Here is a 71,321-nt window from a genome sequence, read left to right on the forward strand (position 1 = left end):
GGGCTCAGGATGGGGCAAATGTTTTTCCAGAGCAGTGTTTAAAATTTTGGGCCTCTTTATTTGTGCATTTACTCCACCTTCCAGCAGGATTATATTTTGTTGGAGTGTAGTTGCACAGGTATTCCTTCAATACCTTATTTATGTGAGCATAGATTATATTGGCAAGTTATTCAATCGCAATGGGAGCAGGCAGAAGAGAATCTGTCCCAGAACCACCACACTTGGGTATCCATACTAACCAATGAAGCTATGACAGCAAGCTAATGCCACCTGTTGCTTTCCTGCTTTACCCAATTACAGTCCCCAGGCTTAAATGCTCTCAGACATGACTGGTGTGTACAGCAGGTGTTGCTCTACCTACAAAACTTAATGTCTACAGCAGCAATGGTGAATTTAGTTACTGAACTCCATGCAATAATAAGTCAACAAGATCTACAGCAAACACTGAATACAAACTGCTAATTCCAGGGCTTTCCCCCCACCAAAATGGTGAAACTCTGATTTACTGGAAAGTGCTGCTGGTGCTTAACACATTTCACAGCAACTTGAATTTTCATTTATGTAAGGGCCCAGAGCATGTTCACTCATGGGAACAGGTATTTTTATTCCACTGCCTAGGTCCCAATCTCTGACATTCCCTCAACCTATTTTAGACAATCCCTAAAACCTACTTCTAACCATGCTTTGTCCCTCAGTCAGTATCACATGAGGCTGTTAATGATCTGAACACACCCTTCTACATTTTAGATCTTGTGTCTAAATAGCAAACTCAATATACCGACATACATCAGAGGTAAATCAATTTGGATAAGACTGAATCCCATAACACTATCACAAAGGGTAGTGTAATTCTGGTTATGTTAATTGATAGATAAAGCAACCACTCACATACAAGGAGACAAAACCAGTCCATTGTTGAATAGTTTATTTAGTTATGTTACATGTCACATCTTAGCTCATTGTACAAAGCAGAAGCCATCATTCCCGACAGGATGGGGGTCCTAATTATATAAATACAATAAGCTTGAACCCATCAGTCAGTTTAGTCACTCTCCCCCAGGGTGTGCTTGTCAAACAGGTACTCTCCCAGGCCATTCTCAGGGGCTCCCAGTCTCTTCAGGTTGGTGATGTGATCTCCAAACTTCTTGATCATCTTCACTTGTTCATCCAAGTAGTGGGTCTCCAGGAAGTCACACAACTGAAAGAGGGAAACTAGTTATGGCCAGCAGTAGATATCAAGGAATGTCAGCTTCCCCTTCAGAGTTTGGATTTTAATTATCTTGAACTGGAGGATAGTCATCAAGTGGTGCAATTGAGATTGATGGAATTACTGCATCATTAGATTAAATTTACTGCACTTGATGTACTCAGATCCTGGGATCACTGGGACACATTTACTAGTCATGGTCCACAATAGGCCCACGTTCCCCCATCCCTTCCCACTGCTGCCCAAACGAGACACCAACACAAATCTGTTATGTGTGGAGATCTTTTAATTAAGTCCCTGTAGCAAGGTTCCACAACCTCCAACTTACCCAAAAGCCCACATTAAATTAATAACTTACATGAGGGTTAGTGCTCTCAGTGGAGAGTTTGTGCAGATCCAGCAGACTTTGGTTCACATTCTTCTCCATCTGCAGAGCTCTCTGCATCACCTCTAGGCCATTGCTCCACTCATCCTGCTCTGGTTTCTGGAAATAAATTTCTAACAGTTCGCTTTCTAATGTTTGTTTAATTCATTGTAAGTACTAAAGGAAATTGGGGTGCAATCAAAAGTTTACTTTACCATGAACCTAATTTGTTAGAATACAAAACTGCCATTACACTATCACAACTACTGGAGTTATATTGATAAGGCAAATAGCTTGGATGTATTTAAAGGAGAGCAATGCAAGTGCATGGGGATTAAAGAATAGAATGCTTTGCTGACAGGGCAAGATAAAGCAAAATGGGAGGAGGCTCATGGAGTATAAACACCAGCTTGGCTGAATGTCCGGTGTGCTTTAAAATGTATTGTGAACAGTCCAAGAGGAGCTAGACAGAAAGCCACTCCTTTATTGAACTAAACCTTGATGTCCACCAAGATAATTTGGCCTCCACGTCGATTCTGGAATTCCATCAGTTTCTCAGCATGCTCACGTTCCTCACGTGACTGCTCCTTGAAGAACTCAGCAAAGTGCTGCAGGGCAACATCATCCCGGTCAAAGTAGAAGGACTATGGAGAGATCAGAAGAGTACTATATCACAGACCCATCATGTGTACAGCACAAAACTTCAACCTCAATATTTTGCTTTCTTGCAAGGTTTCAAAACCTCACGGAATGTGGAACTCCTTAATAGCAGACAAAACATTACAGGGACACCCTGAAAATCTCCCTGAAAAATTGTAACATCCCCACGGACACCTGGGAGTCCCTGGCCAGCGATCGACCCAAGGGGAAGTTTATCCAGGAGGGCGCTGAGCACCTAGAGTCTCATCACTAAGAGCATGTAGAAATCAAGCACAGGCAACAACAAAAGCATGCAGCAAACTAGTCCCACCCATCCTTTCCCTCAACAACTATGTGCCCCACCAGTTTTAGTCTGTGGTTCTCAAATTGGACTGTTCAGCCACCCAAGGACTCAGAGTGGAAGCAAGTCTTGCTTGATGCAGAGGGTCTGCCTTTGATGGACATTTTCATGAAAACAATCTTTTGATACCCTTACCCAATGAGAAATCAAGGCTTTGATGCTGAGCCAAGGTGTGTGGTGGGGCAGTGGTTGGAGAAAAGAAAAAAGGCGTTACAGATTTCCACCACCTTTGCAGGAAAGACTTCCTGACTTCTCTCCTAAATGGCATGACTCTAATTTTAAGATTACATTTCCCTCATTGAAAAAAGCAAGGTAGAGGAAGTCCATGGAGTGATTGAGAATGAGGATACAAATTCTGAATGCCATGCATTGAGTGCAGAATGTATTCAGAATAAACTTCAAGCTCAAAAGAGCTCCAGAATAAAAGTCATGATTAAAGATACACAGAATAGATAGACTGGGTACAGCACAGAATTTAGTAAATTCACATTACATCATCTCCATTGTGAAGTGGTCTAAAATACAAAACTCACCATAGAGAGATAAACATAGGAGGAATAGAGCTCCATGTTGATCTGCTTGTTGACAGCTTCCTCACAGTCCTGGTGGTAGTTCTGACGCACTTGAGAAGCCATCAAGATTCTTTTTCACAAATCTAAACTTTGTGGAAGCAACAAACTCCTGTAAAAATTCAACCAACTGCATATGCCTGTATTTATACTGCTGGATAATCCAGGGTGTGGCAGCCTGCAGGATGACTGACAGTCCTCAATAACCAATCAGAAGTTGCAGCCTCTCAGAGCACCAATCATGTAATGGGAGGAGGGGAGATGGACTCCCAGAGCCAGTCAGATCTTTGAAGAATGAGCATCATTGGCTGACAACTCAATGAGGATCTCAATTGTCCTAACTTTCCTCAAACACAGTTCAAATATCCAGAATCACAGGTTAAAATGAATCCTCTATTATTTAGGCTAATCAATTGGGAAAAACTTAAAACATCAGTGTTCCCTTCCAAACATGACAAGTCAGTGTCTTTTTAATAGTTATGGATTGTTCAGTGGGTTGGTCATTTGCAAGTATCTGCGGGTTTGATGCAACATCCAAAATGATCGGTGAGTATGCAAAGCAAACAAAAGTGGGTCAGATGAATGCAAATTGCTTGTGATCAATGTGTCAAACACAAATACTCAGATACTCCATCACTTACAAGTTTAGCTCAAATGTGGAGAGGACCATGCGATGTTCAGTTCTTGTTTTTTATCATGACATTTTGGAAACAATGAAACAGACTGCAGTCCAAAAAGAAAGACAAGCATTTACATAGCGCCTTTCACAACCTCAGGAAATCCCTGAGAATTTTACAGCCAATAAGTTACTTTTTGAAGTGCAGTCACTTTTGTAATGTAGGAAATGTGGCCGCCAATTTGCACATGGCAAAACTCCAGAAACAGCAAGGTGAACATGACCACATTATTTGTTTTCAGTGACATTGGTTGAGGACTAAAAATTGGCCAGGTCACAGGGGATAACTCCCCTGTTCTTCTTCAAAGTAGTGCTCTGAGATCTTTTATGTCCAACTCAGAGGGCAGTCAGCACCACGGTTGACCATCGCATCCTAAAGATGACAACTGCGACAGTGCAGCACCCCCTCATTACTGCACTGTAGTGTCAGCCGAGATTCCGTGCTCACGTCTCTGTCGTGGGGACTTGAACCCACTACCTTCTGACTCAGAGGCGAGAGTGCTACCCACTGAGTTCATCTGACTGATCTCCGGAACTTAAAACTCTCAGTTACCCACTACGCCAATATCTATCTCAATCATCTGTGAAATCTCTACGTTATCTGCCTCCGGTATTCCCAGACTCAGCTCCTGTGTTAGAACACGTGTTAGAGCTGAACGCAGAGAGAGGCTGGGAAATATAAAACAAGACTGAAACAAACAGCAGGAGCTTGAGCCAAGTGCTGCACAGCAAGGGGAAGACAGGCTGAAGAGATGGAGAAAGCAGCCAGGTAACTATAGTAGGAACGACTGGAGATTTCGTCTCATAGCTTAGCGCTTCATCTGAGTTTGCAACATGCCCAAGTTTGGATGTTGTTGGTAAGGTCGATATTTATTGCCCATCCCGAGCGGCCCTGAGAAACCACTGGTGAGACTCCTTCTTGAACCATGTTCAGGTGCTCAATGGTTGAGAGACGACTTGCTCGGTCACTTCAGAGGGCAGGTAAGAATCAACCACATTACTGTACAAATAGAGTCACATATAAGCTGGACGAGGTAAGGGTGGCAGGTTTCCTTCCCTAAAAGGAAATTAGTGAGCCAATTGGATTTTTACAACAATCCTAAAAGTCCATGGTTACTGATATCAGTTTGTTTTAAATTTTAAACTGAATCCAAATGATGGTGGGATTTGAACTCACATTCCGTGTATTATTGGTCCAAGCCTCTGCATTACTAGACCAGTAGCATAACCACTGCACTATTGAACCCCTAACATACAGCTTGAAAAAAGGCTGAATCTCCTTTATTCATTCTCTATGGAAATTGGCCTAGTTCACAGAGGCTGGTAGTTGTGTCCAATGTATATATTAGCAGTTTACATTAAGATCCCCAACTATGTTACCAATTTTTCCTTTCCATACGCAAATTTAGCGAGGCCTCATCCGATGTTCCTTGTGCTTTGGATCAATACCTGCTTCAGCGAACACATTCCTGTGTTCGCAAAATTGAAAGACTTTCAGCAGTAATTCTTGGATGTTGTCTATTCAGAAGGTGCAGACTCTGTACTGTAACAACACGCCCTTGGCAAAGTGGTTCAAACATGAGGGGCGAGTTCTTCCCGTGACTAGATTACACTAAAATCTCTTTCTCCAGTTCATCCAAATTTAAAACCAGTTAAAGGCTAAGATTAGACTTGTAGCTATGACCATCTTAGGCCACCATTGAACCAAAGTCATTAGTCTGGAGGGGAAGAGATTAAAACAGCCACATGCCCAAGCAAATCAGGTTTGATCAAGATCACAACCAATTTCTCAGCAGAAGTAGTTCTTGTTCAATGCAAGGTCACACGACATTGATCTGAAAATGTGCTCAGTTACTTAAAAGAAGAAAAGGAACAAAAGCAAAATATTGCAGGGGCTGGAAATCTGAAATAAAAACAGAAAATGCTGGAAATACACAATAGGTCAGGCAGCATCTATGGTGAGAGGAACAGAGTTAACGTTTCAGGTCAATGACCTTGCGTCAGAACTGGAAAAAGTTAGTGATGTAACTGATTTTAAGCAAGTGCAGGGCACGGAAAGTGTTGGGGGAGGGGAGGAAAGAACAAAAGGGAACGTTTGTTGTTATGTATGTATGTAAACCTTACCAAAATGTAAGACTTGCCAGTAGAGGGCACACCTGTGGGAGACCTAAGGGGTCACCTGTGCACCCTGGGCCAAGCAGGTATTAAAAGGGATCCACTATGCTGCATCCTCACTCAGGAGTCTGAATAAAGAGGCCAAGGTGACAACACTTTAAGCTTGCGATATAGTCCTATGGATTTATTCTGAACATAACAAATTAGCGATGAGTAACGGATCACGAACTTTCATATGGTAATGGCTGCCATTGGTATTCTTCAGTGATTTGTTGAGGGTGGTGATTGGGAAGCCTTTGTTGAGGGCCTGGACCAGTACTTTGTGGCCAATGAATTGGACATGGCTGAAAAGAGATCAAATGCAGGGCGATTCTCCTCACCGTATGTGGGTCATCGATATAGGGCCTCCTTAAAAATTTGCTGCCACCAGTCAAACTAACGGACAAATCTTACGCAGAGCTGTGTACGCTGGCTAATGAACATCTCAAGTGAAAGGAGAACATCCTGATGGCCAGGTACTGCTTTTAGATGCACCGTCACTCCGAGGACCAGAACGTTGCGAGTTCTGTCACCGACCTAAGACACCTTGCGGGGCAGTGCAACTTGCAGGATCTTTGGGGGGAAATGTTGCGGGACTTTTTCATGCTTGGAATTGGCCATGAGGTCATCCTTTGCAAACTGCTGTCTGCCGAATCCCTAGATCTGAGCAAGGCCATCACGATAGCCCAAGCCTTCATATCCACAAGCGATAACACGAAACAGATATCCTCATATAATTGAAGCTCACCGGCAAGCACCGTGCATAAAATAATGTTTTCAGCAGGCAGAACGGCACAGGGCAGGGTCCACACGATTGCAGAGGCCAGACCAAGGCCTAGAGTGACTCAGAGTCCGCCGTGTGGTGTGAATGTGTATCCATTTGCACCATGTTGGCGCTGCGGGGGCAGCCAGACTGCTCATCAATGTCGATTCAAATCCTATGTGTGCAAGGGCTATGGAACAATGGGGAACCTCCAGCAAATGTGCAAACGATCTCTGACACACCACGTGGCAGAGTCAGGAGAGGATCCAGCGAGGATCATGATGAACAAGCAGGAGAGGCAACCTGAGGATGAAGAGGAAGTATATGGGATACACACCTTCACCACCAAATGCCCTCCGATAATGTTAGAAGTTCATCTTAACGACACTCCGGTCTCAATGGAACTAGACACGGGGGCGAGTCAATCAGTTATGAGCCAGAAGGCATTCAAGAGGCTGTGGGGCGACAAAGCACAGCGACCCAAGCTGATCCCGATTCAAGCAAAGCTGCACACCGACTCCAAGGAACTGATACCAGTTATTGGTAGTGCAGACATAAGGGTATTCCATGAGGGAGCAGTGCATGATTTACCACTGTGGATTGTTTCAGGTGATGGGCCAACACTGCTTGGCAGGAGGTGGATGGGGAAGATTCGATGGAACTGGGAAGACCTCTGCCTACCGTCTCCGGCGAATGGAGTCTCCCCTTCTCAAAGGCAGAGCAAACCCCCACCTTCAGCTGAACCAGGCATTGAAGTGCAGATCCATTTGCAGATCCCCGAGGCACAGGCCGCTCCTCACAACTACGAGTAGGTAAAGTTCAACCGAGCAGCGGTATAGTCGTGGTACCCACCACCTGAAGCCGACGACCTCTTCGCGATGATGGAAGAGGCTCCAGGTCGGCCATGCAGAGTGGGACTCCGGCCGAAACGATCCAAATGTGTCTTCCCGACGCCAGAGGCAAAATACCTGGGGAGGAAGATCACGGCAGTCGATATCACGGACACGGATGAAAATGCATTCAGACCACTGGACGAGATTGCGTCCAGACCATGGGATGAAATCGCATCCAGACCACGGGATGATAGAGCATCCAGACCACAGGACGAGAGAGTGTCCAGACCACGGGAGCTCGCCACAACGGAATGGAAGAATGTGTCGCCCAGCAAGGAAGACGAATGGGTTTGGGGCAAAGGTAAAGGGGCGACCACTGTGAAGGCCAGGCACCCACTCTGCTCCAATAAATTGTGTGCACTATGTAACCCTTGTGAGTGGTCTTTCGTGGCCAATGATGTATCATTATATAGGGTTGGGGGTACCTTATAACAAGCCAAAGTAGCCAACCGGTCATATATGTATCTGACAAAGTACTCATAACAAGTGATGAGTTAATGCACAGGGTCGGGTGTGTTGTACAGCAAGCCAAAGTAGTGGGCAAACCCCAACCAGTTGTACATGTATCCAACAAAGTATTCATAGCAAGTGAGATGTTACCGCACGAGGTCGGAAGTGTTGTGCAGCAAGCAAAAGTAGTGGGCGAGCCCCAAAACGATTGAACATGTATTCAATAAGTTAAATAAAGCATCAGCCTGTATTCACGGGACTAAAGAGATGTAGCAAAGAGTGTCCCAATATGTGCTCGAGTCAGACAAGCTGCTCATCCCACAAGCTTGGGAAGCAGAGGCACCATTATCGATGCGTTGCTTCAAGAATGTCTAACTCTGTCTGTGCACTGTAACATGATCCGCCACGGGCCAGGCACTGAGAGTGGCACTAATGCCCTCAGTTGGCTACCGTTGCCCACAACCGGGGTGGAACAGCACAGCCTGTAGACCCACTCATGGTCGTGGAAGTCCTCGAAAGCAATGGGTCAACCGTAACGGCCCCCCAGCTTAGGATCTGGACATGCCAGGATCCCAGGTTACCAGTTGCCAAAGGTGAACTGCGAGACGGGATGTGGCAACCTAGCCATCGCAGAGACTGTTATATAGGTACACTTGTATATGCTCTGTACAATCACTAGAGGGCTCATCCCCTGGAGTCCCAAGGGATCCCATAATCCCTTGGGAGCACAGGTATTTAAGGAGGCCACACAGGTTCAAGAGGCACTCTGGAGACCTGAAATAGAAGACTAAGGTTGCACTTTATTTTAAGCTCACAGTGTTCAGTCTGACACTTTTTCCAGACATAACAACTGGCGACGAGATACAGATAGCAAACCCAAAGATACAGAGAACAGTGGGCATCCTGGAGAAATTCTCGGAGGGACATGATTGGGAAACTTATGTGTAGCGACTCGACCAATAATTTGTAGCCAACAAGCGAGATGGAGATGAGAACACTGCCAAACGAAGGGCGATCCTCCTCACCGTCTGTGGGACACCAACATATGGCCTCATGAAAAATTTCCTTACTCCAGCGAAACACATGGAGAAATCATAAGATGATTTGTGCACACTGGTCTGAGAGCATTTGAACCCGAAGGAAAGCGTTCTAATGGCGAGGTACCGGTTCTACACCGACAAAAGGTCTGAAGGTCAGGAAGTGGCGAGTTATGCTGCCGAGCTAAGACGTCTTGCAGGACATTGTGAATTTGAAGGACATTTGGAACTCATGCTCAGAAAGTTTTTGGACTTGGCATTGGCCATGAAACCATACTTCGCAAACTTTTGACTGTAGAGACCCCAACCTTGAGCAAGGCCATAGCGATAATTGCCACCAGTGACAATACCAAGCAAATCTCTCAGCACATGAGTGCTGCTACAAGTACTGTGAACAAAGTGATGCTGTTTTCATCGCAATGTACAGGGCATGTCACACATGCTTGCAGCTGCATGTCTGCCGATGTCTCCACCATCAAGGGTGATGAATGCTAGGCCATTAACACCTTGTTGGCGCTGCGGGGGTGATCATCATTTCCATTCATGCCAATTCATAGGGTACGTTTTCATGGGCTGTGGAACAATGGGACATCTTCAACGTATGTGCAGGAGAGCTGCAAATCCTGTTAATCCTGCAAACCATCATGTTGTAGATGAGGACAGATCCATGGAGGATCACGACGAACCAGAGCCTCAGACCGAGGAGACAGAGGTACACGGGGTGCACACATTCACTACAAAGTGTCCCCCGCAAATGCTGAATGTTGAACTAAATGGACTCCCGGTGTCAATGGAGCTGGACCAAGGCGCAAGCCAGTCCAACATGGGCAAAAAGACTTTTGAAAGATTGTGGTGCAGCAAAGCCTCAAGGCCAGCCTTAATTCCAATTTGCACGAAACTAAGAACTGATTCCTGTAATCAGCAGAGCTACCGTAAAGGTCTCCTATGGTGGAGCGGTGCATAAGCTACCACTGTGGGTGGTAACGGGGCGATGGTCCCACGCTGCTCGGCAGGAGATGGCTGGGAAAGATACACTGGAACTGGGACAACGTCCGAGCGCTATTGCCCACTGATGACACTTCGTGTGCCCAGATCTTAAACAAATTTCCTTCGCTGTTCGAACCAGGCATCAGGAAATTTCAAGGAGCATAAGTGCAGATCCACCTAATTTCGGGGGCGCAACCCATCCATCACAAGGCGAGTGCAGTACCGTACATGATGAAAGAAAGGGTAGAGATTGAGCTAGACCAGCTGCAAAGAGAGGGTGTCATTTCACCAATCGAGTTCAACGAGTGGGTCAGTACTATTGTCCCAGCCCTCAAGAGAGACGGCACCGTCAGAATCTGTGGCGATTACAAAGTAACTATCAATCATTTCTACCCGCAGGACTAATACCCACTATCAAAGGCCGACGACCTCTTTGCAATGCTGGCGGGGGGAAAGGTGTTCACAAAGCTGGATCTGACTTCAGCCTACATGATGTAGGAACTGGAGGAATCATCTAAGGGCCTCACCTGCATCAGCACGCACAATAGTCTTTTTATTTATAACAATGCCCGTTTGGAATTCGATCGGCGGCGATATTCCAGAGAAACATGGAAAGCTTACTGAAGTCGGTCCTGCACATCATGGTCTTCCAGGACGACATCTTGGCCACAGGTCGGGACACAGTCGAGCATCTGCAGAACCTGTAGGAGGTTCTTAGTCAAATCAACCGCGTGGGCTCAGGTTAAAACACTAGAAGTGCATTTTCCTGGAGCCTGAAGTGGAGTTCTTAGGAAGGAGGATTGCGGCGGATGGCATCAGGCCCAGCAACTCGAAGAAGGGGGCAATCGAGAAGGACCGAGGCCACAGAACATGATGGAGTTGCGGTCGTTTCTAGGACTCCTGAACTACTTTGGTAACTTATTTTCGGGTCTCAGCACACTGTTAGAACCAATGTATGTCTTACTGTGAAAAGGGGATTAATGGGCAAGTGGCAAAAGCCAAGAAAATGCCTTCGTAAAAACGAGAAAATGTTTATGCTCAAACAAATTGCTTGTGTTGTATATTCCATGTAAGCGTTTGGTAGTAGCATGTGATGCGTTGTCATATGGCATCGAGTGTGTATTGCAACAAGCTAATGCTTTTGGGAAACTGCAACTGGTTGCTTGCACATCCAGGAGTCTGTCTAAGGCTGAGAGAGCCTACAGCATGATTGAAAAAGAAGCATTAGCTTGTGTCTATGAGTTAAAGAAAATGCATCAATATCTGTTTGGGCTAAAATTCGAATTGGAAACTGACCACAAGCCACTCATATCCCTGTTTTCCGAGAGTAAGGGATAAATACGATTGCATCGGCCTGCGTCCAGCGATGGGCACTCACATTGTCCGCATAAAACTATGCCATCCGCCACAGGCAAGGCAAAGACAAATGCGCTGATGCTCTCAGCAGACTGCCATTGCCCACCACGGGGATGGAAATGGCGCGGCCCGCAGATTTAGCCATGGTTATGGAAGCAGTTGAGAGTGAGCATTCACCCGTCACTGCCCGGCAGATCAAAACCTGCACGAGCCAGGACCCCCTATTGTTCCTCGTCAAAAACTGTGTGCTTCACGGGAACAGGTCCAGTGTCCCTGTAGAAATGCAGGAAGAAATAAAGCCGTTCCAGCGGTGCAAAGATGAAATGTCTATACAGGCAGACTGCCTTCTGTGGGGCGATCATGTAGTGGTACCTAAGAAGTGCAGAGACACCTTCATCAGTTACCTGCACAGTACCCACCCAAGCATTGTAATGATGAAAGCGACAGCCAGATCCCACGTGTGGTGGGCCGGTATTGATGCGGACTTAGAGTTCTGCGTGCACAGATGTAATACATGGTCGCAGTTAAGCAAAGTACCTAGGTAGGTGCTGCTAAGTTTATGGTCTTGGCCCGCCAAACCGTGGTCTAGGGTACATATCGACTATGCAGACCCGTACTTGGCTAAAATGATCCTTGTCGTTGTAGATGCGTACTCCAAATGGATTGAATGTGAGATAATGTCGGCTAGCACGTCCGCTGCCACTAATGAAAGCCCGCGGGTCATGTTTGCCACCCAGGGCCTACCCGATGTGCTGGTGAGTGACAACGGGCCATGTTTTACCAGTGCTGAGTTCAAAGAATTCATGACCCGCAAGGGATCAAACATGTCACATCTGTCGCGTTTAAACCAATATCCAATGATCAGGCAGAGAGAGCAGTGCAAACCATCAAGCAGGGCTTGAAGAGGGTAATGGAAGACTCACTGCAGACTCGCCTATCACGAGTCCTGCTTAGCTACTGCCAAAGACCCCACTCGCTCACTGGGATCCCACCTGCTGAACTGCTCAAGAAAAGAGCACTTAAGACATGGCTCTCGTTAGTTCACCCTGATCTACATGAACAGGTAGAAAGCAGGCGGCTTCATCAAAGTGCAGACCATGATAGCGCAAATGTGTCATGCGAAATTGAATTCAATGGTCCTGTATTTGTATTAAATTATGGACAAGATCCCAAGTGGCTTCCCGACACTGTTGTGGCCAAAGAGGGGAGCAGGGTGTTTTGGGTCAAACTTTCAAATGGACTAATTCACCGGAAACACTTGGACCAAATAAAACTCAGATTCACGGACTACCCTGAGCAACCCACTTTGGACCCTACCTTCTTTGACCCCCCCAACATACACGCCAGTGGCAACCAGCACCACGGTTGACCACGAAGCAGAACCCATCATCCACAGCAGCCCAGCAGGACCGACCACATTAGGCAGCCCAGCAAGGCCAGCTGCATGGCAGACCAGCGAGGGCCCAACAATTGATTCTCTAATACCAGCTTTCACATCGAGACGATCAGCCAGGGCAAGAAGAGCCCCAGATCGACTCACATTGTAAATTGTTACACTGTTGGTATTGGGGGAGAGTGTTGTTATATATGTATATTTGTATATGCTCTGTACAGCCACCAGAGGGCTCATTCCCTGGATCCCATAATCCCTTGGGAGCACAGGTATTTAGGAGGCCTCACAGGTTGGAGAGGCACTCTGGAGACCTGCAATAAAAAACTAAGTTCACACTTTACTTTAAGCTCACAGTGTTCAGTCTCACTCTTTCTCCAAACATAACAGAGAAGAAAGACCCATCCCAATGTTGCAAAGTAAGGCGGGGTGGCTACACACAGTCGGTGGTCCGGGGCCCCCATACTGCGGCCTAAGTTCCACAGGGAGCACTCGGCCCCCCGCCATTATCAAAAGTCTCAAGGCCATTGTGGCCATCCTGGGCTTGCCAGACCTCAGGGACAGCGACAATAGCTTGTAGGAGGCAGCCCAAATCACTAAACCTAGCACCACGTGTGTCACGGTAGACTCACTACAGACCCGGATAGCCTGGGTGCAACGCAGTCACCAGACAGAATCACTCAGAACCGAGCCTTCTGTATGCCACCAGCAGAGAATGCACCATAATTGCACTGCCCCTCCACGCGACATCAGATTAAGTGATGTAGACCATGTTCAGGGCCCCAGTTGTCCTGCTAGCACCGCTTTAGCCAAGGGGGTGAATGGAGTGTATGTGATGAAAACGGAGTAGTTGATTTTGAAACCATGTACCGCGCTAATGAGTAAAGCATTTGGACAAGCCCAAACTGCGAACTACAGATAACCAGGAACCACTGTGAAAGAACCTGGCCCCCAGCGACCCACCAACACCATCAACTTCACCATCGATGAACCCGCCACATCAGGACTTCAACCCAGGTGATCGACCCGGGGACGTGGGGTGCCAGATCGCCTCAACTTACAAATAACTTGTACATAAGACTTTGGGGGGAGTGATGTTATGTATGTAAGTAAACCTTTCCAAAATGTAAGACTTGCCACGAGGGAGCACACCTGTGGGAGACCTAAGGGTCACCTATGCACCCTGGGCAAGCGGTTATAAAAGGGCATTCACCATGCTGCATCCTCAGTCTGGAGTCTGAATAAAGAGACCAAGGTCACAACAGTTTGAGCTTACAATGCAGTCCTGTGAATTTATTGTGGACATAACATTTATGATCGGGTGGAAGGCCGAAGTGATTAAATGACAAAAGGTAAGAAGGTACAAAGCAAAAGGAGGTGGTAATGCGACAAGTAAAGGAACAAAAGATGGGTCTAGAAGAGATGTAAATGGGTGCAACAGGATCATCAACAGCTGCCATCTGAAAAAGATAGGGACAGAGGTTTTGGTCTGAAATTGTTGAACTCGATGCTGAGTCCAGAAGGCTATAACGTGCCTAATAGAAAGCTGAGGAGCTTATGTTGAGCTTTGTTGGAACATTGTAAGAGGCCGATGACAGAGAGGTCAGAGTGGGAGGGGAGTGGAGAATTAAAGTGACAGGCGACCGGAAGTTTGCAGACTGAACAGAGGTGTTTTGCAAAGCGGTCACCCAATCTGCATTTGGTCTCCCCAATGCCTCCTGTCAACACGGGCAGACATCGACGACGAGGGCCAACACCGCCTTCAGTGCAGCTTTCGGTCGCCTGAGGAAGAGAGTGTTTGAAGACCAGGACCTCAAACCCGACACCAAGCTCATGGTCTACAGAGCAGTGGTAATATCTGCCCTCCTATATGGCTCAGAGACATGGACTATGTACAGCAGACACCTCAAAACACTGGAGAAGTACCACCAACGTTTAGTCCGCTAGATCCTGCAAATCCACTGGGAGGATCGGCACACCAACATCAGTGTCCTCGCTCAGGCCTACATCCCCAGCATCGAAGCATTGACCACGCTCGATCAGCTCCGCTGGATGGGCCACATCGTCCGCATGACTGACACATGACTTCCAAAAGAAGATTAGATCTCCCCAATTTCGAGGAGACTACATTGTGAGCAGCGAACAGTATACTAAATTGCAAGAAGTACAAGTAAATTGCTGTTTAATCTGGAAGGAGTGTTTGATGCTCTGAGCAGTGGGAAAGGAGGAGGTAAATGGGCAGGTGTTACATCTCCAGCACTTTCGTGGGAATGTGCTATAGGAAAGGGAGTGAGTGCTGTAGGTGATTGAGGAGTGTTCCAGAGTGTCACGGAAGGAGAGGTCCCTTCGTAATGCTGAACGGGGAGGGAAAGGGAAGAGGTGTTTGCTAGTAGGATCGCTCTGAAGGTAGCAGAAATAAAGGAGGATGAACCGTTCAACATGGAGGCTGGTGGTTTGGGAGGTGAGGACAAGGGGAACTGTATCGTGGTTCTGCGAGTGAGGGAAAGGGCTGAGAGCAGAACTGCGGGAAATGGAACGCACATGGTCAAGGGCCATGTCAATCATGGAGAGGATATGAAGCTGAAATCTCAACTCAGGGTCAAATGGCCTGGAAGAGGGATGGAGTCGGTGGCTAGGGAATGCAGTTTGTGGTGGTGATGTTAATTTTAAAAATAAGTGCCTGATTCATGTTGGTAAGACTTTTGTTAAATAGATTTAAGCTGAGCTGATCGCACTCGACAAATGTTACAGAATAGTGCAAGACATTAACCTATTGTGACACCATATTCTAGAATGCTAATACTCACTGAACCATGGGACATTAGGAGGTTAAATATACCGAGTGTAAGAGACAAGATGGGTCCATACTCAACATGGATATTTTCTCTTCCCTTGTTTTGGCCTCATTGGCCTATTCGGAAGAACGTGAGACGGAAGCAGCTGAGATGACTATGTAGGGGTAAAGCAGTCTTTGAGCTCACACTGAGTGTCGAGTAAATGGAGGGTGCAAGTAATGTCAGAGGTAGTGGTTAGCACTGGAGAAAAGCAGTTTGGATTTGTTCTCAGAATCATTGAAATTTACAGCACGGAAGGGAGCCATTTTGGCCCATCGTGTCCACGCCGGTCGACCAAGAGCTATTCAGCCTAATCATATTTTCCAGCTCTTGGTCCATAGCCCTGTAGGTTACGGCACTTTAAAGTGCACATCCAAGTCTTTTTTAAATGTGGTGAGGCTTTCTGCCTCTGTCATCCTTTTAGGCAGTGAGTTCCTGACCCCCACCATCCTCTGGGTGAAGACATTTCCCCTCATATCTCCTCTAAACCGCCCCTCAATTACTTTAAAACTATGCCCTCCTGGTTGTTGACCCCTCTGCTAAGGAAAGCAAGTCTGTCCTATCGACTCTATCCAGGCCCCTCAAATTTATACACCTCAATCAGCTCCCCCCTCAGCCTCCTCTGATCCAGAGAAAATAGACCGAGCATCTTCAATCTTTCCTCATAGCCAAAATTGTCCAGCATTCTTGTAAATCTCCTCTGCATCCTTTCCAGTGCAATCACATCTTTCCTGTAATGTGGTGACCAGAACTGCACACAGTACTCCAGCTGTGGCCGAACCAGTGTTTTATACATTTCAAGCATAACCTCCTTGCTCTTGTATTCCATGCCTCGCCTATTAAAGGCAAATAACCATATGACTTCTTAACCACCTTAGCTACCTGGTCTTCGACCTTCAGGGATCTGTGGACCTGCACTCCTAGGTCCCAATTTTCCTCTGCACTTTTCAGTGTTGTACATTTAAAGTGTATTACCTCCCTTGTTAGACCTCCATTAATGCATTACCTCACACTTATCTGGATTGAATTCCATTTTCCACTGTTCTGCTCACCTGACCAGTACATTGATATCTTCCTGCAGTCTGCAGCTTTCTTCTGCTTTATCAACCACACAGCCTATTTTAGTTGAATTTGAAAACTTTTTAAATCATACTTCCAACATTCAAGTCCAAGTCACTGATATATACACCACAAAAAGCAAGTGACCCAGCACTGAGTCCTGTGGAACCTCACTGGATACAGCCTTCCAGTCACAAAAACACCCATCAACAATGTAGGGTGTTTGTTTTTTCACTCTATCCTGATTCTTAGACCTCGGAACTTATAGTGGGAAAGGACAACATGTAGTACAACATTTTAGGCTTAACCCAGTGAAGGTTTTATTATGCAACAAAAACTAACTAAAACTACAGAACTAGACATACAATCACCAAAGATTCGTGGTCCTTGATTCCGTGGCCTGCTGTTTCTTCTTCCAGCTTTTCTCTGCAGTTTCTGTTCCTTTTCTGCTGCTTCTTCTTGTGTTGCCTGTCCGTCTTCAGTTGTCTGTCCTCCTTCTTGTGAGCTGCTTTTTGCTCACATATTTTTCCAGGTTTTGAATAAGTTTCCCCACTGGGCCGAGATCTGATTATCGATATGGTGATCTGTTTAACTGTTTGTGGTGATGTGTTTGAATGGCTACTAATTTGCACACGGAGTCGACAATGCAAAAGATATTTCCTTATGATGAATGCTGTTATCCAAAAATTGGCATTCCATGGGGTCCTTTGTTGTCCGGTCTTTTTACAGACTCGATGTCTGCAGTGGCTGTTTTCCCCACCCAAGGTCAATCAAGTTCAAAGCATCACGTAACAACTCCATTGTTGTTATGCAAGAAGTCAGTTTTATGTCCTTGACCACAGAATGACCTTAATTGTCCAGATTCATTCAAAAAGCTTGGATCAATCAATTTTTAGTTCATGGTCTGTGTTTTGTTGAAGATTAGTAACATTACAACCATCAGCCTTTGCTTCCTGTTCCTGAACCAATTTTGGATCCAACTTGCCTCTTTGCCCTGGATCACATGGGTTTTTATTTTTATGACCAATCTGCCACGTGGGACCTTATCAAAAACTTTGCTAAAATCCATATGCACCATATCATATGCACTACCCTCATCGACCCTCCTGGTTATCTCCTCGAAAAATTGAATCAAGTTACAGACACGACCTTCCCTTAAAAAATCCATGCTGACTGCCCTTGAATAATCCATGTCTTTCCAAGTGAAGATTTATCCTGTCCCTCAGGATTTTTTCCAATAACTTTCCCACCACTGAGGTTGGAATAAAGAGCTTCATCTCGTGGACTACTGCTCCACCTAGTGGACTACTGTGGTAATGCAACCATTGCTGGAACTACAATAAAAGAATCAGGTGACAGGTCACCTGACAAGTTCCTATGTTGAACCATCTTGTAAGTGTGTGTTTGTGATGTTGTAGAGAATATATCACATTGGCTATGAAGGATAAGATTCTTGGATACCCTAGCTGAAATTTTTGTTGGTGAATGATTTCAGCCAAACAGCAGAGAGACGAGAGAGGTCCTTTGTGTTAACAACTAAACATACAAGGTAAATTACAAGCACACTAGGATGAAATGAAGAGTCCAGATGGCTGCGCCTATGGGTATAATAGGGCGCTTGGGTGAATTCCATTAAGACCAAGAGACTTTTGGAGTGTATGTGGAGCGGCTAGAAATGTTTTTTTTACTGCAAATAGTATCATCAAAGTCCCCGAGGATGAAAATCATAACCGGGTTGTTTTAGAAAGAAAACGGGATATTTTCCTGACTGAAGCAAGCCCCTGGGCGTATGAAACCCTGAAAATGTTGCTTCTTCCCGTCAAGCCATAGAACGTATCACTTATGGAAATTAGCACTGCAGTCCAGAGCCACTGGAAATTGCTGAATGTTACCGTTTTGGGAAACAAGATCAATTCATTGACGAAAGTATCAGTGAGTACATTGTAGCATTAAAAAAGCTATCCATTTACTATCATATCAGAAACTTTCAGGACCGAGCATTGTGTTACCACTTTGTTTGTGGAATGAAAAATGAAGTGATCAGAAGAAAGTTGTTGACAACCCCTAACTTGTCAGACAGCTATGTCAATGGATATGGCCAGCTAATATTCCATGAATTTTGTATCATTTCCAGTCGTCGGACAACTGAGGGTGAAACACTTACAGGTTAAAAGTGAAAGGCAGTTGGGCCCCAACGTCTCAGCAACTGGCCAAGTTAACAGAGCATTGAAATCGTGCTATCGGTGCCTGGGACAACACATTGATCAAAGTTGTCCGTATGTGAAGGCAGAGTGTTTCTTCTGCAAGAAAACTGTGCATCTTGCAAAGGCATGCTGATTGAAGAGTACATCAACTTTCAAGGCTATAAGTAAAAATCCCCAGAGATGACAGAGAATTGAAGAAAAGCAACAGGATGAAGAGATACATGTCATCAGGGGCATGAGGATATCTAACAGCAATTCGGGAAGTATCCTCATCCAAGTAGACATTGTAGGAACCAGGATACCCATGGAAATCGACACTGGTGAATCCGTGAGTGTAGTACGGGAATCACTAAATCTTGACAAGTTGAGTGATTTTCCACAGTCAAAGCTAAAACTGCAAGGCTAATCAGGAGAGAAAATCTCTGTGGTAGGACGTATCAACGTACCGGTGAAATACAAAGATCAATTTCAGAGCTTTCCTCTATTTGTAGAGGCAGGAGACAAGCCTGCCTTACTAGATAGAAATTGTTTGGGATCACTGAAGCTGGATTGGAATGAGATTTTTCTTGTTGAAACGAGATTTGCATTCAAGGAAGGTGTTTTGTGAAACAGGCAGTCCGATCCATGATCTCAAGGCAAGTGTCAGGGTACAGAAGGACGCTAGACCAGTTTACTGCAAACTATGTCCCGTACCATACGCACTCAAGGAGAAAGTTGAGCAAGAACTCAAAAGACAAGAAATTGAGACCATTATCTCGAAGGTAGATCTATGTAATTGGGCTACACCCATTGTTGTTCTACCTAAGTCAGATGGTAAGGTAAGGTTGTGTGGTGATTATAAAGTAACCGTAAACCATGTTCTCAAGGGTAAGCTCCCAAATACATTGCCAAATGTAGAAGATTTGTTCACAATGCTGACAGATGATCAGATCTTCTCAAAGTTAGATCTCACAAATGCCTACATTCAACGTGAACTCGATGAGGAATCCAAGTCATGGTTGATTATAAATACTCATCTAGGCCTAGATCAATTTAATAGGCTACCATTTGGAGTGTCTTCTGCCCCCACCACATTCCAAGGAGTGATGAACCAGATTTTGCAAGGCATTGAAGAGGTAGTATGTTATTAAGATGACATACTCATTTCAGCAACAAACAGGCAAATCTATAATAACGTATTGAATGAAGTGCTCAAATGGCTAGAGAAGCACAGAGTACGAGTGGCTGCGCACAAGTGTGAGTTATTTCAAAGCTCAGTGGCGCACTTAAGGCACAGAGTCGACAAAGATGGTTTGTATGAAACCAAGGGAAAGCTGGGTGCAATTAGAAATGCACCCACTCCCAAGAATGTCAGTGAACTTCGATCATTTTTGGGTCTTTTGAGCTATTATGGGAAGTTCGTACCAAATTTGGCTACAGTGTTACATCCACTGAATGAGCTGTTGGCTCACTATGCCGTACCTAAGGAGATCAAATGGGCATGTGATGCCTCTCAGTATGGAGTTGGTGCAGTGATCTCTCATGTACTACATCGTGGGGCGGATTACTTTTGCTTCACGCATTCTTTGTGCCAGTGAGCGTAAATATGTGCTAAATCGAAAGGGAAGTTTTGGCATTAATTTCTGGGGTCAAGAAGTACCACAAATACTTGTATGTTTGTAAGTTTATCATTACAGACCATAAGCCTCGGACAGTCATCCTCCATCAAAAGTCCCCAATTCCAACCTTAGCTGCAGCCCGAATGCAGAGATGGGCTTTGATTCTGTCAGCAGATATGTATGACATTGAATACAGATGATCAGCTGATCACAGTAGTGCTAATGCTATGTCTAGATTACCTTCCCCATCAGAAGTTACAGCCAATAGGGAAGAAGTGTTCTATATTTCATACATTGATGAAGTGAAATTCACAGCTGAAGAGACTGGTAGAACAACCAAATGTGTCTCAGTTATGTCAAAGTTGTTTGATTACATCGCAAATCAGTGAAAGATATTCATCCATACTTCGCTCGTAGGATTGTATTATCAGTGGATAAAGATTGTATCATGTGGGACACAAGAGCGAATATACCAAATAAATTCAGGTCCAGATCATTAGGAGATCTTCATGACCAGCACCTGGGAATGTGCTTGACCAAGAATTTTGCACGCAGTTATTATTATTGTGGCCAGATCTAGATAAAGATATAGAGTACATCATTAGTCAGTTTACAACATGTCAATCGGTAAGCATGAAACCACCATCAGTACTATTACAGCGAAGGAAATGGCCTCCCAGGGTGTGGCAAAGGTTCCATATCGATTTTGCTGAGCTAGAAGGAGAGCAATTGTTCATTGTGATTGAAAGCCATTCGAAGCAGGTCGAGGTATTTCCAATGTTTAAAATAACAATAAAACAGTAGACAATTTGCAAATATAATTTTCTTCTTATGGCCTCCCAGAAGAAATTGTGTCTGATAATGCACCACAATTTTGTTTAGAAGAATTTGCATAGTGCACGAGCAGAAATGGTGTGAAATATATCAATGTTCCACCATACCACCGTGCTTCAAATGGTGCAGCAGAGCGCACATTACAAATTGTAAAATGTGCCCTCATCAAACAAATGTTTTATTCAAATCCAAACAAACAGTAGCTGTAGTTGGACCACAAATTGGCTAATTTTCCAATTACTTATTGTAATACTCATCTAACTACTGGTAGAACACCAACAAAGTTGTTTCTCAAACGACAACAAAGAACCAGGTTCTCGTTGTTAAAGCCAAACTTAGCAGTGTCAGTAGAAGAGAAACAATTAAGACAGAAAGAGCATCATGATAGAGGTAGAGTAAGAGAGAGAAGTGTGAAATTAAATCAGAAAGTGAGAGTGAAGAACCATCACCATAAATGGTTAAAGTGGTTACCATGAAGAGTGGTGAAGATATGTGGTCCTCGCACATATTTGATCAAGATTTTTGATCATGGAAAGGTTAGATTTTTTCACATTGATCGTATTGTACCTACAGATATGGAAGCAGTTGAAAGTTGGAATGATTTGATTAATTCCGACTCATCGGATAGTTTTGTTACAAGTAGAGTATCAATAGCAAATCCTGCATCAGATGGACTGGAAACAAGCCCAAGAGAAAATCAAAATTTAAGTTTGAGTCTGAGTCAGGCAGACAAACAGTCTGAAGTTGTAGAGTTCAAATGTAGATCAAGGGCATCCCTTGGAGGAAAACTTTCCTCAGGCTTAGCCTAGAATGAATCTAAGTTCGACACCATGTTTGCTAAGTTCTGTTCGAGAAACAGGTATCCTCTTCGAAACCGAGAAGAATATAAATCAATATATTTTGTTATGTATAACCATGCAAGTTTTGTATGATGATTATTTTGTTATAATTACTTCTTCATTAAGGAGGGGAGAAATGTAATAAAGAACTCCATCAAGTGGACTAGTGTGGTAATGCAGCCATTGCTGGAAATACAATAAAAGCAACAGGTGACAGGTCACCTGACATGTTGCTGTGTTGAAGCCATCTTAAGCGTGTGTTTGTGATGTTGTAGAGACGATACCACAGAGATTAGGCTGACTGGCCTGTAATTACTCAGTCAATCCATTTCTTTCCTTTTAAACAGATATACATTAGCAGTCCTCCAGTACTTTATCACACCTGTAGCCAGAGAGGACTGGAAAATGATGATCTTATCCAGGCTGAGCTTTAATTAATAGTATTTCTCTGTGGAGGAGGAGAGATGGACCCCCCTTGCCGTGGACAGCAGGCTCAAATCCAGGCTGCATCTTTGAACATGACAGGAATAATTTTGACTTTAAAAAAATTGATGCAAGGGTTTGGAAATTTACAAATGAGATGCCTCTTAAATTTAGTTTTCACACTAATTTCTGTGAGGTATATTTAAACTGGTGGTGATATCCACAACCTGACTCTCCACTGACAGGCTGTGGGCACATTCCTCAGCTGCAGCAACCCTTCATTGCTTGTCCCTCCTTGTATTGGGAATGAATACATTTGGAAGGGGAATTATAATTTGAGCTTCCTTACATACATACATACCTGTGAGTAGTGCAGAGTGTTTCCTATAATTGGAGCAGTGTTGCAAATCCACCTGTGTACAATTCATCCAAATCCAAATTGCCCCATTGCAAACACACTGATGGGGAACATTAGTGTGTGTAAATTAGCAACTAAAAAAAAACAAAACAGTGCCTGAACAGCAAAAGAACTTCAATGGCTTTGAAGTCCTTTGGGCTGTCCTGAATGAAAGGCAGCAAATCAAGCAAAATTTGATTAACCTTGACTCAGGCGCTCACACATTTGGCTCTGCAGTTTCAGTCAACTATGATCTTATGGAATGGTGGAACAAGCTCAAGGTGCCATTGGGCATGCTCCTACTTCTGTTTTTCGGTATTAGCATGGAGTGGGGTGAACATTGACCCGATATATTCAAGTGATTATATAGATAAACAGTTAACCATTAGCACAGTCCTGAGTTCAGAGCGAGGAACACATGTCTGAGTATCCAACTCAACACATGGATATACACCAGAGGAAAAATAAATTTCATAGGACTTAATCTATATAAAAAAAAACTGTTAAGCAACTCAGTCTTGTTTGATGTAAACCACTTTTGTTAATTGAAAAATAAACAACCATCTCAAATATACATGATGACAAAATCCAGTCCAATGTTGAACATTTTATTGACAGTTATGTTACATTTCACATCAAGCACACAGGTCACACAGCTCTTCGTACAAAGTCATAAGCCCCAATTGCCGACAGGACAGGAGTCTAAATTTTAGGAATACAAGTACTAAACAAATCCCGTCAGTCAGTCTAGTCACTCTCCCCCAGGGTGTGCTGGTCAAACAGGTACTCTCCCAGGCCATTCTCAGGGGCTCCCAGTCTCTTCAGATTGGTAATGTGATCTCCAAGCTTCTTGATCATCTTCACTTGTTCATCCAAGTAGTGGGTCTCCAGGAAGTCACACAACTGAAAGAGGGAACCTAATTATGTCCAGCAGTAGATATCAAGGAATGTCAGCTTCCCCTTCAGGAGTTTGGATTTTAATCCTCGAACAGGAGGATAGTCAAGTCGTGCAATTGAGATTGATGGAATTACTCCATTAGATTAAATTTACTGCACAATCGGTAGGTGCTCAGATCCTGGGATCACTGGGACACATTTACCAGTCATGGTCCACAGTTGGCCAACCTCTCCCATCCTTTCCCACTGCTCACCAACAAAAAAAAAGGGAGACTTACACAAAGCTATTATGCATCGAGATCTTCTAATTAGGCTCAATGACAGTCAGGTAAATTGGAGACTGTGGAACCTAAAATCCCACATTAAATCATTAACAACTTACATGAGGGTCGGTGCTCCCAGTGGAGAGTTTGTGCAGATCAAGCAGACTCTGGTTCACGTTCTTCTCCATCTGCAGAGCTCTCTGCATCACCTCCAGACCATTGCTCCACTCAACCTGCTCTGGTTTCTGGAGAGAAAATGCCAGAGTTTATTTACAATTGATGATACAATCATCAGAAAGTATTGAAGGAAATTAGGAGTCCAACCAAAATTCTATTATAACATGAACATATGTTAGAATTTAAAATTTGCCATGATGCAATCACAACAACTGGAGCCAGATTGATAAGGCAAATAGCAGAGATGTATTTAAGGGGAAGTGCATGGGGTGAAAGGAATAGAACAATATGCTGATGGGGTGAGATGACACAAGGTGGGAGGAGGCTCGTGTGGAGTTATAAAAGACCAGTTTGGCCGAATGGCCTGTGTGCTGTAAATTGGAACCAATTGCTTTAGCACATATGAGAACATTTAGTCTAAGAGGAGCCATACAGAAAGCCACTCATTTATTAAATCCAACCTTGATGTCCGCCAAGATGATCCGTCCTCCACGGCGATTCTGGAATTCCATCAGTTTCTCAGCATGCTCACGTTCCTCACGTGACTGCTCCTTGAAGAATTCAGCAAAGTGACGCAGGGCAACATCATCCCGGTCAAAGTAGAAGGACTGTGGAGAAATCAGAGGAGTATTTTTGTGTATATCACAGGCCTATCATCATGTGTGCTGTACATAAATTCAATCTCAAAATGTTGCTTTTTTTTCCCCCAAGGGTTCAAAGGCTCACTGAACTTGTATGTATATTGTCACAGAAACAATATTTTTATACCCTTACCCAATAATGAAGCTTGGCCCAGAAACAAAGCCGTTTTTTGTGTGCTGTAGGAGGATGGGAAAGAAAGTGTTCCAGATTTTCACCACCCTTACAGGAAAGAATACTTCTGAACTTCCTTTCTAAATGTCCAAGCTCAAATTTAAAGATGACATCCTCCAATAAAAAAATAGCAAGGTAGAGAAAGTCCATGGAGTGATTTATTATAAAGGATACAAGTTCTGAAATACATGCACTGAGTGCAGAATGTATTCCAAACAAACTTAACCACAAGCTCAAAAGAGCCCAGGAAAGTGAGTCATTAAGATTCAAGATACTCACAATAGGTGGGCTGGATACAGCACAGAATGTAATAAATTCACATTACATAGTCTCCATTGTGAAGTGGTCAAATGTACAACACTCACCATAGAGAGATAAACATAGGAGGAATAGAGCTCCATGTTGATCTGCTTGTTGACAACATCCTCACAGTCCTGGTGGTAGTTCTGACACACTTGAGAAGCCATCTTGATTCTTTAATACAAATCTAAACTTTGTTGAAACAACAAACTGGGATGTAACTTACCTTAAATGCCTGTATTTATGCTTTGGTATAATCCAGGGTGTGGCAGTATAGATCATGAGTGACAGCCCTCAATACCCAATCAGAAGTTGCAGCCTCTCAGAGCACCAATCAACTAAAGGGATAGGGGAGATGGACTCCCAGAGCCAGTCAGATCTTTGAAGAATGAGCATCATTGGCTGACAACTCAATGAGGATCAAAATTGTCCGAACTTTCCTCAAACAGAGCTCAGATATCCAGAATCACAGGTTTAAATGAATCCTCTACTCTTTAGGCAAATCAATTGGGAAAATCTTAAACCATAATTGCCCCCTTTTTAAAGGGGAATGAACAATAAATTCAAATGTGACAAAAGTAACATAAAAACTTTTCAAATTATAATTTAGTTCCCTGTATCCACCCTGCACTCCAGTCCCTCTGGTGCACACCTGTCATGGAAAGCCTCCAACATACCAGCAGACAACGCTCCAGGGACAGCCGGGGCATGGACATAGCTGCGGAAGAGAGGCAGGCAGACGGAGCGAACTCCCCATCGACCGTGCTCTGCCTGGACCAGGTAATGACCACCTTGAAAGGTTAATTGAATCCTCTGTTGTTTATGAGTCAGTGTCTTTTTAATAGTTCTGGATGCTTCAGTGCGTGTATGAGGATCACCATCGTTCATTGGGTTGGTCATGTGCAGGTATCTGTGGGTTTGTTGTAACATCGAAACATAGTGGTTGTGGGCCCAATTTTGGCACGTGATATCAAGAATTGGCTGAGTGCACTGGAGATAGAAAAGATTATGGGCTGCGACAACATTCCGGTTGTCGTGCTGAAGACTTGTGTTCCAGAACTAGCCGTGCCTCGAGCCAAGCTGTTTCAGTACAGCTACAACACTGGCATTTACCCGACGAAGTGGAAAACCACAAAAATCAGGACAAAGCAAATTCGGCCAAATACTTCCCCCATCAGTCTACTCCCAATTATCAGCAAAGTGATGCAAGGTGTCATCAATTGTGCTAACAAAGTGTTATTTACTCACCAACAACCTGATCACTGATGCTCATTTGGGTTCTGTCAGGACCACTGAGCTCCAGACCTCATTACAGCATTGGTTCAAACATGGACAAAAGAGCTAAATTCCAGGGAGAGGCCATTCGGCCCATCGAATCTGTGTCAGCTCATTCAACTATTGAATCTGTTTCCACCACCCTATCAGGCAGAGCATTCCAAATCCTAATCACACGTTGAGTTAAAAAATGTTTCTTCATGTCGCCTCTGGTTCTTTTGCTAATCACCTTAATTCTGTGCCCTCTAATAATTGACCCTTCAGCCATTGGAAATAGTCTCTATTGATTGACAGAGCTAAGCGATCCCACAATAAATGGATCAGATGAAAGCTTTGCAGTCCTGCCACGTCCAGTCATGAATGATGGTGGATAATTAAACAACTAACTGGAGGAAGAGGCTCCATTAATATCCCCATCCTCAATGATGGTGGAGCCCAGCACACGAGCGCAAAAGACAAGCCTGAGCATTTGCGACTACCTTCAGCCGGAAGTGACTCATGGATGATCCATTTCAGCCTCCTGCTGAGGTCCCTACCATCACAGAAGCCAATCTTCAGACAATTCAATTCACTTCATGTGATATCAAGAAACTGCTGAGCTCACTGGATACAGCAAGAACTAACCGTGCCTCTAGCCAAGCTGTTCCAAATACAGCTACAACACTGACATCTACCCGACAATGTGTAAAACTGCCCAGGTATGTTATGCCCACAAAAGCCTGGACAAATCTAATCCAGCCAATTACTGCCCCATCAGTCTTCTCTCACCCATCAGCAAAGTGATGGAAGGTGTAGTCGACAGTGCTGTCAAGCAGTACTTACTCACCAATGGAAGACCAGCAGGAAGAGCAGTGCAAGGAAGGTAGTACAGGGGTCCCCTGCGGTCATCCCCGTGCAAAACAGATACACCGCTTTCGGTACTGTTGAGGAGGATGGCTCATCAGGGGAGGGCAGCAGCAGCCAAGTTCATGGCACCGTGGCTGGCTCTGTTGCACAGAAGGGTGGGAAAAAGAGTGGGAGAGCTTTAGTGATAGGGGACTCTATTGTAAGGGGAATAGATAGGAGTTTCTGCGGCCGCAACCGAGAATCCAGGATGGTATGTTGCATCCCTGGTGCAAGGGTCAAGGATGTCTCTGAGCGGTTGAAGGACATTTTGAAGGGGGTGGGTGAACAGCCATTTGTCATGACAGCTCTTTTGCTAATCGAGAGAAAAACGAGACAAGAGATGTCTCGGAGCGGCTGCACAGCAATCTGGAGAGGGAGGGTGAACAGCCAGTTGTCGTGGTACATGTAGGTACCATCGATATAGGTAAGAAGCGGGAAGAGGTCCTACAAGCTGAATTTAGGGAGCTAGGAGTTAAATTTAAAAAGTAGGACCTCAAAGGTAGTAATCTCTGGATTGCCACCAGTGCCACGTGCTAATCAGAGTAGAGGGAGCAGCATAGTTAGAATAAATACGTGGCTTGAGCAGTGGTGCAAGAGGGAGGGATTCAAATTCCTGGGACATTGGAACCAGTTCTGGGGGAAGTGGGACCTGTACAAAAGGGACGGTCTGCACTTGGGCAGGACTGGAACTGATGTACTGGGGGTAACATTTGCTAATGCAGTTCGGGAGTGTTTAAACTAATATAGCAGTGGGATGGGAATTGATGCAGCAAGATAGGGCGAAGTAATATGGAGTCAGAAACAGATGGTAGAAAGGTAAAAAGCAACAGTGGAAGGCCGAGTAAACAAAGGCAAGAAACAAAAAGGGCCACACTACATCATAATTCTAAAAGGACAAAGGGTGTTAAAAAAACAAGCCTGAAGGCTTTGTGTCTTAATGCAAGGAGTATCCACAATAAGGTGGATGAATTAACTGCCCAAATAGATGTTAACGGATATGATTTGAATGGGATTACAGAGACGTGGCTCCAGGATGATCAGGGCTGGGAACACAACATCCATGGGTATTCAACATTCAGGAAGGATAGAATAAAAGGAAAAGGAGGTGGGGTAGCATTGCTGGTTAAAGAGGAGATTAATGCAATAGTTAGGAAGGACATTAGCTTGGATGATGTGGAATCTATATGGGTAGAGCTGCAGAACATCAAAGGGCAAAAAACATTAGTGGGAGTTGTGTACAGACCTCCAAACAGTAGTAGTGATGTTGGGGAGGACATCAAACAGGAAATTAGGGGTGCATGCAATAAAGTGGCAGCAGTTATCATGAGTGACTTTAATATGCATATAGATTGGGCTAACCAAACTGGAAGCAATACGGTGGAGGAGGATTTCCTGGAGTGCATAAGGGATGGTTTTCTAAACCAATATGTCGAGGAACCAACTAGGGGGGAGGCCATCTTAGACTGGGTGTTGTGTAATGAGAGAGGATTAATTAGCAATCTTGTTGTGCGAGGCCCCTTGGGAAAGAATGACCAATATATGGTGTAATTCTAAATTAGGATGGAGAATGAAACAGTTAATTCAGAGACCATGGTCCAGAACTTAAAGAAGGGTAACTTTGAAGGTATGAGGCATGAATTGGCTAGGATAGATTGGTGAATGATACTGAAGGGGTTGACTGTGGATGGGCAATGGCAGACATTTAGAGACCGCATGGATGAACTACAACCATTGTACATCCCTGTCTGGCGTAAAAATAAAAAAGGGAAGGTGGCTCAATCGTGGCTATCAAGGGAAATCAGGGATAATATTAAAGCCAAGGAAGTGGCATACAAATTGGCCAGAAATTGCAGTGAACCTGGGGATTGGGAGAAATTTAGAACTCAGCAGAGGAGGACAAAGTGTTTGGATTAGGACAGGGAAAATAGAGTACGAGAGGAAGCTTGCAGGGAACATTAAGACGGACTGAAAAGTTTCTATAGATATGTAAAGAGAAAAAGGTTAGGACAGACAAACGTATGTCCCATGCAGTCAGAATCAGGGGAAGTCATAACGGGGAACAAAGAAATGGCAGACCAATTGAACAAGTACTTTGGTTCGGTATTCACTAAGGAGGACACAAACAACCTTCCGGATATAAAAGGGGTCAGAGGGTCTAGTAAGAAGGAGGAACTGAGGGAAATCCTTATTAGTCGGGAAATTGTGTTGGGGAAATTGATGGGATTGAAGGCCGATAAATCCCCAGGGCCTGATGGACTGCATCCGAGAGTACTTAAGGAGGTGGCCTTGGAAATAGCGGATGCATTGACAGTCATTTTCCAACATTCCATAGAGTCTGGATCAGTTCCTATCGAGTGGAGGGTAGCCAATGTAACCCCACTTTTTAAAAAAGGATAGAGAGAGAAAACAGGGAATTATAGACCGGTCAGCCTGACATCAGTAGTGGGTAAAATGATGGAATCAATTATTAAGGATGTCATAGCAGCACATTTGGAAAGAGGTGACATGATAGGTCCAAGTCAGCATGGATTTGTGAAAGGGAAATCATGCTTGAAAAATCTTCTGGAATTTTTTGAGGATGTTTCCAGTAGAGTGGACAAGGGAGAACCAGTTGACGTGGTATATTTGGACTTTCAGAAGACTTTCGACAAGGTCCCACACAAGAGATTAATGTGCAAAGTTAAAGCACATGGGATTGGGGGTAGTGTGCTGACATGGATTGAGAACTGGTTGTCAGACAGGAAGCAAAGAGTAGGAGTAAATGGGTACTTTTCAGAATGGCAGGCAGTGACTATTGGGGTAGCGCAAGGTTCTGTGCTGGGGCCCCAGCTGTTTACATTGTACATTCATGATTTGGATCAGGGGATTAAATGTAGTATCTCCAAATTTGCAGATGACACGAAGTTGGGTGGCAGTGTGAGCTGCGAGGAGGATGCTATGAGGCTGCAGAGTTAATTAGATAGGTTAGGTGAGTGGGCAAATGCATGGCAGATGGAGTATAATGTAGATAAATGTGAGGTTATCCACTTTGGTGGTATAAACAGAGAGACAGACTATTATCTGAATGGTGGCAGATTAGGAAAAGGGGAGGTGCAACGAGACCTGGGTGTCATGGTAAATCAGTCATTGAAGGTTGGCATGCAGGTACAGCAGGCGGTTAAGAAAGCAAATGGCCTTCATAGCGAGGGGATTTGAGTACAGGGGCAGGGAGGTGTTGCAACAGTTGTACAGGACCTTGGTGAGGCCACACCTGAAGTATTGTGTACAGTTTTGGTCTCCAAACTTGAGGAAGGACATTCTTGCTATTGAGGGAGTGCAGCGAAGGTTCACCAGACTGATTCCCGGGATGGCGGGGCTGACATATCAAGAAAGAATGGATCAACTGGGCTTTAATCACTGGAGTTCAGAAGAATGAGAGGGGATCTCATAGAAACGTTTAAAATTCTGACGGGTTTAGACAGGTTAGATGCAGGAAGAATGTTCCCAATGTTGGGGAAGTCCAGAACCAGGGGTCACAGTCCAAGGATAAGGAGTAAGCCATTTAGGACCGAGATGAGGAGAAACTTCTTCAGCCAGAGTGTGGTGAACCTGTGGAATTCTCTACCACAGAAAGTTGTTGAGGCCAATTCATTAAATATATTCAAAAAGGAGTTAGATGTAGTACTTACTACTAGGGGGATCAAGGGATATGGCGAGAAAGCAGAAATGGGGTACTGAAGTTGCATGTTCAGCCATGAACTCATTGAATGGCGGTGCAGGCTCGAAGGGCCAAATGGCCTACACCTGCACCTATTTTCTATGTTTCTATGTTTCGATATTCTGTACACTGATGCTCAGTTTAGGTTCGCCCAGGACCACTCATCTGCAGTACTCATTGCAGCCTTGGTTCAAACATGGACAAAAGAGCAGAATTCTATGTGAGGTGAGAGTGATGGTCCTTGACATCAAGGCAGCATTTGACCGTGTGTGGCATCAAGGAGCCTTGGTAAAATTGAAGTCAATGGGAATCAGGGCGAAAACTCTCCACTGGCCGGAGTCATACCTAACACCAAGGAAGATGGTTGTCAATTATCTCAGCCACAGGACATCGCTGCAGGAGTTCCTCAGGACAGTGTCCTGGGCCCAACCATCTACAACTGCTTCTTCAATGACCATCCATCCTTCATAAGGTTAGAAGTGGAGATGTTTGTTGATGATTGCATAGCGTTCAGTTCCATTCGCAACTCCTCAGAAAATGAAGCAGTCCATGGCAAATGCAGCAACCTGGATGAGATTTAGTGTGAGGCTGATAAATGTCAAGTAACATTTGCACCACACAAGTTTCAGGCAATGACTACATCCAACAAGCGAGAGTCTAAACACCTGCCCTGAACATTCAAGAGCATTACTAACACAGAATCGCCCACCGTCAACACCTGGGAGTCACCATTGACCAGAAACGTACCTGGACCCGTCACATAAATACTGTGGTAACAAGAGCGGGTCAGAGGCTGTGAATTTTATGGCAAGTGTCTCACCTCCTGACTCCCCAAAGCCTTTCCACCATCTACAAGGCACAAGTCAGGAGTGTGATGGAATACTCTCCACTTGCCTGGATGATTGTAGCTACTATAAAACTCAAGAAGCTCGACACCATTCATGACAAAGTAGCCCACTTGATTGGCACATTCAACATTCACTGCCTCCACCACCAGCGTACCATGGCTGCACCATCTACAAGATGCAATGCAGGAATCACCAAGGTTTCTTCAGCACCACCTGCCAACCCGCGAACTCTAACAACTCGAAGGACAAGGGCTGCAGGCACATGGGAACACCGTATTCCCATCCAAGTTACAAACCATCCTGACTTGGAAATATATCGCCATTCCTTCATCGTTGCTGGTACAAAATCATGGAACTCTCTCCCTAACAGCACTGTAGGAGTACCTTCACCACAAGGACTGTAGTGGTTCAAGAAGGCAGCTCACCACAACCTTCTCAAGGGCAATTAGTGATGAGCAATAAAAGCTGGCCTTGCCAGTGATGCCCACATTCCGCAATGAATAAAAAAGACATTAACATGGAAAGACAAAAGGAGACAATTTAATTGCCCCAGTGCAGTTCTCAGTAAAGTTCCTAAATTAACTTGTAAACACTGGATTATTGCAGCTCCAGCATCAACAACATTTGAATCCATTCATGGAAGAGAAGGGGACAAATGGAGATCCAATAAGATTTGGAAAGGATGATTGCTTATGGTATGAAATGCACAACAGGATGAAATACAAATGGATACATTTATGGTGGAGCTGTTGGTATTGGGTTATAAATTGATGGAATAGGCATGGGTGAGGACAACAGGGGGAACGCTTTCAGGAGAAGTATCTATTTAATTTGGGAGTTTTCCTTTTTGCATTTAATGCATTTAATCCTTGCCTAATTCCTTATACATGTGGGAGCCTAGTCAGTGAGTGTTGGCAGATTAGTCAAACATGAGGTGGGGTGGGATGGGTGCCAGCACCAAGAACAATAGGGTACCGATGTGGGATATGGTAGAATAGTGGTTATGCTGCTGGATAAATAGGTAGGAAAAATAAAAAAGCAAACTATTATTTAAATAGGGAGGGATTACAAAATGCTGCAGTACAGAGGGATCTGGGAGTCCTTGTCCATGAAACTTACAAAGTTAGTATGCAGGTACAGCATTTAATTGGGAAAGCAATCGAATGTAGTCTTTGATTTCAAAGGGGACGGAGTATAAAAGTAAGCAAGTCCTGCTACAACTGTACAGGACATTGGTGAGACCAACACCTGGAGTACTACATACAGCTTTGGTTTCCTTATTTAAGGAGGGATATACTTGCAATGGAGGCAGTTCAGAGAAGGTCCACGAGGTCGATTCCTGAGATGAAGGTGTTGTCACATGGAGAAAGGATAAGCAGGTTGGGCCTATACTCATTGGAGTTTAAAAGACTGAAGGGTGATCTTATTGAAACGTAAAAGATTCTGAGGTGTCTTGACAGGGTAGATGCAGAGAGGATGTTTCCCCTCATGGGGGAAACTCGACGTCGGGGGCGTAGTTTCAGAATAAGGGGATGCACATTTAAAACAGAGGGTTGTGAATCTTTGGAATTCTCTACCCCAGAGATCTGTGGAGACTGGGTCACTGAATATATTTCATCATCATCATCATCATAGGCAGTCATTCGGAATCGAGGAAGACTTGCTTCCACTCTTAAAATGAGTTCTTGGGTGGATGAACATTCGAATTCGAGAGCCACAGACTCTGTCACAAGTGGGACAGATAGTCTTTGAGGGAAGGGGTGGGTGGGACAGGTTTGCCGCACGCTCTTCCTGCTGCCTGCGCTTGATTTCTGCAAGCTCAGCGCCCTCCCGGATGTACTTCCTCCACTTAGGGTGATCTTTGGACAGGTGTCAGTGGGGATGTCTCACTTTATCAGGTTGCTTTGAGCGTGTCCGTGTAATGCTTCTGCTGTGCACCTTTGCTCATTTGCCATTAAGGAGTTGAGAGTAGACTACTTGCTTTGAGAGTCTCGTGTCTGGCATGCGAACTATGTGGCCTGTCCAGCGGAGCTGATCAACTGTGGTCGGTGCTTCAATGTTGGGGATGTTGGCCTGGTTGGGGAAGCTAATGTTGGTGCATCTGTCCTCCCAGGGGATTTGTAGGATCTTGTGGAGACATCGTTGGTGTATTTCTCCAGCGATTTGAGGTGTCTACTGTTCATGGTCCATATCTCTGAGCCATACAGGAGGGTGGGTATGACTACAGCCCTGTTGACCATGAGCTTGGTGGCAGTTCTGAGGGCCTGGTCTTCAAACACTCTTTTCCTCAGGCGGCCGAAGGCTGCACTGGCACACTGGAGGCGGTGTTGGATCTCGTCATCAATGCCTGCTCTTGATGATAGGAGGCTCCCAAGATGTGCTGTCCTCACCGCACAGCACTGCCCCCATGTTATCAACATCCACGACGCGGCCCTGGACAACGTGGACCACTTCCCATATCTCGGGAGACTGAATATATGTAAGGTGGAGATCGACAGATTTCTGAACGATAAGGGAGGCCAGGGTTATGAGGAGAGGACAGGGAAGTGGAGTTGAGGCCATGATCAGATCAGCCATGATCTTATTGAATGGCAGAGCAGACTCGAAGGGCCAAATGAGCTACTCCTGCTCTTATTTCATCTGTTCTTATATAAGTAACCCAGAGGCCTGGACTAATGATCCAGAGTCAAAAATGTGGGTGACTTGCTTCCACTCTAAAAGTAAGTTCTCAGGTGGCTGAAGAGACTAATGTGGGACCTGTCACAAGTCGGGCAGAAAGTAATTGAAGGAAAGCAGGGCTGGGGAGCCTGGGTTGACACACGCTCCTTCTGCTGTCTGCGCTTGGTTTCTGCTTGCTCTCAGCGATGAGACTCGAGGTGCTCAGCGCTCTCCCGGATGCTGTTCCTCCACTTTGGGTGGTCTTGGACCAGGGACTCCCAGGTGCCGGTGGGGATGTTGCACTTTATCAAGTTGGCTCTGAGGGTGTCCTTGAAGCGTTTCCTCTGCCCACCTGGAGCTTACCTGCCGTGACAAAGCTCCGAGTAGAGTGCTTGCTTTGGGAGTCTCGTGTCGCGCATACGGACAGTGTGACCCGCCCAACGGAGCTAATTGAGCGTGGTCAGTGCTTCGATGTGGGGGGGATGTTGGCCTAAGCAAGAACACGGATGTTGGTGCGTCTTTGCTCCAAATGGATTTGCAAGATCTTGCAGAGGCAGTGCTGGTGGGACTTCTCCAGTGTTTTGAGCTGGTTTGCTGTATATCGTCCACGTCTCTGAGCCACATAGGAGGGCTGCCTTCATTACAGCCCTGTAGACCACAAGCTTAATGCCAGTTTTGAAGTCCTTGTCTTCAAACATTCCTTTCCTCAGACGACCGAAGGATGCGCTGGCGCACTGGACCTCATAATCGATGTCTGCCCTTGCTGACAGTAGGCTCCCGAGATATGGAAAATGGTCCATGTTGTCCCTGGCCGTGCCGTCGATTTTGATGACCAGGGGGAGTGCTGTGTGGCGGGGTCAGGTTGGTGGAGGATCTTTATCTTACGGATGGTTAGCGTAAGGCCTATGCTTTTGTACGCCTCAGTGAGGGTGTTGACGATGGCTTGGAGTTCAGCATTAATATTTGAATCCATTCACAGGGGTGAAGCAATGAAATGAAGATCCACTGGGGTTTTGACAGGATGATTGCTATTTGGTATGAAATGCACAATGGGAGCAAATGCAACTGGATACATTGGGTTGATAAATTCAGGTATTTGGCATTGGGGCTCAGGATGGGGCAAATGTTTTTCCGGAGCCTTGTGTTTAAAATCTTGGGCCTCTTGCTTTGTGCATTTAAAGAAATACATTTACTGCTTCTTCCAGCAGGATAATATTTTGTTGGAATTTAGTTGCACAGGTAATCCTTCAATACCTTATTCATGTGAGCATAGATCATGTTGGCAAGTTATTCGATCACGATAGGAGCAAGTGGAAGAGAATCTTTCCCAGAACCACCACGCTCGGGTATCCACACTAAACAATGAAGCTGTGACATCAAGCTGATGCTTTCCCTGCTCACCCAATTGCAGTTCCCGACGTTCAATGCACTCAGACATTACTGGTCTGTACAGTAATTGCTGCTTTACATACAAAGCTTAACAAAGTCTACAGCAGCAGTCAGTTCAGTTACTGAACAAACTGCAATAATAACTGAATAGGATCTGCTGCAAATACTGAATACAAACTGCTAATTACAGGGCTAATATTAAAGAGGATGCTAATCCAGGTCATTTTCTTCCACAGACTGAAATAATGAAACTCTGATTTACTGGAAAATGCTGCCGATGTTTAACGTGTTACAACAACTTTTATTTTGTTACACTGAATTTTCAGTTATGTAATAGCCAAGAGAATGTTCACTAGAGGGAACAGCTATTTTTATACTGCTCTGAAGCCTAAGCTCTGCCATTCCCTCTCTAAATCTATTTAAGACACTCCCTAAAACCTACCTCTGACCATGCTTTATCCCTCAGTCAATATCTCATGGATGTGTTCAGACCATTATCATCCCCTTGAACATTTTAGGTCTTGCAACACATTTCTGCATAATCAGAGTCAATACTTCAATATGTCAGAGGAAAACCAAATTTGATTTGACTGAATCCCATAACATTGTTCCATAACTCAGTGTAATTCTGCTTAATTGAAAGATACACAACCACTCATACATACAAGGAGACAAAACCCAGTGCAATGTTACTCAGTTTTATAGTTATGTTACAGTTCACATCTTAGCTCTTTGGACAAAGTCATAAGCCATCATTATATAATTAGGACCCCAGTCCTGCAGGCAAATACAAAAAGCTTGAACCAGTCAGTTTAATCACTCTCCTCCAGGGTGTGCTTGTCAAACAGGTACTCTCCCAGGCCATTCTCAGGGGCTCCCAGTCTCTTCAAGTTGGTGATGTGATCTCCAACCTTCTTGATCATCTTCACTTGTTCATCCAAGTAGTGGGACTCCAGGAAGTCACACAACTGAAAGGGGGAAACTAGTTATGTCCAGCACCAGACATCATAGAATGGCAGCTGTCCCTTAAGAATTTGGATTTTAATCCTCAAAGTGGAGGAAAGTCAAGTGGTGCAATTGAGATTGCTGGAATTACTGTATTAGATTAAATTTACTGCACAATAAGTGCTCAGATACTGAAATCACTGGGACACATTTATTAGTTACTGTCCACAGTAGGCCAGCCTCCCTTCCCTTCCCACTGCTTACCAAACAATAACAGAGACACCAATACAAAGCTATTAGGCATGGAGATCTTTTAATTAGGCCCAAGGACAGCAAGTTTCCACAAACTCCAACTTAATAATTTAATGTGGGCTTTTTGTTAAGAACTTACATGAGGGTTGGTGCTCCCAGTGGAGAGTTTGTGCAGATCCAGCAGACTCTGGTTCACATTCTTCTCCATCTGCAGAGCTCTCTGCATCACCTCCAGACCATTGCTCCATTCATCCTGCTCTGGTTTCTGGAAAGAAAGTTCGAACAGTTCTCTTACAATGGATTAAACAAACATTAAAAAGTATCAAAGGAAATTGGGGTGCAATCAAAAGTCTACTTTACCATGAACCCATTTGTTACAATAAAAATTTGCTATTAAGCTATCACAGCTACTAGAGTTATATTGATAAGGCAAATAGTGTAGATGTATTTGTAGGGAAGCAATGCAAGTGCATGGGGAGAAGAGAATAGAATGATATGACGACAGGGCGAGATAAAGCAAAATGTGAGGAATCTCGTGTGGAGTATAAACACCAGCAAAGTCCAGCTTGGCCAAATGGCCTGTGTGCTGTAAATTTGAAATAATGGCTTTATCACATATGGGAACATTCAGTCTAAGGGGAGCCAGACAGAAGGTCACTTTTATTGAATCAAACCTTGATGTCCACCAAGATAATTCGGCCTCCACATCGATTCTGGAATTCCATCAGTTTCTCAGCATGCTCACGTTCCTCACGTGACTGCTCCTTGAAGAACTCAGCAAAGTGACACAGGGCAACATCATCCCGGTCAAAGTAGAAGGACTATGGAGCGATCAGAAGAGTACTATATCACAAACCCATCATCATGTGTACAGCACATAACTTCAACCTCAATATTTTGCTTTCTTTCAAGGGTTTAAAACCTTACTGAACATGGAACTCCTTAATGGCAAACAAGCCAAAGGTGGGCAGAGGAAACATTACAGGGACACCCTCAAAGCCTCCCTGTAACATCCTCACTGACACCTGGGAATCACTGGCCAGAGATCGCCCCAAGTGGAAGAAGTGCATCCGGGAGGGCGCTGAGCACCTAGAGTCTCACCACCAAGAGCAGGCAACAAAAAAAAGTGTACAGCAAACTAGTCCCACCCACCCTTTCCCTCAACTACTATGTGTCCCACCTGTAACAGTTCGTGGTTCTCATATTGGACTGTTCAGCCACCGAAGGACTCATTTTAAGAGTGGAAGCAAGTCTTCCTCTATTCCGAGGGACTGCCTTTGATGGACATTTTCATGGAAACAATCTTTTGATAGCCTTACCCAATGAAAAACCTTGGCCCAGCATCAAAGCCTTCATGTGTGTGTGTGGTGGGGCAGTGGGTGGAGGAGAGAGAAAAAAAAAGTGTTCCAGATTTCCAACACCCTTGTAGGAAAGAATACTTCCCAACTTCCCTCCTAAATGGCCTGACTAATTTTATTACATCCGCTCATTGCAAAAAGGCAAGGTAGAGAAAGTCCATGGAGTGAATTAGATTAAGGATACAAATTCTGAATTCCATGCAGAATGTATTCCAAATAAACTTCAACAAGCTCAAAAGAGCCCAGGAAAGTGAGTCATGAACATTCAAGATGCTCAGAATAGGTGGGCTGGATCAAGCACAGAATTAAGTAAATTCACATTCCATAGTGAAGGGCTCTGAAATGCAAAACTCACCATAGAGAGATAAACATAGAAGGAATAGAGCTCCATGTTGATCTGCTTGTTGACAGCATCCTCACAGCCCTGATGGTAGTTCTGACGCACTTGGGAAGCCATCTAGATTCTTTTTCACAAATCTAAACTTTGTAGAAGCAATAAACTGAAACGTAGCCAACCTCAGACAACTGTAGAAATTCAAGCAACCGCAAATGCCAGTATTTCGACTGCTGAACAACCCAGGGTGTGTGTGGCACACTGCAGGATGAGTGACAGTCCTCAATACCCAATCAGAAGTTGCAGCCTCTCAGAGCACCAATCAAGTAATGGGAGGAGGGATGATGGACTCCCAGAGCCAGTCAGATCTTTGAAGAAGGAACATCATTGGCTGACAACTTAATGAGGATCTGAATTATGCTAACTTTCTTCAAACACAGTTCACATATCCAGAATCACAGGCTCAAGTGAATCCTCTATTCTTTATGTAAAGTCCTGTCCCCCTCAGTACAGATTCACACGAGGCATGTAGTGAAGTCAAGATCACTCTGAACCTGCACTTTTATTTCACAGCTCTGGAATGCTGCACTTGCCTGAGACCTGTCCTTGTATACCTGTCTCTTGCAAGTGCACCTCTGGTGGTAAGGTATGCTGGTGGTTACAGGTCATATCTTATTACAGCCATGTGTAGCATGTTAGGATACAGTTATATATAATAATGTAAGATACATGACATCACCCTCCCGCAGGGTCTTATTGTCTTTATAGGTTCAGTCTCTCAGGTAGTCTACGCTCTCGCATGGAGCGTCTGAGTTGTGGTTCAGTTGTTTGCCTTGGTGTCTGTTTTTCTTTGGGAGCGGTTGCTGGTATAGTGCCTGAGCTGTCTGTTTCGATTGGTGTGATTATTGTTGACTTGCCTGGGCTGTCTGTTGGGATTGTCCTTTCCCTCAGGTTGTTCCCTCTGTCTGTCCACCAGGTGTGGTGCGAGTTCCACATTGTAGTGTGCCTCTGGTTCCGCAGTGTTGTTGGTAAATCTGCTTTTAACTTGGTCTACATGCCTCCAGCAGGTTTTGCCATTGTCCATTTGTACTACCAGTAGCCTGTTTCCTTCCTTGTCTGTTACTGTCCCTGCAAGCCATTTGGGACCCCTGCCACAGTTTAGTACAAACACTTTGTCCCCTATCTCATTCCATCTCCCCCTCGAATTTCTGTCATGGTACTCAGTCAGCTTATGACGCTTTGCCTCAACGATTTCGTGCATGTCTGGGAGGATTAATGAGAGCCTTGTTTTTAAAGTCCTTTTCATCAACAGTTGCTCGGGGGGGATCCCAGTCAGTGAGTGCGGACGAGACCTGTATGCCAGCAGCAGTCGTGATAGGCGACCCTGCAGCGTGGGACCTTGGACTTTAAGCATGCCTTGTTTAATGATTTGCACTGCTCTCTCCACCTGGCTGTTGGAGGCCGGCTTGAACGGTGCCGTCTTGACGTGATTTATGCCGTGGTCAATTAGAAAATCTTGGAATTCTGCACTGGTGAAACACGGACCATTGTCACTGACCAATATATCAGGGATTCCGTGCGTTGCAAACATGGTTGCGAGGCTCTCCACAGTGGTGGAGGTCGTGCTCGAGTTTAAAATGGTGCATTCGATCCACTTTGAAAATGCATCTACAACTACGAGGAACATTTTGCCCATGAATGGACCCGCATAGTCTACGAGCACCCTCCACCACGGTTTGGTAGGCCAGGGGCTCAGTGGAGCGTCCCTGGGGGCATTGCTGAGTTGGGCACAAATGGTGCACCTTCGGACGCAGAGCTCCAAGTCCGCGTCAATACCAGGCCACCAGACGTGGGATCTGGCTATGGCCTTCATGAGAACGATCCCCGGGTGCTCGCGGTGGAGCTCCCAGACAAATGCCTCTCTGCCTCGCAGGGGTATGACTACTCGGTTGCCCCACATCAGGCAGTCTGCTTTTAGTGATAGCTCATGCATGCGTCTGTGAAAGGGTTTTAATTCCTTGGGGCAGGCATCGCGAGCCTCTGCCCAGTCACCAGTTAGGACACAACTTTTTACTCAGGATAACGTGGGGTCACTGGCCGTCCAAGCTCTGATTTGGTGAGCCGTCATGGGCGAACCTGTGGACTCAAAGGCACTGATTGCCATGACTATCTCACAGTCCTGTTCGTCAGACCCTTCCGTGGTCGCCAGGGGTAGCCTGCTGAGCGCGTCGGCACAGTTATCTGTGCTTGGTCTGTGCCTTATGGTTTAGTCGTAGGACGCCAGAATAAGTGCCCACCATTGAATTCGCGTCGAGGCGTTGCCGTTTATTGCCTTGCTCTCAGATAGGAGGGATGTGAGGGGCTTGTGGTCGGTTTCTAACGCGAACTTGGCTCAAAAAAGTATTGGTGCATCTTTTTGACACCGTACACGCACGCGGGGCGCCTCCTTCTCGACCATTCCGTAGCCGCGCTCTGCCCGCGAAAGTGACCTAGAGGCATAAGCTACGGGTTGTAATTTGCCCGCACTATTGACATGTTGCAAAATGCACCCGACCCCATACGCTGAAGCATCGCATGTGAGAACTAGTTTTTTACCTGGGTCAAAGAAAGTCAGAACACAGAAGGTTGCGTGCCTTATTGAAGGCGCGTTCCTGGGCGTCCTCCCAAAACCAATCGCACCCCTTCCTGAGTAGCACGTGGAGAGGCTCCAGCAGCGTGCTTAAATTCTGCATAAAGTTCCCAAAGTAATTGAGTAGCCCGAAAAAGGCGCGCAGTTCTGAGACATTCCAAGGCCTGGGTGCCAGGCGAATTGCTTCTGTTTTGGACTCTGTTGGGCGGATTCCATCAGCGGCAATCCTTCTGCCCAAAAATTCAACCTCGGGTGCGAGAAACAGGCACTTGGATTTCTTGACTCGTAGGCCTACCCGATTCAACCGCTTTAGTACTTCCTCCAAATTACGGAGATGGGAGTCGGTGTCCCTGCCCGTGATAAGTATGTCGTCTTGAAATACAACCGTCCCCGGGATGGACTTGAGCACACTCTCCATGTTGAGCTGGAATATGGCAGCTGCCGACCTGATGCCGAATGGGCATCGATTGTACATGAAAAGGCCTCGATGGGTGTTGATGGTGGTGAGTAGCTTGGATTCCTCGGTCAATTCTTGTGTCATATACGCAGATGTGAGGTCTAATTTTGAGAAAAGTTTACCTCCTGCTAATGTGGCAAATAAGTCCTCCGCTCTGGGCAGCGGGTACTGGTCCTGTAGGGAGACTCTGTTTATTGTAGATTTGTTGTCCCCACAGATTTGTACGGATCCCATGACTGGGACGATGGGACTTGCCCAGTCGCTAAATTCCACAGGTGATATAATGCCTTCCCGCAGAAGCTTGTCTAGTACGTGTTCAATCTTTTCCCTCATCACATAGGGTACAGCTCTGGCCTTGTGATGGACCTGTCTAGCATCCTGTGTGATGTAGATTTTGACTTTGGCCCCTTTGAAAGTGTCCACACCTGGCTGAAAGAGATGTTCAAATGGCTTTATAACTGTTGAGCAGGAGGTCCGTTCCTCTAATGACATGGCATGGACATCATCCCATTTCCAGTTTACTTTTGCCAGCCAGCTTCTCCCCAGCAGTGCTGGGGGGCTCCGGGGACAATCCACAGGAGAAGTTGGTTCACTCTCCCTTTGTGTGTGACAGAGAGCATGGCGCTGCCGAGGACAGGTACGATTTCTTTGGTATAGGTCCTTAGTGTGGTGTCGACCCTTGTGAGTTTTGGTCTGTCTCTTTTATGTGGCCACAGTTGTTCAAATTGTTGAGTGCCCATGAGAGATTGATTCGCTCCCGTATCCAGCTCCATTTTGACAGATATCCCGTTGAGTAGGACCCTCATCATTATAGGAGGGGTCCTGTTGTAGGAGCAGCGGCCATTGATCGTGTTGACCCACTGTACATCGGTGTTCCGGGTACTGTCCCCACCATCTTCTGGTCCGCTTTCCGACCCATCTGATTCGTATACCAGCTGAGCTGCCGTTTTTTTGCACATGCGGGCCAAATGCCCTGTATATTTACAATTTCTGCAAACAGCCTGCTGAAATCGACATCCCCTTGATGAGTGCCCACCCCCACACCTCCAGCACAGACCTGTTCCATTGTTCAAAGTGTTTCCAAAGAATGAGCTGCGTCTGGTTGATCTCTCTTGAGCTTCTCTTGGTTTGTAGTTGATTGTTCGCATTGTGGGTTGATGAGGTGTGAACGGCCGTTACTGTGGCCCTTGATGGCTTCTGCCTGCTGTCGAGAGCCTGTTCTCCCGGTTTTGTCTGTGTGTGTGGATAGCAGCTTGTTTAGTGCTGTGAAATTCTTGTTCCGATATTTCGTTATCTGCATTGTAAATCAACCTCGTTTCTTCTTCCCCTACCAAGAATGTCTGTGCAACCAGTGCTGCTGCCTCTAAGGTCAGGGTCTTGGTCTCTATGAGCTTTCGGAATATGCCTGCGTGGCCGATTCCTTCAATGAAAAAGTCTCTCAGCATTTCTCTCCTCATTCATCAGAGAACTCACATAAACTAGCCAACCTCCGAAGTTCCGCCACGAAGTCGGGTATGCTCTGGCCCACACAGCGTCTGTAGTTGTAGAACCTGTGTCTGGCCATGTGTAGGCTGCTCGCTGGCTTCAGGTGGTCTCTTAACAGTGTGCTCAATTCTTCAAACGACTTGCTTGCTGGTTTCTCGGGTGCCAACAGATCCTTCATTAAAGCAGATGTTTTCGAGCCACAGCTGGTCAAGAGATGGGCTCTTCTCTTGTCTGCCTTATTGTCGCCTAACCAGTCTTAGGCTCCAGCAAAGCTTTGTAACCATTCTATAAAGTCCTCCCAATTGTCTCCCGCATTGTGCTTTTCATCTGATCCGTTGTTCGCCATTCTGTGGATTCTGTAATCCCGTAACTCGTCCCCACTGTAAAGTCCTGTCCCCTCAGTACAGATTCACATGAGGCATGTAGTGAAGTCAAGGTCACTCTGGACCTGCACCTTTATTTCACAGCTCTGGCATGCTGCACTTGTCTGAGACCTGTCCTTATATACCTGTCTCTTGCAAGTGCACCCCTGGTGGTAAGGTATGCTGGTGGTTACAGGTCATATCTTATTACAGTCATGTATGGCATGTTAGGATACAGTTATATATAATAATGTAAGATACATGGCAATGCCCAAGAAAATCAGGTTTGACCAAGATCACAACCTATTTCTCAGCAGAAGTCGTTCTTGTTTAATGCAAGGTCACATGTCATTGATCTGAAAATGTGCTCAGTTATTTAAAGGAAGAAAAGGAACTGCGGGGGCTGGAAATCTGAAAGAAAAACAGAAAATGCTGGAAATACTCAACAGGTCAGTCAGCATCTATGGAGAGAGAAACAGAGTTAACGGTTCAGGTCGATGACATTTTGTCGGAACTGGAAAAAGTTAGAGATGTAACAGATTTTAAGCAAGTGCAGAAAGAGGGAAAGGGGTGGGGGAGGGGAGGAAAAAACAAAAGGGAAGGTTTGTGATAGGGTGGAAGGCCGGAGTGATTAAATGACAAAAGGTATGAAAGTATAAAGCAAAAGCAGATGGCAATGGGAAAAGTTAAGGAACAAAAGTTGGGTCTAGAAGAAGTGTAAATGGGTGCAGCAGGATCATCAACAGCCACCAGCTGAAAAAGATAGGAACAGAGGTTTTGGTCTGAAATTGTTGAACTCGATGCTGAGTCCAGAAGGCTATAACGTGCCCAATAGAAAGTTGAGTAGCTTATCTTGAGCTTTGTTGGAACAGAGTAAGAGGCCGATAACAGACAGGTCAGACTGGGAAGGGAGCGGAGAATTAAAGTGACAGGCGACCGGAATTTGCAGACTGAACAGAGGTGTTTTGCAAAACGGTCACCCAATCTGCATTTGGTCTCCCCAATGCCTACTCTCAACAAGGGCAGATATCGACGACGAGGTCCAACGCACCTTCAGTGCAGTCTTCGGTTGCCTGAGGAAGAGAGTGTTTCAAGACCAGGACCTCAAACCCAGCACCAAGCTCATTGTCTACAGAGCAGTGGTAATAACCGCCCTTCTATATGGCTCAGAGACATGGACTATGTACAGCAGGCATCTCAAAAGACTGGAGAAGCACCACCAATGTTGAATGCGCAAGATTCTGCAAATCCATTGGCAGGATAGGCACACCAACATCAGTGTCCTCACTCAGGCCAGCATCGAAGCATTGACCACACTTGATCAGCTCCGCTGGACGGGCCACATCGTCCGTATGTCTGACATGAGACTCCCAAAACACTTGGAGCTCCTACACGGCAAATGAGCCGCAGGTGGGCACAAGAAATGCTTCAAAGCCTCCTTGAAAAGTATATCATCCTCATCGACACCTGCTAATCCCTGGCCCAAGACCACACAAAGTGGAGGAAACACATCATGAAGGCGCTGAACACCTCAATTCTCTTGCTGAGAGCATGCTGAAGCCAATCATCGACAGCGGAAGGAGCGCACAGCAACCCACCCTCCCGTTGCACCACACCACCGTCTGTCCCACCTGTGACAGAGAATTTACACATCACGTTAAACTCTTCAGTCACCAGAGAACTCATTTTGAGTGTGGAAGCAAGTCATCCTCGACTCCGAGGGACTGTCTAAGAAGAAAAGAGGATTTGGTCTCCTCGATGTAGCAGAGACCGCATCGTGAGTGTAAAGTCCTGTCCCCTCAGCACAGATTCACACGAGGCATATAGTGAAGTCAAGGTCACTCTGGACCTGCACCTTTATTTCACAGCTCTGGAATGCTGCACTTGCCTGAGACCTGTCCTTATATACCTGTCTCTTGCAAGTGCACCCCTGGTGGTAAGGTATGTTGGTGGTTACAGGTCATATATTATCGTCATGTATAGCATGTTATAATAGTTATACATAATAATGTAAGATACATGACATCAAGCAGCGAAAACAGTATACTAAATTGCAAGGAGTACAATTAATTCGCTGTTTGAACTGGAAGGAGTGTTTGGTGCTCTGAACAGTGGGAAGAGAGGAGTTAAAAGGACAGGTGTTGCATCTCCTGCACTTTCACGGGAATGTACCATGGGAAAGGAAGGGGGTCTTTTGGGTGATTGAGGACCAGAGTCACGGCTGCGCAAGTCACTTCACAATGCTGAAAGGGGAGGGAAAGGGAAGATGTGTTAGCGAGTAGGATTGCTCGAGGTGGCAGAAAAGGCAGAGGATGATTCGTTGAATGTGGACGCTCGTGGTCGGGAAGGTGAGGACAAGGGGAACTGCATCGTGGATCTGCGAGTGAGGGAAACTGGCAGTCCTTCCATAACTTATTCATGTGAGCATTGATCATGTTGCCAAGTTATTCTATCATGATCGGAGCAGGAAGAGAAGCTGTCCCAGAACCACCACACGAGGGTATCCACACTAACCAATGAAGCTGTGACAGCAAGCTGATACCAATTATTGCTTTCCCTCCTCATCCAATTGTTGTCCCCGGGGTTCAATGCACTGACACTGCTGCTCTGCTGACGAAGCTTAACAGGAAGTCTACAGTAGCAGTGGTGAGTTCAGTTCCTGAACAACCTACAATAATAACTGAACAGGATCTGTAGCAACTCCTGCATACAAACTGCTATTTCCAGGGCCAATGCACTTATTAAATAGGATGCAAATCCAGGACTTTTTCTTCACTGATCTGAAATGGTGAGCCTGAGTGGGAAATGTTGCTGGTGTTTAACACATGTTACAGCAACTTTTATTTTGTTGTATGCAGTTATCAGTTATGTAATAGCAGAGAGAATGTTCATGAGTGGGAACAGGTATTTTTAATCCACTGACTAGATACCACGCTCTGCCATTCCCTCTCTGAACCTATTTAAGACACTCCTTAAAATTTACCTGTGACCATGCTTTATCCCTCAGTCAATATCTTGTGTGGCTGTTCATGGTCTGAATGCACCCTCATCCATTTCACACCCTGCAACAAGTGTCTGAATATGCAACTCAAACCCCAGTGGAAAAACAAATTTCATACGACTAAAACCCATAACATTGTTGCACAACTCAGTGTGATTCTTGTCTGATGTCAGTCATGTTATTTTTAATTTAACAACCACTCAAACAAACAAGGAGACAAAACCCAGTCCAATGTTGAACAGTTTATTTACAGTTATGTTACATTTCACCAAGAGCCTCGGTCTCACAGATCTTTGTCCAACATTGCAAGCCTTCATTCCCTACAGAACAGGTATCCCAGTTATTATACATACAAGTACTAAACACAATAAGCTTGATCCCATCAGACAGTTTAATCACTCTCCCCCAGGGTGTGCTTGTCAAACAGGTACGCTCCCAGGCCATTCTCAGGGGCTCCCAGTCTCTTCAGGTTGGTGATGTGATCTCCAAGCTTCTTGATCATCTTCACTTGTTCATCCAAGTAGTGGGTCTCCAGGAAGTCACACAACTGAAAGAGGGAAACGAGTTATGTCCAGCAGCAGATATCAAGGAATGTCAGCTTCCCCTTCAGAGTTTGGATTTTAATCCTTTGAACTGGAGGATAGTCAAGTGGTGCAATTGAGATTGATGGAATTACTGCATCATTAGATTAAACATGCTGCACAACAGGTGCTCAGATCCTGGGATCACTGGGACACATTTACTCGTCACTGTCCACGATAGGCCAACTTCCCCTGACCCTTCGCAAACAAAAAGCTATTAGGCATGGAGATCTTATAAGTAGGCGCCAAAACAGCAAGGTTCCACAACCTACAACTGAGCCAAAAGCCCACATTAAATCATTAAGAACTTACATGAGGGTCTGTCCTCTCAGTGGAGTGTTTGTGCAGATCCAGCAGACTCTGGTTCACATTCTTCTCCATCTGCAAAGCTCTCTGCATCCCCTCCAGACCATTGCGCCACTCATCCTGCTCTGGTTTCTGGAAAAAAAGTTCAAACATTGTTTAATCTGTTGTAAGTGCAAACATTAGAAAGTATTGAAATTAGTGATGCAATCAAAAGTATACAGTAACATGAATCTATGTGTTAGCTTAACAGCAATTTTATATTCTAACAACCACTGGAATCATATTGGTCAAGTAAAAAGCATAGATGTATTTAAAGGGAAGCTAGGCAGGTGCATGGGGAGAAAGGAACAGAATGATATGCTGAGAAAGGGTTAGATAAAACAATATGGGAGGAGGCTCGCTGAAGTATAAACAGCAGCAAAGACCAGATGGCTCGAGTCCTGTAAATTGAAAATAATTGCTTTAGAATGTATTTGGAACATTCAGTCTAAGGGGAGCCGGACAGAAAGCTACTCTTTTATTGTATCCAACCTTGATGTCCGCCAAGATGATCCGTCCTCCGCCGATTCTGGAATTGCATCAGTTTCTCAGCATGCTCACGTTCCTCATGTGACTGCTCCTTGAAGAACTCAGCAAAGTGACGCAGGGCAACATCATCCCGGTCAAGTAATAGGACTATGGGTGGGGGCTTCATAAGAGTAGTTTGGAATTATATTGCAGAATCATGTACAGTAATTCAACCTGAATATTTTGCTTTCTTTCAAGGGTGAACAATCACACTGAACTTTTAACACAATGAAAAACCACAGCACAGCATCAAAGCCTTGATTTTTACATGTGGACAGACGGGCGGGGGGGGGCGGGGGGTTTCGGGGGTGGGGGATGCCGGATGAAAATGAATGTACTCTAGATTTCCACCATCCTTGCAGGAACAATTACTTCCTGACTTCCCTCCTACATGGTCCAACTCATTTTAAGATGACATCCCCTCATTACAAAGGTAGAGAAAGACCCGCAGTGATTTAGAATGAGGATACAAATTCTGAATTCCATGCATGGAGTGCAGAATATTCCCCACATACACTTCAAGCTCAAAAGTTCCCAGGATATTCAGAATGGGCCCACTTTTGGACACGACGCACATCAATTTTATTTGGAGTAAGTTGATTTTTCTGACGCAAGTTAAAAACACCCGATTTTCCCCCAATAAACTTGCGAGTAATTTAGCGAGGTACATTTTTTTTTGCCCCCAAGTAGGGGGCAGTCCCAGACACTTCCACCAGTTTTGGCCATTTATGGCTCTTTGGCCAGCTAACATTTAAACCAAAATCGACTGAGGTCAGTGTATGTGGTCAGCTCTGAAAAACGTTGCAGGGAGTTAAGAAATCAGCGCAGGTAAGTAAGGACCTGCACCCAAGCACCAATTACAAATAAAAAGAAGTTAAAATAACTAAATAAAAATAAAGAATTCAGGTAAACAATTGAACAACAATTAAATATTTGAAGTAAATCCTAGCTTGGGCCGGGAAAGGTAGCGGGCCAGCCTGTACAGCAGGCCATTCGGCGTGGGATGGGGCAGCCGGCAAAGATGCATTGGAAAGCTTGGGGTGGGGCGTTTGGGAAGAGGAAAGGCTGGGGTGGGCAGCATCTCAGGTAGGGTTCTGCCAGCCTGGGCTGCACTCAGATGCGGGCGACCATTCGATCACTGCTGGGGGGGCAGGGCGGAAGATATCAGGGCCTGCTGACAGGACACACTGGCAGAACGTGGAGCATGCGCGCAGACTCCACTGCGCATGTGACAGCTGTCAGCAGTGTTTTCAGTGCAGAGCTGTAACTCAGCCCCCCCCCACTCCCCACTCCCCACTCCCTACTCCCCACTCCCCACTCCACCATGGACACTGCTCCAGGGCACCAAAGACACTCGGAAAAGGGGCCAAGATACCAAGTAAGTTTTTTGGTACCCTTTCCAGCTTATAAAGGGTCAGTGCACCAGAAATATGGGTTGGCCAAAATTGGGCCCAATAAGTGGACTGGATACAACACAATTTAATAAATTCACATTACACAGTCTCCATTGTGAATTAGTCTAAAATGCAAAACACACCATAGAGAGATAAACATAGGAGGAATAGAGCTCCATGTTGATCTGCTTGTTGACAGCATCCTCACAATCCTGCTGGTCATTCTGACATACTTGAAAAACCATCTTGATTCTTTTTCCCAAAACTAACGTTTGTTGAGATTTAACCAACCGCAAACTCCTGTATTTATACTGCTGGATAATCCAGGGTGTGGCAGGTTAGATGATAAGTGACATTCCTCATTACCCAATCAGGAGTTGCAGCCTCTCAGAGCACCAATCAACTAAAGGGAGGAGGGGAGCTGGACTCCCAGAGCCAGTCAGATCTTTAAAGAATGAGCATCATTGGCTGACAACTCAATGAGGATCTCAATTGTCCTAACTTTCCTCAAACACAGTTCAAATATTCAGAATCACAGGTTTAAAGGAATCCTCTACTCTTTAGGCTAATCAATTGGGAAAAAAATTAAACCATGTGTCCCCTTTATAAAGATGAATAAACAATAAGTTCCAAATATGACAAAACTAACAAGCACTTTTCAAATTATAATTTAGTTCCGTGTATCCACACTGCACTCCAGTCCCTCTGGTGCCCACCGTTCATGGAAAGCCTCCAACATACTGGCAGACACCGCGTGCTCCCTCTCCAGGGACACCCAGGCACGGACATAGCCGCAGAAGAGAGACAGGCAGACGGAGAGAACACCCCATCGACTGTCTCTGCCTGGACCAGTTAATGGCCACCTTGAAAGGTTCATTGAATCCTCTGTTGTTTGCGAGTTAGTGTCTTTTTAATAGTTCTGGATGGTTCTGTGAGTTGGTTATTTGCGGGTATCTGCGGATTTGCTGCAACATCCAACAGATCAGTGAGTGTGCAAAGCAACCAACAGTGGGTCAGATGAATTCAAAGTACTCGTGATCAATATGTCAAACCCATACTCCAGATGCTCAGATACTCCATCACTTCCAAGTTTAGTGAGCACCTGTACACACATCAGTTAGAATGTGGAAGGGACCATAGGATGTTCAGTTCGTGTTTTTTATCATTACATTTTAGAAGCAATGAAATAGACTGCAGGCCAAAAAGGAAGACTTGCATTTATATAGCACCTTTCACAATCTCAGGCTGACCCTGACTGCTTCACAGCCAATTAAGTACCTTTTGAAGCACAGTGACTCTTGTAATGTAGAAAATATGGCAGACAATTTGCACGCAGCAAGGCCCCACAAACAGCAAGGTGAACATGACCACATTTTCTGTTCTCAGTACATTGGTTGAGGAATAAATATTGGGCAGGTCACCGGGGATAACTCCCCTGCTCTTCTTCAAAGTATTGCTATGGGATCTGTTATGTCCAGCTCAGAGGGCAGTCAGGGCCACGGTTGAACATCTCATCTGAAAAACGACAACTCCGACAGAGCAGCACTCCCTCATGACTGCACTGTAGTGTCAGCCGAGATTCTGTGTTCACATCTCTGGAGTGGGGACTTGAGCCCACAACCTTCTGACTCAGAGACGAGAGTGCTACCCACTGAGTCCACCTGACTGATCCCCGAAACTAAAAGCTCTCAGTTACCCACTCTGCCAATAACTAACTCAATCATCTGTGAAATCTCCAATTTATCTGCCTCCGGTGATCGCATTCTCATCTCCCATGGAATAACATGTGTTAGAGCTGAACGCAGAGAGAGGCTGGGAAATATAAAACAAGATTGATACAAACAGCAGGAGCTTGAGCCAAGTGCTGCACAGCAAGGGGAAGACAGGCTGAAAAGATGGAGAAAGCAGCCAGGTAACTGTAAAAGGAACTACTGGAGATTTGGTCTCATTGCTTTGAACTTCGTAACATGCCCAAGTTTGGATGTCACTGGCAAGGCCGACATTCATTGCCTATCCCTAGTTGCCCTGAGAAGGTGCTGGTGAGACTCCTTCTTTGAACCATGTTCAGGTACTCAATGGTTGAGAGACACCTTGCTCGGTCACTTCAGAGAACGTTTGTTGGAATTTTTTGAGGCTGTAACAAACAGGATGGATAAAGGGGAACCAGTGGATGTGGTGTATTTGGAATTCCAGAAGGTATTTGACAAGGTGTCACATAAAAGGTTATTGCACAAGATAAAATTTCACAGGGTTGGAGGTAATATATTAGCATGGATAGAGGATTGGCTAACTAACAGAAAACAGAGAGTTGAGATAAATGGTTCATTCTCTGGTTGGCAATCAATAACTAGTGGGGTGTCGCAGTGATCTGTGCTGGGCCGCCAACTATTTACAATCTATATTAACGACTTGGAAGAAGGGACTGAGTGTAACGTAGCCAAGTTTGCTGATGATACAAAGATGGGAGGAAAAGCAATGTGTGAGGAGGACACAAAAATACATAGGCAGGCTAAGTGAATGGGGAAAATTTGACAGATGGAGTATAATGTTGGAAAGTGTGAGGTCATGTACTTTGGCAAAAAAAAAATCAAAGAGCAATATCTTATTTAAATGGAGAAAGATTGCAAAGTGCTTCAGTACAGTGGGACCTGGGGATACTTGTGCATGAAACACAAAAGGATAGTATGCATGTATAGCACGTGATTAGGAAGGCCAATGGAATCTTGGCCTTTATTGCAAAGGGGATGGAGTATAAAAGCAGGGAAGTCTTACGACAGCTATACAGGGTATTGCTGAGGCCACACCTAGAATACTGCATGCAGTTTTGGTCACCTTACTTACGGAAGGATATACGAGCTTTGTACGGGGTACAGAGACTATTCTCTCGGCTGATTCCGCAGATGAGGGGGTTAGCTTATGATGATAGATTGAGTAGACTGGATGTTTACTCGTTGGAGTTCAGAAGGATGAGGGGTGATCTTATAGAAACATTTAAGATAATGAAAGGGATAGAAAAGATAGAGGCAGAGAGGTTGTTTCCACTGGTCGGGGAGACTAGAACTAGGGGGCACAGCCTCAAAATACGGGGGAGTCAATTTAAAACCGAGTTGAGAAGGAATTTCTTCTCCCAGAGGGTTGTGAATCTGTGGAATTCTCTGCCCAAAGAAGCAGTTGAGGCTAGCTCATTGAATGTATTCAAATCACAGATAGATATATTTTTAACCAAAAAGGGAAATTAAGGGTTACGGGGAGCGGGCGGGTAAGTGGAGCTGAGTCCACGGCCAGATCAGCCATGATCTTGTTGAATGGCGGAGCAGACTCGAGGGGCTAGATGGCCTACTCCTGTTCCTAATTCTTATGTTCTTATGTTCTTATAGGATTGGAAAGGATGGTTGCACCTATTTTCTATGTTTCTATCGACAACATTTGAATCCATTCATGGATGAGAAGGGGACAAACAGATATCCAGTAGGATTGGAAAGGATGATTGCCATTTCGTATGAAAAGCACAATGGAATGAAATACAAATGGATACATTTATGGAGGAGCTGCTGGTATTGGATTTATAAATTGATGGAACAGACATGGGGGAGGGGAGAACGGGGGTGGAAAAGTTTCAAGAGAAGTATCTATTCAGCTAATTAATTAAATAAACCTGGAATAAAAAGCCAGTGTCAGTACTGGTGATCATGAAATGAGCAGATTGTCATAAAACCCATGTGTTTCTCAAATCTCCTTTTAGGGAAACAAACCTGCCGTGCTTACCCAGTCTGGCCTATATGTGAGTCCATGCCCACAGCAAAATGTTTGATTATCAACTGCCCTCTGAAATGGCCCAGTAAGGCATTCAGTGCTGCAAGGTGGTTCAACTTCAAGGGCAATTAGAGATGGGCAATAAATGCTGGCCTTGAGCTCAGACATTGCTGGTCTGTATGGCAGTTACTTGCTCTTTTCCCACACAGCTCAAGAGGAAGTCTATAGCAGCAGTGGTATGTTTAGTTTCTGAGTTACCCGCAGTAATAACTCTGAATGCAAAGAGCACAGATGTATTTAGGTGGGAAGCTAGATAAACACATGAGGCAGAAAGGTATAGAAGGATATGCTCATAGGTCGAGATGAAGTGGGGAGTGAGGAGACTCACATGGAGCTTAAAATACATGTATGGCCCAGTTGGGCTGAATGGTCTTTTTCTGTGCTGTAAATTCAATATAATTCTTAAAACACAGGCACCTGTGATGTTTTTCAAATCAACTGAGCTGAAGACTTTGTCAGAAACAGGAAGTCGTCAAATCCATCAGTCGCAAACCCAGGCCGACTGATGGAATTGTGGCTCATCAATATATGAAATTTTGTGACATCGATACCCGAAAAGTGCCTTTGAGAGTCGCAAAGACATTAACATGGAATGGCTGAAAATGGCAGTTTAATTGCAAAGAATACAGTGAATCGTCTCTATACTCACTCCTGAGCTTGTATATCCTTCCTTAAGTAAGGTGACCAAAACTGCACGCAGTACTCCAGGTGCGGCCTCACCAATACCCTATACAGTTGCAGCAGGACCTCCCTTTTTTTGTACTCCATCACTCTCGCAATGAAGGCCAACATTCCATTCGCCTTCCTGATTACCTGCTGCACCTGCAAACTAACTTTTTTTTGGGATTCATGCACAAGGAGGGAGCTGTGTGGTGCAATGGATAGCGCATTGGACTTCTAATTAGTATGTTTGTAAAGCATTCAAAAGTTGAGGGTTCGAGTCCCCCTCGAGTCAGATTTATGCATCATCACGCCCGGCAACCAAATTTTAATTTGATTTTACGTTTTAAAGTTTAATTTGTTTTAATTGCCAGTGCTTTTAGTGTCCCCCTTCCCTTTTATAGGGGGCACTGGGGAAAAATTGTGATTTTAGTGCCCCAAAAAAAAAACAAAAAAAAACAAAAAAAAAACAAAAAAAAAGGAAAAAAAGGGCCTTGTAAATGTCTGGTGTGTCACCCAGCTCGGGTGGCATGGTTTAATGTTTTGTTTTACAGATAAACTCTAAAAGAGTTTCACGCACAAGGACCAATCGTGGAGCAGTGGAGGCGTGTCCTGCACAGTAGGAGCTGAGCTGCTGAGAGAGGAGCAGCTATCAACCTTAGCTCCTGCCTGGAAGGCCTAGAGAGCCCTGAGACCAGCCCAGGAAGAGGAGGAAAGGGCTAGCTTGCTACCCATTCAACATCCGGAGGGAGCGGAGGAGCACAGAAACAATTTAACATTTAATACAACTACAGAGAGTTGGAGAGAGGGGGAAAAACAACAACCTGTGTGGAAGGAGGGACAGTCTACAACATTCTACAGGTGGGTGTTGGTGCATTTCCCCGTAAAGACTTTGCTGTATCGGTGGGGGGAGGAAAGAAGACCACTTAGGGCCGGAACATCGCGGTGGGTGTGTGTGGGTGGAAGTGTGTGTGGGGGCCTTGCTTACAACTAGGCCCCACACACAATTGACCCCCCCCCGAAATTGCCTAGCCTGGGAGAGCTGGAGCTACCAGGCTGAAGATTTTATTTACCACCTCTTTAAACATCGTTAGGAGTGTGTGCCTGGTGGCTCTAGCTGCCCCAGGTGAAGACATCTTCTCCCCTCACCCGAAGACCACCCCAAAGACTATTGTGTGTTTTGCCATCTGGGGATTGCACCCACCCACAGCTGCGAGGGGAGACCTGCCCTTGCAGTCCCCCCCTCCCCTTCCCACCCCCCTCTCTCTTTCTCTGTTACTCTCTGTTTCTCCCCTCTCTCTCTGAGAGCCCTTTTTCTCCCAAATTAATTGAGAAAAAACAATTGAGACAACTGAGCAGAGGGAGCAAGGCCCCTCCCCAATTGCCAACTAGGGGAGAGGTGTGCCTCGTTAAGAGCTCCTCTGCTCAGTCTTACTATAAGAGGCCAATTAAGACCATTAAGGCCTGTGACTTTGGGGTGGGTGTAGCCCTTAAAGGGACCCCATGATGGCGACCCCATCCACGCCGGTGGCAGGGCCAGCGAAGACATATGCGCAGGTGGCAACCGCTTCCACGGCACCTCCTGCGCCACCCGCTGCCCTGCCACCATTCAGACTTATTACAAAAAAACACGGGGTCAAGAGCTACACTCACCCCACAATGAGCATCGAGGAGTGCGTGCGGGCGATGGCTGGGGTAGTCGGCCCCTCGGCCATTGTCGCAGCCTCCAAGATGTCTGGGAAGGCCGTGTTCTTCCTGGGGTCGGAGCGGGCGGTGTCCCTGGCCCTTGAAAAGGGGCTCACGGTGGGCGGGACGTTCCTGCCGGTGGACTCTCTCTCGAGGCCACCGCGCAGAGGGTCATCATTTCAAACGTCCCGCCCTTTGTTCCCGCTGAGCTCCTCCTCCCTCACCTACACCAACTGGGTCAAGTCGTCCAGGACCCGGCCCTGCGGACGGTGTACGAAGCGAAGAAGGCCGCGCTGAAGGACCTGCAGCTCGACGGGTCCCGAGGCGCATTCGTGAGGTCGCGGATCCGGTTCCTGCGGGATCTGGACCGCGGCTCCCCCTTCTTCTACTCGCTGGAAAAAAGGCAGAGTGTCCGTAAGCAGCTCTTGACGCTGCTGGCCGACGACGGCTCTTTCGACTCGGATCCGGAGGGCGTCAACAACAGGGCCCGTGAATATTACGGGGCTCTGTTCTCTCCGGATCCGTCCAGCGAGGAAGCGCGTAGAGTTTTGTGGGAGGACCTGCCGAAGGTCAGCCCGGAGGGCGCCGAAAATCTGGAAGCTCCGCTAAGCCTGGCGGAGCTGACCGGTGCCCTCGACCGGTTCTCGAGGGGAAAATCCCCGGGGCTGGACGGGCTGACCGTGGAGTTCCACAGTGCGTTCTGGGACGTCCTGGGGAGCGACTACGCGCGGGTCTTGGGGGAAAGTCTGGCGACCGTTGAGATGCCCCTCTCTTGGCGCAGGACAGTCATCGTCCTGCTGCCTAAGAAGGGCGATCTCCGCCTCCTTAAGAACTGGCGCCCGGTCTCCCTCCTCAGCACGGACTACAAAATCTTCGCCAGGGCGATGTCTGCTCGCCTTGGTGCCGTGCTGGACCACATGATCCACCCCGACCAGTCCTACACGGTCCCGGGCCGGACAATCCACGACAACATCCATCTGGTCCGGGACCTCATCCATTGTTCCCAGGAGGCTGGTCTGTCGGTCGCCTTCCTATCCCTCGACCAAGAGAAGGCGTTCGACAGGGTGGATCACGACTATCTGCTCGGAACTCTGCGCGCTTTCGGGTTCGGGACGCATTTCGTCGCCCGGATCCGACATTTGTACGCCGCCACGGAGTGTCTGATTAAGGTTAACGGGTCCTTGACGGCGCCCCTTGGCTTTAGGAGAGGGGTGCGCCAGGGATGCCCCATGTCCGGCCAGTTATACGCCGTTTGCGTGGAGCCTTTCCTGCGCCTCCTGCGGACGAGGTTGATGGGACTGGCTCTGCAAGGGCCGGGCGTGGAGGTCGTCCTCTCGGCTTACGCCGATGACGTGCTCCTCGCGGTAGAGGATCCCGCTGACCTGCGGAGGATGCATGAGTGCCAGGAGATTTACTCGGCCGCGTCCTCCGCCAGGATCAACTGGGAGAAATGTTCAGGACTCCTGGTGGGTCAGTGGCGGGTGGACTCCCTGCCGGAGGAGCTCAGGCCTTTTGCCTGGAGCACGACCCATCTCCTCTATCTGGGAGTCTACCTTAGCCCCGACGAGGGAGCCTGGCCGGCGAACTGGCAGGAGCTGGAGGCCAAGGTCGCCGCTCGCCTAGGGCGCTGGACAGGACTGCTCCGAGTGCTGTCCTACAGGGGTCGAGCGCTAGTCATAAACCAGCTGGTGGCTGCAATGTTGTGGTACCGGCTGGTCACTTTGACCCTTCCCCCTGCGTTTGTCGCCAAGATACAGAAGAAGCTGGTGGACTTCTTCTGGAACAACAGGAAGCACTGGGTCTCTGCTGCGGTCTTGAGTCTCCCGCTTGAGGAGGGCGGTCAGTCGTTGGTGTGCGTCAGCGCCCAGCTCGCGACTTTCCGTCTTCAGACCCTGCAGAGATACCTTTACGTCGAGCCCCCTCCTAGGTGGTGTGCTCTGGCGACGTATTTCTTCCGCCAGCAGCGCGACCTCAATTACGACACGCAGCTCCTGTTTGTGAACTTGGGGGGTGTCAGGACCGCCCTCCGGGAGCTGCCTGTCTTTTACAGGGAACTCATCAGGGTCTGGAACAAAGTCTCCACCAAGCGCAGCTCTCCGCCGGCTGGAGTGGCGGCCGTCCTGCAGGAGCCGCTGCTCGGAATCCGTATCTCCACGACCGAGGTTTTATGTGGCGGTCGGAAAAGAGGGCTGTGGCTGGTGAGGTGACCAGGGTCAGGGACCTGCTCGATGGCGGAGGAGCAGGCTGGATGGCGCCAGACACGCTGGCACAGCGCCTAAATTCTGCCAACGTCCGCCACGCGGCCGATGCCATCGAGTCGCTAAAAACAACTCTGGGCCCTGACTCCGTTAGGTGCATCGAGGAAGCTCAAGCACGTGGGGAGATCCCGTCCGAACTGACTCCCGTCCGGACGGAATTCCTCATCGGCGCCAAACCCTGGAACCTCCCTCGGGGGCCGGCGCCTCACAACTTGAGCCGCCTCGGGGAAATCCCCTCCGTGCCTTTCAGTTCCGCGCGGAGGGGTTTCCTGTACGGGCTGCTCCTGCACACTCTCAACTTTGCCATCCTCGCCTGCCGTCCGGACACGCCATGGCGTACCATCTTACCGTCCGGAGGAGGCAGGGGTCCCCGATGGAGGGCACTCTACGCAGGGGTCCTCCCACTATTCGTCAGGGACTTGGCCTGGAGGGTGGTGCACGGAGCAGTGCCGTGCAACAAATTTTTAAGCCGGTTCACGGACTCCCAGGCCGCCTGCAATTTCTGCGGTCTGGAGGAGTCCGTGTTCCATGTTTTTATTGAGTGCACGAGGTTGCAGCCCCTGTTCCATTATTTGAAGGGGCTGCTCCTGAAATTCTGGCTGCACTTCAGTCCCACTCTCCTGATCTTTGAGCAACCTGTGCGGAGGGGAGCGGGTAGGTCCGAAGGCCTCCTCGTAGGACTGCTCCTGGGCAGGGCCAAGGGTGCCATCAGCCGGTCCAGGCAGCGGGCGGTCGAGGGGGTCGTTCAACCTGACTGCCTGCCTCTCTTCCGCTCTTACATCCGGTCCAGGGTGTCCTTGGAGATGGAGCACGCGGTGTCCACCGGTATGCTCGCGGCCTTCCGCGAGAGGTGGGCACCGGAGGGACTGGAGTGCATCATCACGCCCGGCAACCAAATTTTAATTTGATTTTATGTTTTAAAGTTTAATTTGTTTTAATTGCCAGTGCTTTTAGTGTCCCCTTCCCTTTTATAGGGGGCACTGGGGAAAAATTGTGATTTTAGTGCCCAAAAAAAAACCAAAAAAAAAGGAGAAAAAAAAAAGGGGCCTTGTAAATGTCTGGTGTGTCACCCAGGTCGGGTGGCACGGTTTAATGTTTTTTGTTTTGCAGATAAACTCCAAAAAGAGTTTCATGCACAAGGACTAATCGTGGAGCAGTGGAGGCGTGTCCTGCACAGTAGGAGCTGAGCTGCTGAGAGAGGAGCAGCTATCAACCTTAGCTCCTGCCTGGAAGGCCCTGAGAACAGCCCAGGAAGAGAAGGAAGGAAGGGGCTTCACCTCCAACTTTCACCCAGAGGGAGAGGTGGAAAAAGCAGAAAACTTTTACTAACTTTTATCATTTCTGCAAAGAGTTGGAGAGAGGGGAAAAAGACCAAAATAACATCCAGTGTGGAAGGAGGGAGACTCTACATCTTCTACAGGTGGGTGTGGGTGCATTTCCCAAAAAGACTTTGTTATATCGGTGGGGGGAGGAAAGAAGACCACTGAGGGCCGGAACATCGCGGGGGGTGTGTGTGTGTGGAAGTGTGTGTGGGGGCCTTGCTTACAACTAGGCCCCACACATAATTGAACCCCCCCCCCCAAATTGCCTAGCCTGGGAGAGCTGGAGCTACCAGGCTGAAGATTTTATTTACCACCTCTTTATACATCGTTAGGAGTGTGTGCCTGGTGGCTCTAGCTGCCCCAGGTGAAGACATCTTCTCCCCTCACCCGAAGACCACCCCAAAGACTATTGTGTGTTTTGCCATCTGGGGATTGCACCCACCCACAGCTGCGAGGGGAGACCTGCCCTCGCAGTCCCCCCCCCCTTCCCACCCCCCTCTCTCTTTCTCTGTTACTCTCTGTTTCTCCCCTCTCTCTCTGAGAGCCCTTTTTCTCCCAAATTAATTGAGAAAAAACAATTGAGACAACTGTGCAGAGGGAGCAAGGCCCCTCCCCAATTGCCAACTAGGGGAGAGGTGTGCCTCGTTAAGAGCTCCTCTGCTCAGTCTGACTATAAGAGGCCAATTAAGACCATTAAGGCCTGTGACTTTGGGGTGGGTGTAGCCCTTAAAGGGACCCCGTGATGGCGACCCCATTCACGCCGGTGGCAGGGCCAGCGAAGACATATGCGCCGGTGGCAACCGCTTCCACGGCACCTCCTGCGCCACCCGCTGCCCTGCCACCATTCAGACTTATCACAAAAAAACACGGGGTCAAGAGCTACACTCACCCCACAATGAGCATCGAGGAGTGCGTGCGGGCGATGGCTGGGGTAGTCGGCCCCTCGGCCATTGTCGCAGCCTCCAAGATGTCTGGGAAGGCCGTGTTCTTCCTGGGGTCGGAGCGGGCGGTGTCCCTGGCCCTTGAAAAGGGGCTCACGGTGGGCGGGACGTTCCTGCCGGTGGACCCTCTCGAGGCCACCGCGCAGAGGGTCATCATTTCAAACGTCCCGCCCTTTGTTCCCGCTGAGCTCCTCCTCCCTCACCTACACCAACTGGGGGAGGTAAGGTCGCGGATCAACCCCATACCGCTCGGCCTCAGGGAGAACAGCCTGTGCCACGTGTTCTCCTTCCGCCGCCAGCTCTTTGTCCGGCTGGCGCGGGAGGAGACGACGGAGGAGAGTTTCAATGTGGTGCACGAGGGGACTGCCTACCGCGTCTTCTGGACATCGGACGGCGTGCAGTGCCATGCCTGTAGGGAGGTGGGGCATGTTCGTAAGAACTGCCCCGCCTCCAAGGCCGCCAAACCACCGAGGGCGGCCAAGGCTGGCGCCGCCGCCACCCCTCCCCCTAGTTGCGTCCGCGTGCCGGGAGCCGTAAGTGCGCGGGCATCGTCGGGGGCCTTTGTTTTCACGGCCTCCGGCGGGGGGGAGGGAGAGTGTCCGATCGAAAAGAAGGCGCGGAAGAAGACGAGACATCTAGAGGCGGGTCCCCTCAGTGCGCCGGAAAGTTTGACCACCGCGCTCAGCCCAACCCAGTCACCGGCGAGCGCGGGGTGCCCTGAGCCCGTGCCCGAGCCCTTGACCAATACCGCAGAGGGGCTCGGGCGAGGGCAAAATAAGGAAAAGGGGGGGGGCGGAGCGGGAGGCCTCGGCAGACATGGAGGTCTCCCTGCCTCAGCGCACCTCCAGCAACAAAAGGAGGCGTCGCTCCGTTGAGGCGGAGGGGGAACAACATCCCTCCGCGGAGGAGGCGGTGCCCGCCGCGTGTCCCGCGTCCCCCACCAGCGCCCCCAAGCAGCGCCGTAGGCGGGAGGAGTCTGTCCCCGGGGAGGGTGAGACAGTCGAGGCTGCCCAGCCTCTGCCTCCCGGGGAGGGCGTGGAGGATCTGCCTGTCGTGGGGGGCATGGGGACCGCGGAGGAATGCATTGCCGCCGGGCCGGGCGTCCCGGGGACTGAGGCGGGCAGGGCCGAAAAGGCCGAACCTGAGCCCGCCCAGCCAATACCCAACTTCCCCCGGGTGTCGCTCGACCCGCAGAAAATGAAATGAATGATTTTTATGACACTGTAGATGCTGGGCCGGGGGGTGGCAGCGGGGAGGGGGAGGAACACCCACCCTCGCCCCTTACTTTGGAGCTGGTGCACTTGGGGAGCCTGGGGATTTCTTATGGCCGGGTCTCTACTTGTTCCCAGGTTCCTGGGGCGGAGGGGGAACCCCTTCCGCTGTCATTTCCCGACCCAGCACCATTTTTAAAAGAGCTCAGTGGGGACTCCTCTGCCGACGATCCTGGGGGTGGGATCGGGGCAGAGCCAGGGCCGGTTGGAGCGGACGGGTCATTTGCCGTACCTTGTGCGGTCGATGGGCCGGCTGCTGGCGGCCACCTCCCGGGGACGCGGGTGAAAATCTAGATACCACCGCCAGCGAGGCGGTGGATCTGCTCGCGGCCGCCGCCGAGACCATCCTCATTCACGCAAAGGAACTCCGGGACTTTTTGGCCCAGAGCCGGGGTCGCTGCAACCAAGCCCGACTGGCCCTGGAAAAATGGTCCGAGCCAGAGCTGATCAAGGGGTCCGTCCGCGCTGCCGTTAAAACCTTGGCCGCGGGCGGGCCCTTGACAAAGGCACGACACCTTGAGCTGCGCGAGCTCGAGGGACTCCTCGCTGGGCTGCGGAGGGAGCGGAGTTCAACAAAAGACTCCGCTCCCTCCCCCACAATAGGTTAAGGTAGAGGTTGCACTATGCTTTTGCCATGAAGATAACCATAGCCAGCCTCAACATCAACGGCGGCAGAGGGGCACGCCGTAGATTTGACAATTTTTCGCTCCTGCGGGAGGGGAAATATGCGGTGTGCTTCCTGCAAGAAACCCACACCGTTCCAGGAGACGAAGCCACGTGGCTCCTTGAATGGCAAGGAGAGGTCCGCATGAGCCACCTCACCGCCATTTCTAGTGGGGTGGCCATCTTGCTGGGCCCGCATTTTCAGCCGGAGATCTTGGGGGTCGAGGAGCCCGTGCCAGGCTGCTTGCTGCACGTAACGGTTCGCCTGGGGGACGTGCCGCTCCATCTCGTGAACATGTACGCCCCTCAGCCCGGCCCACAGCAAACGCGCTTCTTTGAAGAGGTGTCCGCTCTCCTTGGCTCCGTCGACGTCGGCGACTGCATTGTCCTCGGGGGGGATTTTAACTGCATCCTCGAGGCGAGGGACCGCTCCGGTGCCCCGCAGTGCATGACGGCGATGGAGAAGTTGAGGGACCTGGTCGGGTCCTTCGACTTGGTGGACGTCTGGCGAAATCTCCACCCCGACTCCAGCGCCTTTACTTGGGTGAGGCCTGGAGTAGGATGGTCCAGAGTCGACCGCCTTTACGTGTCTCGGGCGTACGTTTCCTGCGTCCCGGCGGCCTCCATGCGGCCGGTGCCGTGTTCGGACCACCTGGTGTGGGCGGAGCTCGCTTCGCTCCGCGCGAGGACGGGGTCCGCGTACTGGCACTTTAACAACTGGCTGCTGGAGGACGTGCGGTTCCAGGACTCGTTCCGTCGATTCTGGTCCGACTGGAGAAGGAAGCAGGGGGGCTTCCCCTCCTTGAGGCTATGGTGGGACGTGGGCAAGGCTCACGTCCGCGTCTTCTGTCAAGAGTACGCGAGGGGGTCGACCAAGAGGCGGGCGGCCAGAGTCGGGCGCCTAGAAAAAGAGGTGCTCGACCTGGAAGCCCGTCTCGGACAAGTCGTCCAGGACCCGGCCCTGCGGACGGTGTACGAAGCGAAGAAGGCCGCGCTGAAGGACCTGCAGCTCGTCGGGTCCCGAGGCGCGTTCGTGAGGTCGCGGATCCGGTTCCTGCGGGATCTGGACCGCGGCACCCCCTTCTTCTACTCGCTGGAAAAAAGGCAGTGTCCGTAAGCAGCTCTTGACGCTGCTGGCCGACGACGGCTCTCTCGTCTCGGATCCGGAGGGCGTCAACAACAGGGCCCATGAATATTACGGGGCTCTGTTCTCTCCGGATCCGTCCAGCGAGGAAGCGCGTAGAGTTTTGTGGGAGGACCTGCCGAAGGTCAGCCCGAAGGGCGCCGAAAATCTGGAAGCTCCGCTAAGCCTGGCGGAGCTGACCGGTGCCCTCGACCGGCTCTCGAGGGGAAAATCCCCGGGGCTGGACGGGCTGACCGTGGAGTTCCACAGTGCGTTCTGGGACGTCCTGGGGAGCGACTACGCGCGGGTCTTGGGGGAAAGTCTGGCGACCGGGGAGATGCCCCTCTCTTGGCGCAGGGCAGTCATCGTCCTGTTGTCTAAGAAGGGCGATCTCCGCCTCCTTAAGAACTGGCGCCCGGTCTCCCTCCTCAGCACGGACTACAAAATCTTCGCCAGGGCGATGTCTGCTCGCCTTGGTGCCGTGCTGGACCACATGATCCACCCCGACCAGTCCTACACGGTCCCGGGCCGGACAATCCACGATAACATCCATCTGGTCCGGGACCTCATCCATTGTTCCCAGGAGGCTGGTCTGTCGGTCGCCTTCCTATCCCTCGACCAAGAGAAGGCATTCGACAGGGTGGATCACGACTATCTGCTCGGAACTCTGCGCGCTTTCGGGTTCGGGACGCATTTCGTCGCCCGGATCCGACTTTTGTACGCCGCCGCGGAGTGTCTGATTAAGATTAACGGGTCCTTGACGGCGCCCCTTCGCTTTAGGAGAGGGGTGCACCAGGGATGCCCCGTGTCCGGCCAGTTATACGCCGTTTGCGTGGAGCCTTTCCTGCGCCTCTTGCGGACGAGGTTGACGGGACTGGCTCTGCAAGGGGCGGGCGTGGGGGTCGTCCTCTCGGCTTACGCCGATGACGTGCTCCTCGCGGTAGAGGATCCCGCTGACCTGCGGAGGATGCGTGAGTGCCAAGAGATTTACTCGGCCGCATCCTCCGCCAGAATCAACTGGGAGAAATGTTCTGGACTCCTGGTGGGTCAGTGGCGGGTGGACTCCCTGCCGGACGAGCTCAGGCCTTTTGCCTGGAGCACGACCCATCTCCTCTATCTGGGAGTCTACCTTAGCCCAGGCGAGGGAGCCTGGCCGGCGAACTGGCAGGAGCTGGAGGCCAAGGTCGCCGCTCGCCTAGGGCGCTGGACAGGACTGCTCCGAGTGCTGTCCTACAGGGGTCGAGCGCTAGTCATAAACCAGCTGGTGGCCGCAATGTTGTGGTACCGGCTGGTCACTTTGACCCCTCCCCCTGCGTTTGTCGCCAAGATACAGAAGAAGCTGGTGGACTTCTTCTGGAACAACAGGAAGCACTGGGTCTCTGCTGCGGTCTTGAGTCTCCCGCTTGAGGAGGGCGGTCAGTCGTTGGTGTGCGTCAGCGCCCAGCTCGCGACTTTCCGTCTTCAGACCCTGCAGAGATACCTTTACGTCGAGCCCCCTCCTAGGTGGTGTGCGCTGGCGACGTATTTCTTCCGCCAGCAGCGCGACCTCAATTACAACACGCAGCTCCTGTTTGTGAACTTGGGGGGTGTCAGGACCGCCCTCCAGGAGCTGCCTGTCTTTTACAGGGAACTCATCAGGGTCTGGAACAAAGTCTCCACCAAGCGCAGCTCTCCGCCAGCTGGAGTGGCGGCCGTCCTGCAGGAGCCGCTGCTCGGGAGTCCGTACCTCCACGACCGAGGTTTTATGTGGCGGTTGGAAGAGAGGGCTGTGGCTGGTGAGGTGACCAGGGTCAGGGACCTGCTCGATGGTGGAGGAGCTGGCTGGATGGCGCCAGACACGCTGGCGCGGTGCCTAAATTCTGCCAACGTCCGCCACGCGGCCGATGCCATCGAGTCGCTAAAAACAACTCTGGGCCCTGACTCCGTTAGATGCATCGAGGAGGCTCAAGCACGTGGGGAGATCCCGTCCGAACTGACCCCCGTCCGGACGGAATTCCTCATCGGCGCCAAACCCCGGAACCTCCCTCGGGGGCTGGCGCCTCACAACTTGAGCCGCCTCGGCGAAATCCCCTCCGTGCCTTTTAGTTCCGCGCGGAGGGGTTTCTTGTACGGGCTGCTCCTGCACACTCTCAACTTTGCCATCCTCGCCTGCCGTCCGGACACGCCATGGCGTACCATCTTGCCGTCCGGAGGAGGCGGGGGTCCCCGATGGAGGGCACTCTACGCAGGGGTCCTCCCACTATTCGTCGGGGACTTGGCCTGGAGGGTGGTGCACGGAGCAGTGCCGTGCAACAAATTTTTAAGCTGGTTCATGGACTCCCAGGCCGCCTGCAATTTCTGCGGTCTGGAGGAGTCCGTGTTCCATGTTTTTATTGAGTGCACGAGATTGCAGCCCCTGTTCCATTATTTGAAGGGGCTGCTCCTGAAATTCTGGCTGCACTTCAGTCCCACTCTCCTGATCTTTGAGCACCCTGTGCGGAGGGGAGCGGGTAGGTCCGAAGGCCTCCTCGAAGGACTGCTCCTGGGCACGGCCAAGGGTGCCATCAGCCGGTCCAGGCAGCGGGCGGTCGAGGGGGTCGTTCAACCTGACTGCCTGCCTCTCTTCCGCTCTTACATCCGGTCCAGGTTGTCCTTGGAGATGGAGCACACGGTGTCCACCGGTACGCTCGCGGCCTTCCGTGAGAGTTGGGCACCGGAGGGACTGGAGTGCATCATCACGCCCGGCAACCAAATTTTAATTTGATTTTACGTTTTAAAGTTTAATTTGTTTTTATTGCTGGTGCTTTTAGTGTCCCCCTTCCCTTTATAGGGGGCACTGGGGAAAAATTGTGATTTTAGTGCCCAAAAGAAAAAAAACAAAAAAAAGAAAAACACAAAAAAAAACAAAAAAAGGAAAAAAAGGGCCTTGTAAATGTCTGGTGTGTCACCCAGTTCGGGTGGCATGGTTTAATGTTTTGTTTTACAGATAAACTCTAAAAGAGTTTCATGCACAAGGACCAATGGTGGAGCTTTGGAGGCGTGGCCTATTCAGTTGGAGCTCTGCTGTTGTGAGAGAAGGAACTCCCTGCTTTAGCTCCTGTCTGGAAGGCCTGGAGTGAACCCAGAGAACAGCCCAGGAAGAGGAGGAGAGGGCTGCAAATTTTGTTCCACGACACTTTGTCCCCTCTTCCAGGTCATCTACGTATATTGTAAACAGTTGTGGTCCCAGCACCGATCCCTGTGGCACACGACTAACCACCGATTTCCAACCCGAAAAGGACCCATTTATCCCGACTCTCTGTTTTCTGTTAGCCAGCCAATTCTCTATCCATGCTAATACATTTCCTCTGACTCCGCGTACCTTTATCTTCTGCAGTAACCTTTTGTGTGGCACCTTATCGAATGCCTTTTGGAAATCTAAATACACCACATCCATCGGTACACCTCTAGCCACCATGCTCGTTATATCCTCAAAGAATTCCAGCAAATTAGTTAAACATGATTTCCCCTTCATGAATCCATGCTGCGTCTGCTTGATTGCACTATTCCTATCTAGATGTCCTGCTATTTCTTCCTTAATGATAGCTTCAAGCATTTTCCCCACTACAGATGTTAAACTAACTGGCCTATAGTTACCTGCCTTTTGTCTGCCCCCTTTTTTAAAAAGAGGCGTTACATTAGCTGCTTTCCAAGCCACTGGTCCCTCCCCAGAGTCCAGAGAATTTTAGTAGATTATAACGAATGCATCTGCTATAACTTCTGTCATCTCTTTTAATACCCTGGGATGCATTTCATCAGGACCAGGGGACTTGCCTACCTTGAGTCCCATTAGCCTGTCCAGCACTACCCTGCTAGTGATAGTGATTGTCTCGAGGTCCTCCCTTCCCACATTCCTGTGACCAGCAATTTTTGGCATGGTTTTTGTGTCTTCCACTGTGAAGACCGAAGCAAAATAATTGTTTAAGGTCTCAGCCATTTCCACATTTCCCATTATTAAATCTCCCTTCTCATCCTCTAAGGGACCAACATTTAGTTTAGTCACTCTTTTCCGTTTTATATATCGGTAAAAGCTTTTACTACCTGTTTTTATGTTTTGCGCAAGTTTACTTTCATAATCTATCTTTCCTTTCTTTTTGCTTTCTTAGTCATTCTTTGCTGTCGTTTAAAATTTTCCCAACCTTCTAGTTTCCCACTAACCTTGGCCACCTTATATGCATTGGTTTTTAATTTGATACTCTCCTTTATTTCCTTGGTTATCCATGGCTGGTTATCCCTTCTCTTACCACCCTTCTTTTTCACCGGAATATATTTTTGTTGAGCACTATGAAAGAGCTCCCTAAAAGTCCTCCACTGTTCCTCAATTGTGCCACGTTTAGTCTGTGTTTCCAGTCTACTTTAGCCAACTCTGCCCTCATCCCACTGTAGTCCCCTTTGTTTAAGCATAGTACGCTCGTTTCTGACACAACTTCCTCACCCTCAATCTGTATTACAAATTCAACCATACTGTGATCACTCATTCCGAGAGGATCTTTTACTAGGAGATCGTTTATTATTCCTGTCTCATTACACAGGACCAGATCTAAGATCGCTTGCTCCCTTGTAGGTTCTGTAAAATACTGTTCTAAGAAACAATCCCGTATGCATTCAATGAATTCCTCCTCAAGGCTACCCCGTGCGATTTGATTTGACGAATCGATAGTAGGTTAAAATCCCCCATGATTACTGCCATTCCTTTTTCACATGCCTCCATTATTCCCTTGATTATTGCCCGCCCCACCGTGAAGTTATTATTTGGGGGCCTATAAACTACGCCCATCAGTGACTTTTTCCCCTTACTATCTCCAATCTCCACCCACAATGATTCAACATTTTGTTCATTAGAGCCAATATCGTCTCTCACAACTGCCCTGATATCTTCCTTTATTAACAGAGCTACCCCACCTCCTTTCCCTTCTTGTCTATCTTTCCGAATTGTCAGATACCCCTGTATGTTTAATTCCCAGTCTTGGCCAACCTGCACCCACGTTTCTGTAATGGCCACCAAATCATACCCAATTTTAATAATTTGTGCCGTCAACTCTTTTATTTATTTTGAATGCTCCATGCGTTTAGGTAGAGTGTTTTAATACTAGTTTATAAACCATGATTTTTAGTGTTGACCCCTCCTGCAGCCCCTTTATATTCATACATATTGTCCCTTCCTATCACCTTGTGGTTTACACTTACCCCAGTGCTACTCTGCTCTGTTGCCTCCTGCCTTTTGCATTCTTTCTTGGGGTCCTGTTCATCTGAGCTCTCACCCACTCTAACTAGCTCAGAGCCCTCTCCTGTGTTCCGAATACTCCTTGCATTGAGGCACCGAGCTTTCATGCTTGCCTTTTTATTACACTTTGATCATTTAGAATTTTGCTGTACAGTGGCCCTTTTTGTTTTTTGCCTTGGGTTACTCTGCCCTCCACTTTGACTCATCTCCTTTCTGTCTTTTGCTTTTCTCTACTTTTGTTTCCCTCTGTCACCCTGCATTGGTTCCCATCCCCCTGCCATATTAGTTTAACTCCTTCCCAATAGCACCAGCAAAGACTCCCCCTCGGACATTGGTTCCGGTCCTGCCCAGGTGCAGACCGTCCGGTTTGTACTGGTCCCACCTCCCCCAGAACCGGTTCCAATGCCCCAGGAATTTGAATCCCTCCCTGCTGCACCACTGCTCAAGCCACGTATTCATCTGAGCTATCCTGCGATTCCTACTCTGACTAGCACGTGGCACTGGTAGCAATCCCGAGATTACTACTTTTGAGGTCCTACGTTTTAATTTAGCTCCTAGCTCCTTAAATTTATCTCGTAGGACCTCATCCCTTTTTTTACCTATATCGTTGGTACCAATGTGCACCACGACAACTGGCTGTTCATCCTCCCTTTTCAGAATGTCCTGCACCCGCTCTGAGACATCCTTGACCCTTGCACCAGGGAGGCAACATACCATCCTGGAGTCTCGGTTGCGGCCGCAGAAACGCCTATCTAATCCCCTTACAATCGAATCCCCTATCATTATCTCTCTCCCACTCTTTTTCCTGCCCTCCTATGCAGCAGAGCCAGCCACGGTGCCATGAACTTGGCTGCTGCTGCCCTCCCCTGATGAGTCATCCCCCTCAACAGTACTCAAAGCGGTGTATCTGTTTTGCAGGGGACCCCTGCACTACTTTCCTTGCACTGCTCTTCCTGCTGGCCTTCCATTCCCTAGCTGGCTGTGGAACTACTGGATATCTGTTTGTCCCCTTCTCATCTATGAATGGATTCAAATCTTGTCAATAGAAACATAGAAAATAGGTGCAGGAATAGGCCATTTGGCCCTTTGAGCTTGCACCATCATTCAATAAGACCATGGCTGATCATTCACCTCAGTACCCCTTTCCTGCTTTCTCTCCATACCCCTTGATTCCTTTATCCATAAGGGCCATATCTAACTCCCTCTTGAATATATCAAATGAACTGGCATCAACAACTCTCTGCCGGAGAGAATCCCACAGGTTCACAACTCTTTGAAGAAGTTTCTCCTCATCTCAGTCCTAAATGGCTTATGCCTTATCCTCAGACTATGTCCCCTGGTTCTGGACTTCCCCAACATCGGGAACATTCTTCCTGCATCTAACCTGTCCAGTCTCGTCAGAATTTTATATGTTTCTCTGAGATCCACTCTCATTCTTCTAAACTCCAGTGAATACAAGCCCAGTCGATCCAGTCTCTCCTCATATGTCAATCCTGCCATCCCGGGAATTAGTCTGGTGAACCTTCGTTGCACTCCCTCAGTAGCAAGAACGTCCTTCCTCAGATAAGGAGACCAAAACTGAACACAATATCCCAGGTGAGGCCTCACCAAGGCCCTGTACAACTGCAGTAAGACCTCCCTGCTCCTATACTCAAATTCCCTAGCTGTGAAGGCCAACATGCCAGTTGCCTTCTTCACCACCTGCTGTACCTGCATGCCAACTTTCAATGACTGATGTACCATGACACCCAGGTCTCGCTGCACCTCCGCTTTTCCTAAACTGCCGCCATTCAGATAATGTTCTGCCTTCACGTTTTTGCCACCAAAGTGGATAACCTCACATTTATCCACATTATATTGCTTCTGCCATGCATTTGCCCACTCATCTAGCCTGTCCAAGTCACCCTGCAGCCTGTTAGCATCCTCCTCACAGCTCACACTGCCATCTAGCTTAGTGTCATCTACAAACTTGGAGATATTACACTCAATTCCTTCATCAAAATCATTGATGTATATTGTAAATAGCTGGAGTCCCAGCACTGAGCCCTGCAGCACCCCACTAGTCACTGCCTGCCATTCTGAAAAGGACCCGTTTATCCCGATTCTCTGTTTCCTGTCTGCCAACCAGTTCTCTATCCACGTCAATATGTTACCCCCAATACCATGTGCTTTAATTTTGCACAACAATCTCTTGTGTGGGACCTTGTCAAAAGCTTTTTGAAAGTCCAAATATACCACAACCACTGGTTCTCCCTTGTCCACTTTACTAATTACACCTTCAAAAAATTCTGGAAGATTTGTCAAGCATGACTTCCCTTTCATAAATCTCTGCTGACTTGGACTGATCCTGTCACTGCTTTCCAAATGCGCTGCGATTTCATCTTTAATAATTGACTCCAACATTTTCCCCACTACCGATGTCAGGCTAACTGGTT

At 47.5% G+C, this 71,321-nt stretch overlaps 3 protein-coding genes and 1 pseudogene across 3 annotated transcripts; all 4 read right to left on the bottom strand.

Moving 5' to 3' along the window:
* Positions 1 to 1,042: 1,042 nt before the first annotated feature.
* Positions 1,043 to 3,206, bottom strand: LOC139262503 (ferritin heavy chain, oocyte isoform-like). Its single transcript, XM_070877682.1, has 4 exons — positions 3,105 to 3,206; positions 2,069 to 2,215; positions 1,566 to 1,691; positions 1,043 to 1,198 (listed from the first exon to the last, which is right to left on the bottom strand). The coding sequence occupies exons 1-4, from the start codon at positions 3,204 to 3,206 to the stop codon at positions 1,043 to 1,045; spliced, it is 531 nt and encodes a 176-aa protein (XP_070733783.1).
* Positions 3,207 to 23,781: 20,575 nt separating this feature from the next.
* On the bottom strand, positions 23,782 to 25,651 carry LOC139262504 (ferritin heavy chain, oocyte isoform-like). The gene is made up of 4 exons (XM_070877683.1): positions 25,550 to 25,651; positions 24,833 to 24,979; positions 24,314 to 24,439; positions 23,782 to 23,937 (listed from the first exon to the last, which is right to left on the bottom strand). Exons 1-4 carry the CDS (start codon positions 25,649 to 25,651, stop codon positions 23,782 to 23,784), a joined length of 531 nt encoding a protein of 176 aa, XP_070733784.1.
* Positions 25,652 to 37,048: 11,397 nt separating this feature from the next.
* LOC139262505 (ferritin heavy chain, oocyte isoform-like) lies at positions 37,049 to 39,248 on the bottom strand. Its single transcript, XM_070877685.1, has 4 exons — positions 39,147 to 39,248; positions 38,108 to 38,254; positions 37,573 to 37,698; positions 37,049 to 37,204 (listed from the first exon to the last, which is right to left on the bottom strand). Exons 1-4 carry the CDS (start codon positions 39,246 to 39,248, stop codon positions 37,049 to 37,051), a joined length of 531 nt encoding a protein of 176 aa, XP_070733786.1.
* Positions 39,249 to 47,450: 8,202 nt separating this feature from the next.
* Positions 47,451 to 50,152, bottom strand: LOC139262506 (ferritin heavy chain-like; annotated as a pseudogene).
* Positions 50,153 to 71,321: the final 21,169 nt, after the last annotated feature.

This window comes from Pristiophorus japonicus, chromosome 4 (genome assembly GCF_044704955.1).
Source record: "Pristiophorus japonicus isolate sPriJap1 chromosome 4, sPriJap1.hap1, whole genome shotgun sequence".
Lineage (NCBI taxonomy): Eukaryota > Metazoa > Chordata > Chondrichthyes > Pristiophoridae > Pristiophorus > Pristiophorus japonicus.

Coding starts and splice junctions, on each gene's coding strand:
- LOC139262504 (XM_070877683.1), bottom strand. CDS start 25,651: ATGGCTTCTCAAGTGTGTCAGAACTACCACCAGGACTGTGAGGATGTT. Junction 24,980..25,549: donor CCTATGTTTATCTCTCTATG/GTGAGTGTTGTA, acceptor ATTTCTCCACAG/TCCTTCTACTTTGACCGGGA. Junction 23,938..24,313: donor CTGGGAGCACCGACCCTCAT/GTAAGTTGTTAA, acceptor TCCCTCTTTCAG/TTGTGTGACTTCCTGGAGAC.
- LOC139262505 (XM_070877685.1), bottom strand. CDS start 39,248: ATGGCTTCCCAAGTGCGTCAGAACTACCATCAGGGCTGTGAGGATGCT. Junction 38,255..39,146: donor TCTATGTTTATCTCTCTATG/GTGAGTTTTGCA, acceptor ATCGCTCCATAG/TCCTTCTACTTTGACCGGGA. Junction 37,699..38,107: donor TTATCTTGGTGGACATCAAG/GTTTGATTCAAT, acceptor CTTTCTTTCCAG/AAACCAGAGCAGGATGAATG.
- LOC139262503 (XM_070877682.1), bottom strand. CDS start 3,206: ATGGCTTCTCAAGTGCGTCAGAACTACCACCAGGACTGTGAGGAAGCT. Junction 2,216..3,104: donor CCTATGTTTATCTCTCTATG/GTGAGTTTTGTA, acceptor ATCTCTCCATAG/TCCTTCTACTTTGACCGGGA. Junction 1,199..1,565: donor CTGAGAGCACTAACCCTCAT/GTAAGTTATTAA, acceptor TCCCTCTTTCAG/TTGTGTGACTTCCTGGAGAC.